Genomic DNA, 72,089 nt, shown 5'->3' with positions numbered 1-72,089 from the left:
ATATTGGTGGCCACCCTCCTATTCCACTTGGACCCCCAACACTGTCTCTTTCATTTTTTTAGTTTCCTTAATTGTAGCACAATTTACTATTTTTGGCAGTTTTTCAGGTCCTGAACTTTTGGAGCTGTTTTGAGGCCCTAAACGACGTTTTTAGGGAAAACAGAAAGACTACAAAAGTCCTTCAATGGCTTAATTATTTGGTTTTAGCCTAATTTTAGAGATCTTTGAAATGATGTATTATGATAGCCAAACGAAGATCATATGCCAAAGTTACGACCCTAGGAAATTGATGTACCAATTTACCCAAACAGGGCCCACAGTTTGGCGCTTCATCTCCTAGGGTTAGGTTTCTAGATGTTTAGGGTTTTTCATTGTTTCTCAATAATAAATAGGTCTTGGAGCCTCATTGTAACACAGTTCAAAGGCATGTAGTTGCCTCATCTCTTCTCAGAGATAAGATACCATTGCTTAGGCTAGTTTATTTTCATTATGTTTGTAAGCATATTTCAGTATTCTAATATTAATGAAATGAAGTGTGATTTCTACTGCACATCTGTATTTATGGATTTGTAATTTGTTGTGTTCTTGTTTAAGTTCAGATTAGTTTTCAACCATCCAACAATGGAGCTTCCAACTTGATTTAATACAAACAAATATAAGAGTTTTCATTAACAGTTTGACATCAATGACAAGTGTTTAGTCAAAGTCAAACCCCAAGGTTGACATCAATGACAACATTGTTCAATAATTTGGGTGATCATACTATTCCCCCATCATGAATCTGCAATACATACTTTATCACTGAATTGTAGATACCTCACTGGCCTCCACATGGCCATAGTAAAGAAAACCTAGTTTTTCCTATTTTTTCAAGTTTACTGAGTGAAAATCCCTCATAGATACTATGAGTGTTCAGGTGAAAATTTTGAAGATATTCATAATGATTGCATTCTCCTTTACAAGAGCTAATGGATGCAATATTTGGAAACTTTTGTGATGAGAGCATAATGAAAATCTAGAAACCAAATAGTGTTGCCTCTCTCTTCTGCTAGTGATCACATGGCAATGGGGATGTTCATGTAATCTAATTATTGTTGTTTCTATTGGTCATTTCATCAGAAAATTCCAATGTGTTAAATACATCAGTAATTCCTTTCAAATGAGGTGGTTATCTTCGTCACCTCATCCTGAATCTACGATGTATTCCTTTTATTGTTGCACCCATATCTCCTTAGCCCTACATTGTAGGTTTCAATTGAGTTTTCATCACACCCACCATGGAACCATACCTGATTCATCAACTCCACACATTTCCCTCCTTCATGAGAACCATCAAATCATGCTGGTTTGCTTGGTTTTTTTCATGCTACCACAACCATAACACTTCAAATTCCCTAGGCCCAAGTGAAATTTTTGGATCATTACTTCTTGGTAGGGTTAAAACTATAATATAGTCAAACATGACACATAACATATTTTTAAGATCCAAGCATCAGAGCCATAAATCTTAAATCCATTGAAAGACCCATAACATCAACCTTAGACAAATAGTCAAACCACTGTCATAAGAGTGTCCAAGTCAACTTTACTTTGATACCCGATGTAAGAATTAAGAATATGAGAAAAATAATAATAACATGTAAAATAAAACACCAAGTCAAGTTTAACCTAGCATAAGATAATATAAAATGGGAAACATTTTTAGTGACTTGGAAAGGTATGTAAAATATATAAAATACATTCCATAAATTTTATCAATATAAATCAAAATTAGCATATTTTTTGACTGAAAAAAATAACATTAAAAATGACCATTACTTTTTCTCAAAATACATTTACTTAATTTTATAATAAACAATCTGGGATGGACTAATCAATCAACCTTTAATGAATTAGTGAGCAAAATCCACAATGGCAAGACTATTGTTGACAAAAATGAACAAATATTTAGGATAGAAAACATGAATGATCTTGTGTTTGCAAGAAGGGAAAATAAGCTTAACATTTCCCACCAGACATGATTTTTTTTTTCTTTCACATATCCTATAAGAACAAGAAACTATAACTAACATTAGGTCTAAACTTAGTGTTGAATAGGGTTGTAAAGAATGGAAAATAATAAAAAAACATAACAAGGATGAGATATGAACTCATTATTGAACGAAGCTTGAAGATTGGAGAAGAAAAAGTAACCATAACTAGGATTAGATCTATTTCACTCATTGTTGAATCAGACTCTAAATAATGGAGAGAGAGTTGCTAGGTTACTTTCTATATAATCTTGGTGATAATGGGGACAGTGGTATTTTATAATGATAATAAGACTTCACTAGCTTCAAGAGCACCATAAAGATGAAAATATTTTGATCCATAAAAATTCAAAGATAATCTGTGAAACCATAAATCCTATTGAGGTCTAAGATATACTTTCTAAAAGGGTGAGACTATGAGATGCCCCACAGACTTTTTCAATTGGAAGAGGTGTCATTATATACCTAGAGCCTAAGTTATGCCGTAATGGGGATAATACTAATGCATTCCCTAATAGTCTTTATGGAGTTCACACCTTATTCGAAAGCACATTTTGGATGGTCCCATTGCACAACAAAGGTAAATTAAAACTACATGCAAAGGGGCACATCCAAAGGAAGGTAAAAACTTACAATATACTTGGTGGATTGGAGCAAAGATTGATATAATGAAACGATAGGGTGGTTAATTATTTACCCATGACTTTTAATGTATCTTCTCAACCTACCTAAACTAGTGATTTTGCTTAAGTTTTTCATGGTTAAGTTCACACATTTTGATATCACAATCATCTAGTGTGAGACTTTGATCTATTTGTAAGGATTTAGGCACTATAATTGGATCTAATACAATTCATTGAGAGTCTCGATTTTGCAAAGGTGGTATTTGGGGTAGAGCTAGAGGAGCCTATCTTTGAGAAATTTTTAAGGTAGAGGTGTGGAATATGTTTTCTACATTAATTAAAATAATGGAGAAAACTCTTCCTACACTTAATCCATGAAAGAAGGATATGAAAAAATGTTTCCCACACTAATTCGTGGGAGAAAATTTGTAAAACTTTAAAATAATAGTTATGATAAATGAAATAAAAAACAAAACATAAACAACAATTTCTCCTAGGAAAATCCTTTCCTGAAGAAAAATGCTTTCAAAGTTACACTCTTAATACAAATAATGACTCAAAAGATCATTCTTTCATGGACTACATCATTCTACATCAAGACTACAACTACCACCCAAAGATCTATCAGCCAACCGAAGGAATTACACAATGGAGTATCTCAAACCATTATGTATGCTTTGTCATGTGTAATAGCAAGGGAAAATACTATGGTTCACCCAATATCACGTGTTTGTAAACCATTGATGATAAACCCATTAATACCAAATCAAGGTTATCTTAACTAATGTATGTCTAAGTTAAGATTAACTCATCATTTATCCCTTTAAAATTTACTTGGGATAAGCACCTAACTCCATCAAAGTTTATCAACGTGGAATATAAGACTATAATATTCCCCTATTACCCAATTATAGTTCTAAACTTTATACCAATGAACCATCAATAAGTCTTAGAGATATATGGTCATTTATGTATGTGAAAAAACAAACAACATAAAAATACTTGCAATTGTATGCCCAAACAAATGATGCTATGAAAAATAAGCATGTTTCATTGTATTTCATTGTCGGCATCACTTCTCGTTTAAGGAAATTACAAAAACCGTGTCCTTCTCGACCACCTACTTGTCTTACCATTGCATGCTCAAACAAATTATGTGAGAATAAACTACCTGTTTCATTACCTACATCCCTCTTTTCCCCGAACATATTAAGTTGAATAAAAAACTTCTTAACCAAGTGTTTCTTCTCGTGCTTCTACACTTACCACACTAATTAAATGAATTGTTTTTACCTAACTCTTTCAACATACATTTTTTTTATCAATACCATGAAATTACAAAAACCATGCCCTTCTCAACCAAGTACTTGTCTTACCATTACATTACTCAACTCGAATTACTGAGCCAACTAAGTCAAATTAACTTAGTTAACTAATACATCACGTTCATGTGTTGAATCCTGCAGGAATTTTAAAATAGGGAAGGCCAAATTGGCAGGGAAGATTGCATCTTTCCCATAAACTAACTGGAAAGGATATTTTCTAGTAGATCTCTTTGGAGTAATTCTGTTTTCCCATATTGCATAAATTAAATGAAAGTCCAATATTTTTTAATGATCTTCTAGAGTCTTTTTTATTACGTTTACTAGAATTTTATTTGAGGATTCTTCAAGGCCATTACCTTGTGGGTAGTATGGAGTTGAATGATGTAACAGAATATGATATTTCTGGCAAAACTCAATCATTTTAACACTAGAAAAAGTTTTCCATTATTAGTGACAATTTGAGTTGGGCAACCAAATCTAGATAAGATGTTCTCTTCAATAAATTTGATTACTACTGAAATAGTAGCATTTCTCACTTGAATTACTTCCACCCATTTAGTGAAGTAGTCTGTTGCAGTGAGGATCCATCTATGTTGATTACTTGAAGTGGGATGAATCTCTCCAACAAAATCTAATCCCCATTGGAGAAAAGGTTCTGGGGCTATGGATGGAACCAGTGGAAGAGCTGCTAATTTTTGCTTACCAGCAAACATTTGACAAGGAACACAACCTATGACCTTTTCTCCTACTTTTAAGAACAATGTTGGCCAATAAAATCCTCCCCTTAATATCTTATATGATGTTGCTCTCCAAGCATAATGTCCTCCACAAAATCCTATATGAAACTGGTCAATGATTCCTTCAATTTCAGTTTCTGATTCTGTTAAACATAATAACAAAATATTTAGTGGGTCTTTCCAGTACAAATTTGCATTTATGATATAGTACTTGACTGCTTTCAGTTTGAGAGTTTTACACTGGCTTTTGGAGAATGACGTTGGACATTCAAAATGGATCAAGAAATTTACAATATCTTGGTACCAATCTGACAATAGAAATTTGTCATCAATGCATAAAGGGTTGATCTGATCTGAAGGTAAAGGTTCTTGTGGATTCATTTCTTCAGGATGAAGGGAAGGTTCTTGTGGATTCTCCCCTTCTGCAAGGACAGAAGTTTCTTATGTATTCTTCTTATCTGAAGTTTGAGAAGGTTCTTGTGGATTCTCCCCTTCTGCAAGGACAGAAGTTTCTTATGTATTCTTCTTATCTGAAGTTTGAGAAGGTTCTTGTGGATTCTTTTCTTTAGGATGAAGGGAAGAATATTGTGGATTCTCCCCTTCTGCAAGGACAAGAGGTTCTTGTGTATTCTTCTTATCTAAAGTTTGAGAAGGTTCTTGTGGATTCTTCCCTTGTATCTCTAAAACAGAATTGATTTCGAGCACTTTACAGTTGGATTCAGCTAGAAGCTTAGCTAATCCTTGGCCTTTTACTAGCTTTGTAGTTTTGATAGTTAGATCAAACTACAATATTTGAGTGATCCATCTACCTCTCTTTCCATCAATGTCTGGTTGAGTTAAAACGATTTTCACAACACTGTTAGGAACATAAGCAGTAATAGGATAATGTAGGACATACATTCTGAATGATTTTAGGGCTTGAATAAGGCCATAGGCTTTCTTCTCAATTATGTCATACTTAAGCTCAACATCTCTTATAACCTTACTGAAAAAGGCTATGGGTTGGTAATGGGAATCTTCATTCTTTTGTAGTAGAACAATAGCAACTGTTGTTTCTGAGGCAAAGGAAAAGATTCTGAATGGTTTAGTGGAATCAGGGTTGGCCAAGGTGGGAGCTTCAGAGATAGCTTTCTTGATCTGATCAAACGCATGCCTGGAAGAGATAGTCCATTTAACTTCATGATCTTTTCGGAGCATGTTAGTTATATCTTTTACAATCTCAGCATAACCTGGGATGAATGTCCTTAAAAATTAATCTTGCCTAGAAAAGCTTGAATCTCCTTCTTGTTTCTAGGTAAGGTCAATGTTTTAATGGAAAACACATGCTTAGGATCAATGACCACTCCTTTTTTTGAAATTATATGGCCCAACATTTTTCCTTCTTTGATAGCAAACAAAGACTTTTTAAGATTCAATGATATTCTGAATTTTCTACACCTGTCAAAAACCTTCATCAAATGTTTTAGATGTTTTTGATCAGATTTAGAAAAAATAGTTATGTCATCAAGATAAATGACCAAAACTTTATTTACCTGACCGACAAAAGCTACGTCCATATCTCTCTGAAATATTGCTCCAGCATTGGATAAGCCAAATGGAATTCTAACATACATGAATGTACCCTAGGGTGTAGTAAAGGTTGTCTTCTCTCTGTCCGCTGAATCAACATTTACTTGATTATAGCCTGAAAAACAATCAAGCATAGAAAGTCTTTGTGGTCTTGAAACCATTTGAAGTAACTGATCCATTTCGGGCAAAGGACAATTATCCTTTAATGATGCTTTGTTAAAATCTCTAAAGTCCACACAGAGTCTGATTTCTCCATTCGTTTTTCTAACAGGAACTAAATTTGCAACCCAATTAGAATATCTAAGAGGGAGAATGATTTGGGCATCTAGCATTTTTTTAATTTCCTTTTCTACAGTTGGTAGAATAGCTGGATTCATCCTCCTAAGTTTCTGTTGATAAGGAATTGGTTCTGGATTTAAAGGAATCTTATGCTGTATTAATGAAGTATCATAGGTTTTTAGATCAACATAGGTCCATGCAAAAACATCCTTATAATTTTGAAGTAACTTAAGATATTGAGCTTTGATTTCAGGATCTAGAGATGCACAAATTTTGATATTTTTAATATCATCATTTGTTCCAATATTGATTTCTTCTATGCCATCCTGTGAAGAAATGGACTGAGGGTTTCAGAGGACATCATTTTGATCAAATAATTTTTCTAAAGGAATGAGGCCTTTGGGAATAAAATTGTTAAACAATTGAATAATGTCATGATCAAAAATTTTTGAATTGAAATTTGAAGTATCATTTCCATTTGTATTTTCATTTATTTATGTTCTATCTTCATCAATTTGTAGAACTGAAAATTCATCTATAACCTGCAGAAAAGATTTCAAATGTTCATCATCTTCAAATATCTGCGAGTGTTTTAGATTGTCTGGGATGGATGGTCTGTATTTGACTTGTATTTTATAAAGTACATTGGTGTGATCAAGAATTTTAAATGAACTAGCAGAAACAGCTAAGGCATCTGCATGAATATTCTTATTTCTTGGAATACAAGTCAAATTAAAAGCATCAAAGAAGTTTTCGACTAAATCCCAAACTTCATTGACCTAAGTCTAGGATGCTTAGCCTAGCAAATATTTCTCACTTGTTTGACAATAAGTTTTGAATCAGTAAAAACACTTAAGTTTTGAACCTTTAAGCTTTTGGCTAATTGCAGTCCGAAAAGGAAAGCTTCATATTCAACCACATTATTTGTATCTTTGAAGTTGAGTTTGCATGATTGGGTGATATTTTCTTTTTCTGGTGAACTTAAAACTACCCCATATCCTGCTCCATCTTTTTTACAAGAACGATCAAAAAATAGTTTCCATACATCAGTTTGATTTGGTACAAGACTTTCAATTGCATCTTCTATTTTAACTTGAGTTTCATGTATTTGGTTTGAAGAGAGTTGAAAGCAACCAAAATCTTGATCAATTGCATAAATGGGATGGTTCCTTAGCTGGTCTGTTTTGCAAATATTGTGCACAAATCTTACCTCTCTATATAACCTTAGTTGTTCTCCCCCATAAACTGGAATAATGGCATAAGAAATATCCATCTGAAGAGTTCCCCCTAATTTGGCATAGCAAGACCTAGAAAGGAGCATTCCAAATTTGGGAGGAATATCTATGACAACTATATCAAGCACTACACCTTTCACTGGAATTTGGGCAAGGGTGACTACTAAATCCTTAATCAATCCTAAGTAGGGCACTCTTTTAGAATCAAAGGTGTACAAGTCATGATAGGATCTAGTTATGTCAAGTTTCAAATGGTCCATGATAGTTTTTGGCATGAGGTTATGTGATGCTCCAGAATCAAGCATACAATTATATAACATGGAATAATTTGTCTTAAGAGTTACATAGAAAGGAGGCACTATTTCATCTATCATATCCGGGCTAGGACCAAAGACAACTGCTAGTTTTTCATCTTGCAGACTAATGATATCACTTTCAGCATCAACCAAGGTGTTTTGTATCCATTTGGAGACTTGAATTTTATACCAAGGGTTTTTGGAAACTTTTGAAAGTGGAATCGGGATTTTAACTCTTTCTAACTCTTTCTCAACATTAAATGTATTCAAAGCATTTTTATCATTTTGAGTAGTATCAATCGACTGATTTAATGGTTGAATAACACTTGTTTGAGTTTCAGCTGCTTTGGTATAGGGTTCATTTATTGGAGTCTCCTTAGAAGGTCTTCCAGGGTCAGGTCTAAGCCTAAGATCATATCTCTTGTTCAACTCTGCAATTAAAAATTCAGAGAAGGCATGGTATTTAGAAACCTATGAGGATTCTTGATCTTCTTGAACCTGATTTTGTTGTGAGAGAGGAATAATAACTGTTTGATTAAAAGAAGTATCCATGTTATTGATATCTTCAGTAATAGTCATAGTATTTTCATCAGGTTGTTTGTCATCTATTAGTAAAGGAGTGGGAACTTGATGATCCTTGCTAGGTCTCTGAAGAATTTGTAATTGTGGATTCCTTTTATATTGACCTTGATTTTGATTCTGGGGTCTAGTAACTATTTGTTGAACTGTCCTAGGTTGAGTCTCAATCTTGGAATTTCTATTAGATATATTTCTAAGAAGAGAAGTTATTTCATCTATTTTAGAATCTTCTATTTTAGTCTTAGAAGAACTAGAGGAACTAGAGGCCTCTTGGATAGATTTGAGTTCTCTTTGGGCCTTTTCCTCTTTAGCTTTCAAGGAAGTCGAAGCAACCTTATTTTCTTCCACCTCTGTATCTTTTTTTGCATATCTTCAAGATTTCTTGAAGTTCTCTCTCTTAGCACTACAACAAAATCATCGTCAAAGGCTTTAGAAAACCTAGACTTAGTTGCTTCTATAGGGGGTTTACAATTAGGGGGCATCTTATGATAAAGTTTATTCAACCTTTTGATAAAATCTGATACAGGTTCACTAAATTTTCTTTTAAACTCTTCAAACTCAGTCAAAAAGTAAAGAGGATCTTTCTTTACACCACATTGATTTTTAAATATGTTTGTAAGCTCTTCCAAATTTCTAATGGAATTTACAGGTAACTGCCTAAACCAGATTCTTACATTTCCTTCAAGCCACTGTACAAACAATCTCATGTAAACATTTTCTTGTTCGATATTCATGTTGTCTGTAAAGTCTAGAAAAGCTTGAAGATGGTCCTCAGCTGAGGGACCAGTTTCTCCATTATACCTGGGAAGGTATTTCAAGTACCCAACTGGGAATGCATCGAGGTTAGCAGGTAAGACTAAAGCTGCATATCTAGCCTATACAATAGGTCGGAATGCCATAGTAGAAGGTGGTGTGTGAGGTGTTTGTGTGGATGAAGAAGAAGAAGATGAAGAAGAGGTATAAGAAGGTGATTAAGGGGGTGTATGACTATGTGGAGGTGAAGAAGGAGGTGATCTCCTGAATAACTTTAAAGGAGTCTTAAGAACTAACTTTTGGACCTGTGAATGAATACCCTCTTTTGTTTCAAAGAGTGGATTTTAATATACAAAGAGGGTATCTTCAGGTTGTTCAGAAGTAGAAGCTAATGAATAAGTGGTAGGGGATATGAAATCTATGGGTTTGTATTCAGGTAAATGAACACCCAAGTCAGACTCAATTTTAGGTGATCCTGGTGGTAGAGGGGGTTCTTTATGTGTTTCAAAATAATGAATGAGGAAAGCTAAATATAAATCAACTACCCTATCTAATGGTTCAGAAACCCTAGTAGGTATTTGTGTCCAATCAGGATCGGATGGAATATTACTAAAAGGATCAAATGATACTAAATATTCAGACTACAAGGCTGAAGAGGTAGAAGAAGATGGTTTATGTCTCCTTTTAGAACTGGTTTTTCTCAAAAAAATTTGAGGATCTGACAAAGGATTAACTAAGTCAAATTCTGAATGAGATCTGGTGTGCTTAAAAGGTGCCAGTTTGGGCTAGTGGAGTCACCAGGTGAAGGATTTTAACCTTTCTAGACCTTTAATCACCTTAAAGGAATAGAATGAATATCATTGCCCTAGGAAAGCTTAATGAAATTTGAACCCTTGGCAACGGCACCAGATTGATGTTGTATCTCTAAGATGAGAATGGTCAGCTATCATGCCAGAGCATCTAAGATAATTGTTTTGGGGGTTTTGTTTTAATTTGCAGGACCAATGTATGAAACAAATGTAACACTGTAATGCCTAACCTTGTAAATAATATTAATATCAAAGCAAAGGGCTACTATAAAATTTGACACAATGATATAGCTTGTATGGTTGGGAACATAAACGGAGAAATAATATGATTATCACAATTTTCAAATTGAAAATTAAATAATCATAAGTATGAAAACCTTTAAACTATGTTCAGAAGGTTTAAGATGCTTAAGCTTACAAAAGATGATGATGATTTATTGATTCAGAGGGAATTAATTAAACAAACAGTCCATTAATTCATTCTCTTTATAGATTATCACTTCAGAAGCTTATAGGAATAGATTGAAACCCAATTATTCCTACCTAGTTATCTCTGTAAGACATAAGAATATAAAGAAAAACATAATGAGTAATACTGGAAAAACTTACAGGAAGCATAAATTGTGTAAAATAGAATTTTGAATCCTTTGCTTTGTATTAATGATCCAGAAAAGTCAAGTACATCAAATTTTTAGAAATGCTTCTTCAAGGATGCAACCCTTAATAACTCATGAAGAGAGTAATTTAGACTATAGTAGAACTAAGAAAATATCCTAAATTGTTTTTACAAAAACAGATTATTATAAAATCAAAATAAAGACTGCTAGTTAATCTAACATTATTTTGATGTTGTGATGTTAGTGACTATCGCTGCAAAAAAAAACTGAAAATTGTTGAAGCTGGCTGACTGTTCCTCCAAAAATTGAATGTTGTCCTATTTTCACGTTGGATTTGATATTTACTTATGACATTTCATTTGATACACTTTCATCTGATAAACTTTGCCTTGTATTTCTTTATCTCTCTCCTCTGTTTAGTATTTTACCATGAATGATCTGTCACCTGCTTTTACTTTTACCAGTCACATTAAATCACATCATCTCGTATCTTTTACTCTTATCCTACATTTATGTCTTTAATAAAAGTGAATTTCACTAAAGATCTGTTTGACTTCAAGTGAAAATGTGATATGCTGTTGTTGATTTATCTATGTTTTAACAGTTACTGCCTCTGTGTAAATAATTTCTTCTGCTCTGTGTATAATTGTCTTTTCCTTCTAAATAAAGTCTTTTGAGTAGATTTATTTGCGAATCTTGGAGTAAACAGGTTTTGGAACTAGTATCAAAACTGTTTATCCAAGCTTTTGGCCTTCTAATCACCTGCAAAATAAAACAATTTATTAATAAAAACACAGGTTGGCAAGGAGGTGATAATGGTTTCAAGGAACAGGAAAGTCTGTGGACAGAGTTTCAAACATGTTTAGGAGGTAAACATCAGTGAAATTGGGTTGCAGATGCTTAGGGTGGTGCAGGAAAGCTTAGGCAGGTTTCACTGTGCAAACAAGTGAAAAGAGTGAAAACAAGGGTCTTCGGCATTTTAACGGGTAACGACTAGAATTGGTGCGAAATTTCATAATGAATAGTCGATGGTTTCGGCCCACACGGGGAGGCGATATTAAGGTTCATCGCACCGCTTTTGGCAGTCAGACAATTTTTCCATGAGAGTACGTGAGTTCACGTAAAGCTGCCACGTAACCGAAAGGGGCCTGAGAAAAACCACGAATCTCGCGTTCTCTCTAGCTTTCAACTGTCGGACATCTGGAACACACGATATGGATGTGGGTCATTGGATTTTGAAGCAAACGATTGGAGGGTTGTCACGTGGTCAAGATGCATGGAGGGAAATTGAGCGGAGATTAGTAGGGCCCGAGGGATAATTACAAATGATTTGTAATTATTTAATGATATAAAGCGAGGTTAAAAGTATAATGTGTGGGTTCAATATAGTGGGAACAGGGTTAAAATGTGGCGAGGCTTGTTAACCACACCAAGGGGGTGGGTTAAAAGGTTTTATATATCGGGACAATGTGAATATAGCGGAGGTTTGTTAAGTAATGCGGGGGGGGGCACGAAACTTATAATATAGGTGTTTTATGGATTTTTTAGGCATATGGCGGAGTTAATTAAGTAATACGGGGGATGATTTTCAAAGGGAAATGTCTAGGGAAAAGGGTAAAAATTAAGGAAAAAAGGTTAAATGAGGGGAAAGGGTATTTTTTCAAGGGTAAAGGGTTTCACACTAGGGAAAAAGGGTTTTTGGGTAGGGGAATGTGTTTGGAGGGTAATTTGCTAGGAAAATGTGTGAAACCAAGGGGCAAGGGTGAAAATGAAGGGAAAAGGGTATTTTAACAAGAAATGATGGGATAATGGGGAAATTAGTAAGTATGTAGTGGGGGATGAAATGAAATGAGGGGAAGTTAATTAAATCTTCTTGTGATCCTCCATTCACTTTCATAACTGCTCCTGCACATTGAAACATTGGATTAAGCATGATGAATGTGCTTATGCTTCACCAACCTTGTACTTCTGCAACCTTTCTTCTACCTACCCTTTACTTACCCTAACATTTTTTCTTCACTTAGTTGGGTGCATTTAAGCTAGCAACCCAATATTTCTTTTCATGAATAATCTACCTCTATACCTTATTCTCTCCATTGGCTCAGATTAAACTGTTGAGCCAATTTTATTTTCTACCAGTGACAATAAATTTAAAGCAAATCGAATTATGATTAAATTTTATAATTGAATTAAATAAACTAGTGTGGCATCTAAACAAACTGCACACAACTATTATTTTCAAAAGTTAATTAGAGTAAAAGTAGTGGCATTTAGAATTGCAGAACTTCCAGAGTTTATTGCTTTTTGCTTTTCTCTCTAACCTAACATTTTATTTTTGCTTTCATTTTTTAGGTTATCTATTCTAACATTTTCTTTGATGTGGACATATTTATCAAAATATTTCCTAACATTTTTATTCAATATTTGTTTTTTTCCATATCCTAGCTTAACATTTTTTGAAAAATATTTTCATTTTTTGGACTAATTTATTTTAACTTACCAAAACCAAAAAATGCTACAACACACGGGAAACTTTCAAAACAAAAGAGACATAAAGCCAAAGTTCCATTGGATAATGGAAACCATGTTGAAAAGAAGATGCAATTATTTTGCACTCATTGCCATAAGCAGGGTCATCTTGTAGACAAGTGTTGGACTTTGCATCCAACAAGTCATCCACGACATTTGAAGAAGGTGGAGAGAGATTTTGGAAAGAATGTAAAAGAGGATTCCATAATTTTTTGTGGGTCAGGATGATACACATGATGAAGTGTAGCTGAAAGAAGTGCCATTGAAATGGTTTGGAAAGAGATGGTTAGATTTCTTAACCAATTAAGGCCTTGCATTTCTTTTGATAATTGATGAAAATAAGGCAAGATTTGAATTTCCTTATTGATGCATTTCTTTTCTTCTGAAAGTATGTTGCATATTGCATGAAGCAAGATGTTGGAAAAGTAGAGTTATGTTGACTCACTTAGATGTAGCAAAGATGGAAATTTTCAACTACAAATTTGCATGCATGTTGCATTCTTGAACTTGCATGTTTACACCAAGAAGGTGTTCGAAAGTGGAGTATGTTGACTCACTTTATTGCAGCAAATTTGGTCATTTCAGCTCTTTAAGTACTCGTACATACCAATGGGATTCTTGTACTTGTGAGAGAGTTGATAATTTTTATACATGCATGAGAGTTTATGTGTGTGAACAATGGAATTTGTAATAGTTTCATTGTTTTGAACATGCATGAATGATTTACTTGTGTGGTTGATTGATTGTTACAAGTATGTTGTCAACTTGATTATATTGATCATTTTCACATGCATGAGTGTCGACTTGTGCAGTCGATTTATTGTTACATGTATGTTATATCGACTTGGAAAAGTTCCTTTTTCTCGAAAGATGAAAGGGAGATGTGACGAATTGTTTCATGAGAATGTGGAATTCTTATTGTCAATTGGCAAGTTGTTGTACATGTTTTTTCTTGACTTGAAAGTCAATTCTTTGAAGAAGCAAGTTTTGTCGACTTGTGTTTAGTAAACTATCGACTAAACACTAAGATGGTTTAAACACCAAGATGGTTTATACACCAATATGTAAGAGTACATGGCGATGTTCACATGATGTGAAATTTGTTGCTTTGAAGAAGAAAAAGGAAGAAGTCATCAAGTGCATGAGTGTTTTTCAAGGGTAATGGTGTTTCTTGTGACAAGATGTCACAAGATTTTGGAAGGTTCAAGCTTGAGTAAGAAGCTCATGATTAGCCTTCATTCTCAAATCATGACATGAGAAGCATGTTGATACTAGAGCATAAGAAGTGAAAGTGGACAAAAATGCCAAAAAAAATTGCAGCCTTTGTAAAATATCAAATGGTCTACAATGTGATTTGATATGTTGACGCCAAGAAGAAAAAGAGATGGTGAATGCATTCTTCCATATGTGGAATTTGGAAGCGTGGAGGTAAAAGAATGGTCATTTATTTTCTTGTTATTACTAATATTGGAACTCATTGTTGTAGTTCACTCAGATGGGCTTAACATGGAAAAGTGGTTTCCAAGGAGAAGCTTGCATCGAATTCATGTGTTGCAAATGAGGAACATGATTCTCGGTGGGAAGGCAACTAGTCAGCTTTCCAAGCACCGAGGATTTGATTTGGTACAATAGGGTAATCAACAAGCATCCAACAAGTTTTGGATCGGGTCAATAGCAAAAGGAGAACATTGGTTGAAGTGCCAAGCCATTTGCAAGGCAAGGCATGTCAGTGAACCCAAGTGGTTGTCATGGACATATTTCTAAGAAGAATCAATTGATAGAAATTGGGAAGGAGAAGAGTATTCATCTCTCATTAGATAACTAGATTTTGTGGGTCCAACATCCTATCTATGGGAAGGAGTGATCGGAATCTGGATTAAGGGAAAAAATTAGCTCAAAAATAAAAGTTCTCAGAATCACTCGAAAACTGAATGACCACATCGGTCTCAACGATACGATCCCAACGCAACTCATTTGACTAAAAAATAGAGCTTGTATGAGGAAGATATCTTGTTCTGTCCACTTTTCCAAACAGAGGATTTTTTGAAAAATAAATGTAGAGTCACTGCACAATCAGCAGTTTGTACTGCTGACATGGTAGATGACTGGGCATGTCAATGTTCAACCAGATTTCACCAAGTGTCATATTATGGTTGGTTTATGGTTTTGTGTGTTGGCTTCATTCTATTGGTTGGGGATGGACTAATGAGGAGGGGGAGAGTGGCAAGCCCGAAGGTTGCCATATGTCCCTCGCCAAAGGTTGGTCATCGGCACGTTGCAGTGGAAAAATTATGGGGTAGGTCGGTGGAGTCGAACCCACAACCTCACCTAAGCAAACCACATGACATACCATTACACCACTATTATGAGACTTAACATATAAAGGATGTCGCTTATAGTTATGGTGTTACCACTTTGCAGTTGGGGGGAGGAGGAAGCTAGCCTGAAGGGCAACCCTCTCCCATGTGACCAATTTTAGTGGAGTTTTACCAAGACAATTTTTTTTGGTCATAACTTTTGCAAAATTTGACCAAATTGGGATCAAGAATAGGTGTTCCTAGATTATTTTGATGCTCTGAACACAATGGAATAGGTTGTAAGGGTAGAAAGACACTTTTGTATGTGATTTTTCTACGTTTAATTTTAACAAAGCATAGGGCCACCAGGAGAGGAGGTCAAGCATAGATCATTCAGAGTCCAATTGTAGAGCTTGGAATGTCATTTTTTGGGTTTTCGAATCTTCTGAATCAAATGGAGTAGGTTTAAAATCAATTGGAGCACTACAGGTGGATGTAATCAGAGAATTGACCATTAATCCAAAGAGGGCCTAGCCATTGAAGCAGGTCCAAGGACATGTAGCCCAGGAGGGGTGAAATCCTTTATCAGCCTTGTTGTTATGAGTTTTCTAAGTTTTATTTCTCTACATTTTACTTGTTGTACATGTGTTTTAATCAACTAATTAACCTCACGAAATTCTCATAAAATACACTTAACACTTGACACATTAATCCTTCACATTTTGGTTAAAATGAGACGATCCTAAAAAAACATTTTTAATATTGATGAGGGAGCTTGCATAGCATTAAAAAGTTTTCCCAACATTTCATATCACTATAAGAGCCTTGGTGTGCAGAATTTTCCTCAAGAGAAGATTATCGATAGTCAGTATCTTCACCTTCCCAGCTACTGTTGACTCTGCACCTGGGCAATGCCTTCTGATTGGTAATTGGTGCTCTCACCTCTAGGATGAGATCCGAAGAGTTGAACCCTTTCCCCTCTTCTAGACAATCCAATAATGAAGTAAATGTACACTACTTCCAGCTCGAGTTCTTGGTCTCCTATGAGGAAGATCTCCCGATCGACATCCCATAAACTGATCAAGTAGTGTAGCAACTCGTTTTGGGCTTTGAGTCTTGGGGTTAATAAGAATTTCAAAAGCCCACGGTTCCTCAAAGAATTCATGCATTCATTATTTTGGGTAGCCTGTTGATCTTCTACCTCATGCCCTCTTTCCTTCCATTCGATGACCATATTGTTGAAATCTCCTGCAAAATAACCATTACGAGTGATTTCATGCTTTTCCATGGATAAAAACTCAAATATTTCACTCAAAAGAGAAGTTTTATCTTCAATTTTTCCGCCCTATGACCAACGTGACTATTTTGATTAATCTCGTGCTAATAGTGTGAGAGTCTTTCGGGCTCAGGGGCGACCAGCGTGAGTCCAATGGCAAAACTCGCGCTGATTTCCCCCAAAATACAAATTTGAAATCCTCTCTTCTAGCAAGAAAAAATCCAAAGAAACAACATGATAGAAAAATAAAATGCAAGAGAAAAGGCAGATCTCATACCTGTAGCTGATGGTTCGTGAAATGATGCCCTGGATCTCCCACACTGCTCATATGAAAAATAGAAGAAAATGGGGTAAAATGCACTCCCTAATTTACTCCAAGTGCAATGGTAAAAATGATTTTAATTTTGGTCTATTTATAAGTTTTAAACTCATTTTTGACAATACTTTATTATTTTTCTCGATATCAGTGATGTGTGATTGTCATTGTGCAGTTACAAGTCCCTTTTGGTGGATAGAGTGATCATTTTTGACTCATTCAACAAGTTTTTGTTTTATCTATTTTTTAGACTCGTAAAAAATAAACGAAAAAGGAACCCCCCTGGACTCATCTTTAAGCTCTTTTCTGACTCTTGAAATATGAAAATATCGTCGAGTACTTATATTTTCGAAATCATTAAATTAAATAAATTGACCTCGTCTCAATATACATTTACCCCTTTTGCGGGTTAGGATTGACTATTTACGAAAAAGGTACACCTTGGTCGATATGGTCAAGAGGTTCTCTCGAATATTATTTTCTACCTTTTCGGGTTCGAGAGACAAATTACGAAAAGGGTCATGAAGGAGTTTTCTTTTATGTCTATTTTTCAAACTCGGTAAATATGAAAAATATACCGAGTTATCCTTCTGTCAGACTCGTTTAAAATTTAACGACGAAAGACTCGTCACCACGATGAGACCGAGTTTCTCCTTCCTAGGGCTCATAAAACTTACTAGGATGGATTCATTCGAAGAATGAACTTATATTACAAGCATATGTTATCCCCTTCAAGCTTGTGATTTAAAAATAATTGGGTTACTCGCTAGAAATAGTGGGGAAAAATGAAAGTGAAACATCCCTTGTATAGGAAGCATGTCACTCTTGAACATGACACTTATTTGTTTCTCATGTTGGGGTTGGGATATCCTCACTTAGTCACTTGTCCTTCCTAGTTTGGGTAATCCATTTTCCCTCTCATTTGACTATTCCATTTCATCATCATGACCGTTGGCCTTATATTGAGTCAAATGTTGCCACACGCTAGAGTCGTGTCACTGATGTTCAAGAGAAGTCCTATCTACTATTTATTCCTATACATAGTCTGACCCTTTGATAAAGTCTTGGATCTTACTCATTTCATTCCACTTTATTCCTCATTTTGTGTCGACGATGGGGGAATCATCATGGCCCTCCTTCGACTGGTCACTTCCTGTCGACTTCAGCTTATTAACCAGGAAGATGAATTAGAGACTCCCTTTCAGTACCTTAGCTCTTGCATGCCTTAATGGAAATTTATTTGCATCCAATGATAGGTTTTTATCATTAGCCTTTAATCAGATGATTCCACGAGTGTTCTAATTCAGCTTCATTTTTCACATTCATGGATTGTATTGTCATACCTTGAGAGTCATTTTCATTACTGGTGGTTTCCCTCGTGCCTATTAATGGTCCACATCATTGGCTAGTAATCAGGTGGTTTTATAGCATGTTCAACTTCGACACATTCATTCGCATGTTAGAATTCGTACTTTGATCAGGTTGGGATGGAGTGCAATGTAGGTTTTAACCCCGTACAGAAATTACCTGCATATGAATTCTAAAACACAGAAAATAAACAATGTGGGAGCATAACACATAAAACACATATACATAAACATTTTCCCCAGGATCCCAAAACTGGGACTACCATCTTGATTTTTCATTATGTTCCTTTCAATGTTACAATACATATTTATACATGTTGAAGCATCCAATACCATGGACCGAAAACCATCGCGTCCAAAACCATGTGCGAAAATCATGCACAAAACCATAGGTAGGTCTGCCCAACCTAATATAGGGTCCAAAAAGAAAAAAAATTCTGGGGCGCTGCTCCAGACCCCATAGAGTGGGGTTACCTGCACCCCTCAAACCCCCTTGTGACCCCCCCGCTATGTAATCGGCGGAACGAAGGGGGGCTATGTCCCCCCTTTAACCCCCTAGTTAACGACGTGGGCTAGTCATGGAAAGAATATAACACAACCCAACCTTCTCCCACTTGTTGTTTTCTTTCCACAAGGGGCCACAAGAGAGCTTAGTCATTTATCCAGCCCTACAATGCCCATTGTTTCTCTACACCAAGAGAACTTCTCAAAGCTCACAGATTTTGTCAATGCATCTGCAGTATTCTTCAAAGTGTCCACCCTTACCAGCAACATCTTTTTGTCTTCTATCATATCCCTCACAAAGTGATATTGAACATCAATGTGCTTTCCCTATGAATGATATGCAGGGTTATTTTCCAAGAAAATTGCACTTTAGCTGTCACAGGTTATCCTTATAGCTCCCTGTACTAACCCCATACTTGAACATAATCTTTGCAACCAATTTGCTTCCTTGCTTGCATGAGTGGCTGCCATGTATTCTGCCTCTGTAGTTGATAGTGCCACTACAGATTGTTTCTTACTCATCTAGCTGACTACACCTCCAAATAGGTTAAACACATACCCATTTGTAGATCTTCTCTGATCCAAATCTCCAACCCAATCTGCATGAACAAAGCCACGAATATCCAACACTCTGTCCAATCCTAGTCTTCCTTAGTAGCACAAACCATAATCACTAGTGCCACGCAAATACCTGAAAACTTGCTTCACTGATGTCCAGTGCTCCTTCCCTGGTTTTGACATAAACCTACTCAATACTCCCACTGCATGTGCAATGTTTGGTCTAGTACAAACCATTGCATACATCAGGCTACTGACTACACTTGCATATGGAACACGGGACATGTCCTCTTCCTCTTCTTGTGTCTTGGGACATTATTCAGCAGATAACTTCACACCTACAGGAATAGGAACCTTCATCGTTTTACTATCTTGCATATTAAGCCTCTGCAGTATTGTCTTGACATACTTCCTCTGGATTAGCCAGAGCTTCCTCTTTGCCCGATCTCTTTTAATTTCCATGCTGAAAATATAGTTTGCAGCACCAAGATCATTCATGTCGAATTTTGAGAACAATTTCGTCTTCAAATCCTAGATAATTTCTGTGTCATTTCCAACCAGCACAAATCATCCACATACAAGACCATATAAATAACACGGTCACCAATTAATTTAAAATACACACAGTGATCTACTTTTCTTCTGGTGAAGCTAAGTCCACGTATAAACGTATCAAATTTATGATAACACATCCTTGGTGACTGTTTTAACCCATACAGAGACTTCTTTAACTTGCATACTAGTTCTTTCTTACCCTTGACCGCAAAGCCTTCAGGTTGCTTCACATAGATTTCCTCTTCCAAATCCCCATGAAGAAATGTTATCTTCACATACATCTATTCTACCTCAAAATCAAAAGCAATAGCAATAGATAAAAGTAATCTAATAGAAGTTACCTTGGCAACAAGAGAAAAAATATCACCAAAATCAATTCCTGACACCTAGAATAATCTTTTGCTACCAACTGAGCTTTTTATTTCTCCACCTTTCCTTCTACATTTTTCTTCTTCTTGAACACCTATTTTCTACCAATGGGTTTCCTTCCAGTCGACAACACCACCAAATCCCAAGCCTCATTTTTGTGCAAATATGCCATTTCATCAACCATGGCCTCTTTCTAGAGTTTTCCATCCTCTGAATCTACTAATTCCTTCATAGTTCTGGGATCATTGTCAATAATAGATAAAGAAAAATAGTTCTGGGATCATTGTCAATAATAGATAAAGAAAAATAGTTTTGGGATCATTGTCAATAATAGATAAAGAAAAATTTGAACAAAAAGTAGATGGACTATACCTTTCTGGTTGTTTTCTTTCTCGAACTGGTCTTCTCACACCCGGAGTTTGTGGCTCTTCATCTTCTAATTCCTCCTCTGTTGTAGAGTCTGATTCTTCCTCCTTAAGCTCAAACTCTATCTTCTTAGGTTCCTTTGGTTGGACTTCATGTTTAATAACATCTTTTACCTCTTTGAACACCACATTGCGGTTGTACACAACCTTCCTTGTTACTAGGTTCCAAAGCTTACAACCCTTTAAACCATCCTTATACCCAATAAAGATGCACTTTTCAGATTTACTATCCAACTTGGTTTGTTTCTGCTTTGGAACATGTACATATGCATCACATCTAAATACCCTCAAATTTAAAAGAGAGGGTTTCTTACCACTCCATACCTCTTGTGGAGTCTTATCCTCCAACGTTGGTGAAGGTGATCTATTGACTAGGTAACATGTTGTCTCCACCGCTTTTGCCCAGAATTCATGTCCTAACCTGGCACCACTGAGCATGCTTCTTGCCCTTTCCATCAACATCTTGTTCATTCTTTCTGCAACTCCATTTTGCTGAGGTGTGTATGGAGTAGTCTTCTACCATGCTATACCATACTTCTTACAGAATTATTCAAATTCCTTACTGCAAAACTCGCCACCATTATCTATCCTCAACACCTTTATCTTCTTCTCTGTCTGGTTTTCCACCTGAGCCTTAAATTCTTTAAACCTGTCAAAGACTTCATATTTCTTCTTAAGGAAATATATCCATGTATTCCTTGAGAAGTCATCTATAAATGATACATAGTACACAGACTTACCTAGTGATGGAACCTTCACAAGTCCAAACACATCATTGTGCACAAGTTCTAATATCTATTTCACCCTCTTACCACCAGAGGTGAAACTCACTCGATTCTCTTCCCATATACACAATTTTCAGAGAAATCAAAATCCAAAGAGATATTAATCATACCTTCTACCATACATTTACCATGAAGAATTCGAAGGCCCTTCTCTCCAATATGGCCAAGCCTTTGATGCCACGACATGGTCTTCCCTCTAGAGACCACTAGATTTTCTGCTCCACTTTTAGGAACCACAGAACTGTTGCACCCATCAACAACAGTGCTACCTTGCAGCTTGTAAAGAGTTCCAATCCGAACTCCCCGCATCAATACCAATGATCCCCAAACCATATTGCAGGTATCCTTCTCGGAAACTGTTTTTACACCTGCATCATCCAGCATGCTTATGAAAATCAGATTTATGGCCAATGCAGAAATATGCAGAACACCCGGAAGTGTTATAACCCTTCCACCTTGCAACTTCAACTTTACTTTTCTGTTACCAACGATTCTAGCCTTCCTGTCATTCCCCAAGAAGAGATTGCCACCATCATATTTCTCATACTCGTAGAACCACTCTCTATGGGGAGTGAAGTGAAAGATGCACCTGAGTCAATCAACCATGCCTCATGATCTACATGTGTACTTGAAGAAGCCAAGTACACATCCCCACCTTCATCTGAGGTGGTTTTCACCTCTACAGAAGGAGCATCATTAGATCCCTTTCCTTTTTCATGAGATTTAGATTTACAGTCCCTTTTGTAGTTCCCTTCCTTTTCGCATTTCCAGCAAACCACCTTTATAGGTTTCCCTAGGGAGTTAGATCTCCCTCTAGATTTAGATCTCCCACTCGATGACTTATTTTTGTTTCTGTTCTGGGATTGTCCTTGTACAGACAAGGCATCACCATTCTAGCTCTCCATATTTTTCCATCTCATCTCCTCCATCAGCAAGGATGAGACTATTTCATCAAACTGCAAGGCAGTTGCATTGCTACCTATTGCAATAACCAGAATATCCCACGAATCTGGTAGAGAACACAACAAACTAATGCACTTATCTTCATCTGAAATTTTAATATCAACAGATAATAACTGACTTACCACAGTATTAAATGTGTTTAGATGCTTTATCACAGAGTCTCCATCTTTCATCCCCAGTTTATAGAGCTTTTTCCGTAGGAACAGTTTATTTACCAGAGACTTAGATTGGTACAAAATCCCTAACTTATCCCACAAAGCCTTCGCCGTAGCTTCCCCTGATACATTCAACAATACTGAATCTGAGACACACAATCGTATTGTGCTCTTTGCCTTCCAATCCAACTTCTTCCATTCTTCATCGGACACTCTCATTGGTTTAGTACCTGAATATACCGCGATCCACTAATATTTATCCACCAATAGATCCTCCATCTTGAGTTTCCACAACTCAAAACTCTGACCATTAAATTTCTTGATCTCTATCTTTCCACTGCCCGCCATCTTCTTTCACCACTAGAATCGATCTCGCAAATCTCCCACTGAACACGGTCTACCATAGGCCCGAGCGAAACCCCTCAGCAACAAAGGCATCCCCTGGAAGCCAAAATAGCTCTGATACCAAATGTAGGTTTTAACCCCATATAGAAATTACCTGCATATGAATTCTAAAACACAGAAATAAATAATGCAAGAGCATCACACATAAAACACACGTACATAGAGATTTTCCCCTGGATCCCAAAACTGAGACTACCAACTTGATTTTTCATTATGTTCCTTTCCATGTTACAATACATATTTATAGATGCTAAAGCATCCAATACCATGGACTGAAAACCATTGCATCCAAAACCATGGACCGAAAACCATCACGTCCAAAACCATGTGCGAAAATCATGCACAAAACCATAGGTAGGTCTGCACAACTTAATATAGGGTACAGAAAACAAAATTTTCCAGGGTGCTACCCCAGACCCCATAGAGGGGGGTTACTTGCACACCTCAAACCCCCTGTGACCCCCCCCCCCCGCCCGCTACGCAATCAGCGTAATGAAGGGGGGGGCCTGCCCCCTCTCTAACCCCTCAGTTAACTACGTGGGCTAATCGTGGAAAGAATATAACACAACCCAAAATGTAAGACCCTGCGTTTTTTCTGATATGACTCAAGCTCCGTGGAGTTATGTATTGTTCATGATTGTACACATGTTTCTACTATACGGATGTTTTTGACCATACCATGGGACTTTATATTTATGATGATTCTTCTATATCGGGTGGTTGTTTCCATACCTTGGATCTTAGATTTACAGATGATCCTTCTCATTCAGATGGTTGCGCCCATGTCATGGATCATTTTCATAGTCCTTTCTATCTGGATGGAAGTGTCCATACCGTGGATTCATGTTTTGATATCATATATGTATATGTATGTGTCCTTTATTTGAAGTCTCCTGACAGTGTTTGTTCTCATCCTTGCAAAAGCTCGTAAAGCATCTTAGTCATCACTCCTTGTTCTTCCTTCATGCTTTATGGGGCATCTGTTACATAGTATTTTGTCATGCCTCCTACAATTCCCTGTTTCATAACTTAAAGTGACCGAAACTTGGCAATCATGCAATATACCCATCCTGATATGAAGCTCAGATCCTCCCTAAAACATTGGTGGAAAAATGCCTTGCGCCTCCCCTGAAGGAGAGGGCTCTAAAACACTATTTTGAGGATCATCGTGACCCTAACACTGGAAACCATGTTGGTTGCTAGTTTCACTTTACTAGCCTCGCAGTGCCAGCACAATTTTGGGTTGGATACCCACAATGATCCATAAAAGGAAAATTTTCCCAAAGAGGACAAGAAGCTTCGTGATCTAGAGGCTTCCAAAATGACGAGCTAGAGGTTGTTCAATGTGGATGTGGTTGAATTGTCCCAATTCTACCCTTTGATCTTATCCCTATGAGTTGCCTCCTTGAGATGAGGGACTTCCCCTATGTTTGGATGGATCCTAACTCCCTCTCCCTACCTATATATTCATCCTCTCCAATTCCCAAAATTTTGGTCTTTGGCTATTTGCACCCTTATGCTGAGATTCTACCTAAATGCTACTCATTTGGCTTGGAGAAGGAGCGCTTGGAGAGCTTGAGCTTGGACTTGGAAATTCACTCAAGGAGAGCTTATTCACATCAATGCTTGGTCGTATGCTTCCTCCTTTATTCTATTAATATATACAACCATTGTTTCACTTCCCATAAATGTTTGTGTTAATGCATCATTTATCTTAATTCTCCTTGATCTGTTAAGTGGATTACTTTCAATTATGATTTTTGTGCTTGTATGCTTTGTTATGTCTTTCCTCTCTTGTGTAGGAATTCAAACACTATGAGCAGTAGGACTAAGCCTGAGGCACAAGTGATTCAAGGTCTTAAACAAAGGAAGACGTTATAGCATCAGAACAAGGTAGGTCATCTTCCTCTTTTCATATTTCTATTGTAATTTAGGAAAGTGTCTAATAGATTGTCACATAGGTTGCTAGTCCCACTCATTGGGCTAGAGGGATCATCTCTATCCACAGAGAGGATTTACCTAGACAAAACTTCCTCTATTGTTGTTGAGCTTTGGAGAGGTACCATAGTGCCTACAATTATGCTTCTCCTTTTCCAATGCATAGGTGCTGAAGGTTAGGCTTGGAGCCTATTGCTTTTTCATTTTTCATTTTTCTTCTTCTAAGTAGATTTTTTTATGGACACAGAGGGTGACATGGTCATGAAGGGTGTTGGCTAAGATGTGGTGAATTCAATGGCCTCCTTTTCTTAATCCAAACTAGGTCTTCGTCATAATTTTTCAATCAGACTTCCTTTCTTGTAGATTTTCAGGACTTCCCATAGTACTACAATGATCTGAAAATGGCGCACTAAAGGCTTCTTTTCAAGCTTACAAGAACCTCTCCCACTTCTAAATCTTAAATATTCCCAAGATCTAGTGATTAACCAATTGCCGAATTCATAATGCTTGAAATAGGTGTATGCTTGTGTTTGGTTTTAAACTATTTATGTGTTTTAAGTTTATTTTCTTGAACTGATATAAAAAATATAGTAGCAAATAAAGTAGCAAATTTAATGCAGCAACAAGAAATCAAACATAACAGCAATATATATGGAGTTCACCCAAAACTCTTGGGCTACGTCTCCTTGATCTCTAGTCAACTCAACTAGCCTCTCTAGGATTATGGCAAAGTCCTTTTACAAGCTCCATGCTCAACTCCACTAGTTTACACTAAACACAATGGGCTTATAACACCATCTTATCCCTGGCTCTGAAGCCCTCAGTCTTTCTGGCTCTATCTCTCACTCTGGCTCTCGGTTCTGGGGTTCTGGCTCTGGCACTGGCTTTGGCTCTTGGCTCTAGCTCTCACTCTAGCTTTGGCTCTTGCTCTGACTCTTAGCTCTCACCTTTGGCTTCTCTAAGCTCTCTCTCGTTCTCTATGTGCCTCTGTAATTTTTTCGACCTCCAAGCGAGTATTGGCAACCTTCCAGTGACCTCTTTCAGTCCTCCATCTCCCTCGGCAACCTTCAGCTCCCTTCAGAATTTATGCTCTTTGTTTTTTTATCATGCATCGGTTACAACCCTCCATCATTGGAGAACCCGACTGTTTCCTCACAAGAATCTGTTTACAAATGGAAAATAATAGGCAGGCAAGAAAACCCAGTCGTTTTTCCTTCCCTCTGGCCATGTCAGCCAAATAATGGAAATACACAGGAAACGCACACAAAACACATCATGGGCCTTTAGCTTGAACTTCAAATATTATGGAATCGGCCCTATAAACCTATCAGGTTCATCCAAATATCACTTATCGCTATCGCTTAGGCAGGAGGTCTAAAAACCTCAATACACGAGAATACACAAAAATCCCAAATTCCCAGATTTCAAAATCTATGAAATCGGGTCTATAATCCCTTTCAACTCCGCCATCCGTCACAATATCACAATCACATTGTCACATGGCTAAATGGCCAAAAACCCATTTACACAGGAAATACATTGAAAATTTGAATTTCCGGATTTCAAATATTATGGAATCGCGCTTATAAATTCCATCGGGTCCGCCCTTTATTGCAAGTCGCATATCGGCATATCACAGTGCATTGGCCCTTTGTATCGAGGGTTCGCCAATTGCTAATCAACAATATCGTTGATCGCTATTGTCCTCGTCGCTATATTGCAATCGGCATATCGCATTGGTGACGACCAGGGGGTTTCTTTCCTTTGGTCATGCTGATTGTTGATTCACCGATCAGATCCTGACCGTGGATCTGCGACCACTAATCCAACGATTGATAGTCTATTTCAGGTGCGTAACTTGCACGAGGATTAACGGCCCGAAAAAGTGGTTTCCTCTCTCCTCCGCCATGCCACGCATCGGCCAATGTATGGATTCGGGTAGAGCCCGACCAATACTGCTTACCACCTGAGGCCCGCCTGAAATACCGCTTACTACCCCTTTCTTTTGGAACTCAAAATGTTTTTCCATTTGATTTATAAATCTGTCGGGTCCACTAAAGGCCTTTGCGCCTATTTTAAGTCCTTTCCCTTTGTTTATTGTGATGCGATCAAGAATGCGATGCGATGGGTTCTAAGGGTTTTTATGTTAAAAAACACATTTTCGCTTAAGTCCCATTCATATAAGAATTTGCCTCCTTTTCAAAGGACAAATGCAAACTTCTTTTTGTGGTAACTTCTTCATCCGAAGTCCATTTTAGCCCATTCAAGTTGTAGTAGATTCAGAATGAAAATATCTATGCAATGGGGCTATTTCCAAGAGCATCCTTGGACTTTAATTTTCCTCTATGAGGAACACTTTAGACTTAGAAGTCTATCCAGGATCCATTTTGGATCATGCCTTCCCACTAAAAGAACTTTTGGTCTCCAAAAGACTGACATACTGATCTGAATAGTAAATGAGAGTAACAACACCCTCTTCTTTCAGCCTCCATACACTTGCCTTGCATAGTGCCTCTGAACCAAAGCCTTTGACCACTCTCCTTCCTGGATGTGTTGGACCTCTTAGGAAGAAATGTCTTCCTTCTTGACTTCATGTAGAAAGCCTGCTGATATGGTCATAGAAAGTAGTTTGAACTTCTCTGCCTTGATCATTGATCCAAGGTGGCTCAAACAAATGTGAAGTTACATCTGCTTCACAATATTTTCATTTGTACCTATTTGACAAGCTGTCAACAACAACTGTTAACAACAACAAAAATACAGACAACAACTGGATGGCCTAAACTCTTGCTTCAACAAAAGAAACAGATCTCACATTTTGTGAACACCTCCATTTCATACATCTGCATACAAATGATGGACTAGATAACAAACCCACAAAACATGCCTTTAAAACAAATGACCCTTCAAGTCAAGCATAAAAGATCTCAAGGATTCTTTTCAAAAGATGAAACACTTCATCATCATCTCCATCTTGGAGACCACATCAACTTTTCTCAAGTCAATATTACATGCATGTTTAAAACAAAGTAATCAACCCTTCAAGTTAATTACACATACATGCTCAAATACAAGGACAACATCAACATCCCTATGTTCATGCACATCAAGCTTATGCATGCATTTCATCCTTCAACTTTTTCTTAAGCACATTGTACTTTTGAATCTGAAATGAAATATAATGTTGCAGTAATAAAGTGAGCCTCCTACTCAACTTTTCCATTTACATTCCTAGAAAAACCCTACAACTTGCATTCCATTAACAAAGAAATGCAAATAGATGCATCAATAGACATGCAATCTTTAATTGGTTAAGAACTCTAACCATTTCTTACCAATCCCTTTCAAAGGTACTACCTTTGTCTGCACATCAGCATCAACATGTAAATCATACTGAAACACATCATCCATGGAAACTTCCTTTCCATTTCTACCATTTTCTCTTTCCAGCTTCTTCAGCTTTTGTGGAAGAATTATTGGATTCAGAGTCCAACATTTGGCAGCAAGATGTCCTTGCTTATGGTAGTAAGTGCAACACATGTTCATCCTCTTCACAGCATGATTTTCCTTGTCCAATGGACCTTTGGCTTCTTTCTTTTGTTCCTTCAAAAGTTTCCTGTATGTGGCCATTCTCTTCCAACATCTGGAAACATTATGGTTATCCAAACCACAAAATAAACATGCAATTATTTTCCCATATCTATGTGGAAATTTACCACGCTGAACATAATCAAAAGGAAAATGTTTAGAACCAGATTTATACCTTTTTCTTTCACCTTTATTGCCTTCATGAGGAGGTGAATCAAATGAAGAAGTGGCTCCCTTTAGAACACCATCAATCTCTTCAAGGCTGTTAGAGAACACCTGCATCCTACAAATGATGTTTCAAGCTATTGCATTCCCCCTGAATACAATCTTCACACTCTCGAGGTAGAAGACCTGCAATGCAACTACTTCTTGGAGCTATTTCAATGGCCTTTATGACAGCTTTGGAAATTTTTCCATAAGATTGTCCATAACCAAGACCCAAACACTTCCCGGATGCGGGTGACATCACTGTCCATGCCGCGAGTTAGAACAGTTATGAGGCATGTGGCTTGTCACATGGGCCTCTGTCAGCCCGGACAAGCCACGCCAAGCCAAGGAGCAGGCTCCTTAAATTCGCCGGAAGGCGATGCAATCAGCAAATTCGCAATGTTTTGTGTGGAGAGGAATGTAGTTAGGCTGTCTAGTCTGGAGCAGGGGAACGACGGGGGAATGTACAGGAGGTTGCAGGCGCCATACAATGCGCTGCAACATCCGAGGAGCATGGGAGCTATTAAGGTTGCCTCCCTGACCTCTCTGCCGCATACCAGGCTGTTTGAGTGGGTTATTGCTTGGAACAAGGTTACTGGAGGAATTATAGGTGAGGGAAGCCATAGCCAAATGCCAAGGGAGAGGCTCAGGATGAGCAGTCGCAAAGGAATGGCTAGAGGGCATTCTACCTCTCAGAGGCCTGAGATTTCTCCAACGTCCTCAGTTGAATTTACCTCTGAGCAAAACAGGCCTCCAGGCCGCAATGCTAGAGGCAATTGGGGCATTCCGGAGTGTGGTCACTCGGAACATCCGGCCATTCGATATAGAATTCCCTGTGCTTTTGCTAATAACACTCTGATAGTGTCGGTTACTGTGGAGCATTGTAGCAGTGCTCGTGGGCGCTTGGATACGGTGACTGTCCCGCGGGTCGACATGGAGACTCCCACTGTAGACTTCACGCGTCCGGTTCAGACGGATGAAGCTCGCCCCAGCGAACCTGTTCAGAGAAGCCCGTGCCAGGGTAAGGAACCTGCTCAAAGGAGCTCGTGCCAGGGTAAGGAAGCAGCGGAAAAGCTCAAGGGTCCAGCATCTGATGAAACTCACACCACGGATGACGATTAACTCAGCAGTCGCCAAGTCTGGGCAGCAAGGAATGAATTTCTCTGACCTTTTCATTGTCATGATTTTGTATATCTATTATGGAGTTTATGTCTGTAATTTCGGTTCATAGTCTCAGCCCACGCGTCGTTCAACATGTTCACCATGTCGTTTTCCATACACAGCGTGTCGTATTGTGTTCACCTTGTCCAGTAATGCATCCATCGTGTCAGTTTCGGTACTCACCGTGTCATGTAATGAATCCACCGGGTCGATTACTGTATGCTACGTGTCGCTCTTCTATGCAAGGTAGCAATGACTGATATCTTCTCTGAAGGTTCAGGGCTTTGGCCCAGATGTAATTTTTGTAATATTTTTGACTTTTTGTAATATAAATAGATCAGTGTTATCGGGAAAAAAAAAACCAAGACCCAAACACTTAGGCATTTCCTCAACCATTATTGGCTCAACAATACCCTGTGCATGTTTACCCAATCCTTTTCCTTCATAGTCCATCTTGGACATTAGCTTGGAACCTATGCCTCTGTTATGTTTTTCAAAAGAAACAATATAAGCATTCTTAGAATAATTTGAAGACAAACTAGAATTATTTACCTCTTCTTCAAGCTGATACTTGACCAAGGCTTCTTGTGCAACAAAGAGATTTGCCTCCAACTCATGCATCCTTTCCAAGTTCATATTTTCAATATGAAGTTGCCTCTTCATTTCCTACAATTTGTCAGAAAGCATTTACTTCTCTTCCTCCATGGAATTCAACTGCTCTCTAAGTATGCTTCTCTTCCTTCCATCCTCATACATTTCTCTCACCATATCCATCATGGTGGCCAAGTCGTGCTTCATGTCTTCATCAAAGACTTTTGTGAAGAAATAAGAATTTGAGGACTCACTTGTAGAAGTTTTCATTATGCAAATGAACAAAAGAACTTCAAAAAAGATTAATAAAGAGCTTATTCAGCAACCTTTTGCAACAAACCTCTTGTGCTTCAAGGATTTCTTTGAGGTCCTTTGGGATGAGAAGAATGCCTTCAGCCCTTCTTCCTTTTTGTCCTCTCCTGGAATAATCTATCAATAGCTTTCCCTTCACCTCTACAAAATCAAACAATAGCTAGTCTGCAAATAAGCATACAATGAACCTCTGACTGTTTAAACACCTTTCAGGCAAGCAATCTTTTTGTTGTCAATCAGGAATTCCGTTCTGATAACACTTACTCTGGTATAACCAGCTTTGATATCACCTTCCTAAAGGTGTGGTTAATCAATCTCAAGCTCTGATACCACTTGATCTGAAAATGGGGCACTAAAAGCTTCTTGTCAAGCTTACAAGAACCTCTCCCACGTCCAAAGCTTAAATATTTCCAAGATCTAATGATTAACCAATTGCGGAATTAATAATGCTTGAAATAGGTGTATGCTTGTGTTTGGTTTTAAACTGTTTATGTGTTTTAAGTTTCATTGCTTGAACTGATATAAAACATATAGCAACAAATATAATGCAACAACAAGAAATCACACACAACAACAATATAATATGGAGTTCACCCAAAACTCTTGGGCTACGTATCCTTGAGCTCTAGTCAACTCTACTAGGCTCTCTGGGATTATGGAAAATTTCTTTTATAAGCTCCACGCTCAACTCCACTGGTTTACACTGAACACAATGGGCTTAGAACACCATCTTATCCCTAGATCTGAAGCTCTCAGGCTTTCTGGCTTTGGCTTTGGCTCTGGCTCTCGGCTCTTGCTCTAGCTTTGGCTCTGGCTCTGGCTCTAGCTCTTGGCTCTGGCTCATGGCTCTGGCTCTGGCTCTAGCTCTTAGCTCTCGACTCTAGCTTCTCTGAGATCTCTCTTGGCCTGCGTACCTCTGTAATTCGCTCAACCTCCAAGCGACTATCGACAACCTTCCAGTGACCTCTTTCAGTCCTCCAGCTCCCTCAGCAACCTTCATCTCCCTTCAGCTTTTGTGCTCTCTATGTTTTTATCATGCATCGGTTACAGTCCTCCATCATTAGAGAACCTAACTATTTCCTCACAAGAATCCATTTACAAATGGAAAAGAAACGGTGAGCAGGAAAGCTCGGTCATTTTGTCGTTCCTCTGGCCGTGTCAGCCAAATAACAGAAATACACAAGAAACACATGCAAAACACTTCATGGGCCTTTAGCCTGCACTTCAAATATTATGGAATCGGCCATGTAAACCTATCGAGTCCATCCAAATATTGATTATTGCTATCGCTTAGGTGGGAGGTCTAAAAACCTCAATACACGGGAATAAACAGAAATCTCGAATTTTCAGATTTCAAAATCTATGAAATCAGGTCTATATTCCCTTTCAGGTTCGCCATCCATCGCAATCGCATCGCCAAATGGCCAAAAACCCATTTACACAAGAAATACATTGAAAATCTGAATTTCTAGATTTCAAATATTATGGAATCACGCTTATAAATTCCACCAAGTCTGCCCTTTATCACAAGTCACATATCGGCATATCGTAGTGCATTGGCCCCTTGTATCAGGGGTTCACCGATTTCTGATTGGTGATATTGCCTATCGCTATCAGCCCCATCGCTATATCGCAATCAGCATATCGCATTGGTAATAGCTCGGGGGCTCTTTTCTTTGGTCATGGCGATCCACCGATCAGATCCTGACCATTGATCTACGACCACTAATCCAACAGCTCAATCCGTTTCAGGCGCGTAACTTGCACGGGGATTAATCGCCCAAAAAAGTGGTTTCCTCTCTCCTCTGCCATGCCTCGCGTCGGCCAATGTATGGATTTGGACAGAGCCCGTCCAATACCGCTTACCGCCTGAGGCCTGCCTGAAATACCTCTTACTGCCCCTTCCTTTCGGAACTCAAAAGGTTTGCCCATTTGATTTATAAATCTGTTGGGTCCACCGAAGGCCTTTGAACATGTTTTAAGTCCTTTTTCTTTGTTTATGGCGATGCGATGAATAATACGATGCGATGGGTTCTAAGGGTTTTTATGTTAAGAAACACATTTTCCCTTAAGTCCCATTTTTATAAGAATTTGCCTCCTTTTCAAAAGACAAAGGGAAACTTCTTTTTGTGCTAACTTCTTCATCCGAAGTCCATTTTAGCCCATTCAAGTTGTAGTAGATTCAGAATGAAAAGATCTACGCAATGGGGCTATTTCCAAGAGCATCCTTGGACTTTCATTTTCCTCTGTGAGGAACACTTTAGACTTAGAAGTCTATCCAAGATCCATTTTGGATCATATAAGAAACTCCTATAGTAACTACAGAAAATCCTGTATAAGTCACATAATTGCCTAAAATTTAGATTTTTCTATTTTTGGAGATGAGTATGGATGAATGAACATGGCATAAATGTAGGATATTAAATGGATGAAGAAAAACATGGGGTTTTTCATGGATTTCTACCCTTTGATCTTTGTGTCCATTATCTTCTTGAAAACCTACAAAAACCAAAATTGTTATGAGTGGGCAAGTTTGAGGTCCCTGCCATTATTTTTGTGCTCTCTCTCTCTCTCTCTCTCTTTTTAAGACAACCAGGTTCCCTCAAAGGAGGTTTTCATCTTGGTTTCCTTCCCTAGGTGCCTCAAAGGAGGATTTCACGCAGGGGGTCTTTTATTTTTGTCTTTTTCCTTCTTCTTTTTTAACTCTTGGGCTACCTCAAGGAGGTTTTCAAGCTAAGAGTGGGCCTCAAGTGCCTGATGGAGGTTTTCACCTAGGTCTCTTATTGTCCTTTTTTTTCAAAGATTCAACAGTCCTCAAGAACTTGGTGAGGTGGAAGCTAACACTCCTTCAATAACCATTACTCCCTTACTGATACTACTGATGAACTCCTTCTTTGACAAAGGCTTTTTGTAGAATTTCAACCTATACCCATTGACAAGCAAAGGGATACCTTATTAATCAATGGTTCTTATCTAAAAGACCCTATTGTCATGACACTTTTCTATCACATATGGGCCCAACCATCTGGTCATCAACTTGCCTTTGAAATGTTTGAACCCGGAGTCATACAACAGAGCCCAATTGCCTTATTGAAACAATTTGTCTTTGATATTTTTGTCATGTCATACCTTTCTTTGTAATTGAGTCACCTCTGTGTGTAGGAGGGCTTGTATCCTAAATTCATCTAACCCATTTACCTATAGAAACCTCTCTTGTTGTGCCCTTGTAACATCTATATCCAATTGTGATGCCATCCTTAAAGTGTTGTACTCAAACAAAATTGAGAGCAGAGCCTTCTTGCCATAGACCAAATCATAAGAGGTGAAGCCAGTGATTGTCTTCCAAGATGTATTGTAGGCCCAAGTGGCCTTCACTAGTCTGTCAGCCCAATCCTTCCTATTGTTGCTCACCACATTTGTCAGAATGCTTTCCAATGCTCTCTTGGTGACTTCTAATTGTCCATTGGACTGAGGGTGGTAAGTGTTAGCTACCTATACCAATAGGTTTCATTTTTCATGATTGGCAGGGGAAGTGCCAATATGATCTACTTTGGTGATGCAAAGATCTCATATTCTTGTGGAAAACACATATCTACAGTTGGTTGATGCTGTCCTACTTCTGAATGGGTGATCCAACAGTCTAAGTTGGGTCATGCCATATTTCAATTTTTTGTTGTAGACTAGAGAAAGAAGTCTGTCCAAACTGTTCAATCTTGGAAGATAAGTAGTTAGGTAGAGAATGAAGGTTCCCAATTATTTAATCTGGGGCCTTGGAAGTAATAAGGCTAGCCTTAGGTAGAAAATCAAAAGGAAATGCCAAAGGAAAAGAAAGGGCACATGAGGGTTTGCAATTCTAAGTGCACCCTCCTTGAAGTAACAAAAAATGCTAGGCAATAGAATGGGTAGGTAGATGGGGTTGCAGAAGCATGATTTATTTCATATCACTGGCCTAAGCAAAGGAAACACATGGTGGCCAGTGCAGATCTTCCTATTCAGCAGTTTTGTAGCAACAAAATGAAGCATGTCTAACTTCCCAATCATCCCCCATCAAATTCCTAGCTAACATCCCAATACCACCTTTGTTCATGAGAGAAATCAAACTCATTGATTGATCCTTGTTGAATAAAGAGCCACATTTCCTGTGTAAAAATCTTTTCATTTTGATCTACTCTCTAACTAGGTTTCTTTTCTAAAAACTTAGTCTTTGCCTCCTCTCTTCCATACTCCCCTCCAATACTAACCACTAACTCTATCTATACTTAACTCCTTATGATCCCCTTTCCCTATTGCTATAGCACTATTGTGTATAAAAACCCCAAAATATGTATATTCCCTTTCCCTTAGGCAATATAGCCTTATAGTTTCAAAGGGTGGAGCACCAAGAGATTTAGGCGCAAGTTGCAAAAAAGCGCCAAAGACGAAATCTTGGGATTAAACCAAGATCTGCTTGGTTTAATAGCCTTAATCCATTTTTGCAAATAAATGCCAAAAACCCATTTTCGCCAACAAAACACTGAAAAACCCAAAAACCCGCCGAAGACCAAAGTCCCGCCCTAGCGCGCATTTTCAGAAATATAGTTGTTTATTTCTCACCCCCCCGCCGTATTGTCCTACCATTTTTGCAACCCGTCGCCCGTCAGATCTGGGCCCTCCCATCCGACGGCTTATATCAATATTGGGCCCCCCCCGATGCCCAGACGATAGCACCTAAAAAATGTCAGAGGGTGACGTCAGGGCTCCGCCATGCGTCGCTCCCAAATTGTATCGGGAGGCCGCCTGCCAAAACCGCTCCCGTACTATAAGCGGTCCAATGGAACCGCTTACCGCGTTTGTTTACCTCCTGCCCACATCATGCCCACGTCATGCCAAGTCGACCCCGCATCAGCGCCCGACCGCCATCGCTCCAAGTTGTCCGCCACGTCCCCCATCCACGCGGACCACTCACAAGCCGCCACGTCACCTTTCCGTACCCGACCCCACCCGATGACGTCATGCTGACGTCATCCAAAAAACGCGCCAAAGCCCAATATGTCCATATTTGGCCAAAAATCACAGTTTTTCGCATTTTTTGACAAAAGAACTACTGTGCTCCCTGCATGTAATTTACGACCATTTCGCCGCCAACCTGCTGAAACTCACTCCAGAGTCATGGCCACCTGCAAGTCAACACGAACCAAGCCTCCGCCATTGCGCTGATACCAAGTATTTACTACATTCTTCCTGCGCCTGGTCTATTCCGTTCTACACTGTCAAAACACCGTAAAACTGCCAATTTCACCGGGGGGTTAAGCTACATTGCCCTGCAACTAAGTCAATTGCCCTCATATTAGCCAATTGTGCCTAGTTGTACCTCAGTTACCCTGTCTTCGCTGCAAATCCTCCAAGTTTATATCAACCTACTGCGCAAGCATTGCATTTGCCCGCAATTCGCTGAAATTCTGCTAAAAACACACAAAAACCATGGAAACTCCAGTTGCATTGAATGTTACACCTCTAAATGCCCCACAAAGAGAGCTAGAGTGGCTGCCCTTAGCTGACAGAGACTACCAAATGGCAGAGGGAATCCCAGACTATAGCAAGTACCACATTCATGTACTCAATGACCTTAAAGCCAAACATCTCAGTGGGAATGATATCCTAGGGATTTGGGACTCCAACTTGCCTATTTTCAATCTCCCTCAAGTCAATATCCTCCAACACTTGATACATAGATGCAGTGCCAACTATGACCCATGTCAGAGAGCTGTCCTCAACTCCTCAGGCTCAGTTTTGTTCCATGTCACCCCTGAGGCCATAAATGAAATGCTACACTTTCATACAACAAGGCCATTGACTCCTCTCTCCATGATAGATTTGATGAAGAAAGGAGGCAAGCTGTCCAGTGCCCAAATTGTAAAGATCAATCAATTATTCATTCAATCAGGCTCTCAAACTGTCAGGACTCCCCCTATTGGAAATGTATATCTAAATGAGCTGGGAAAAATGCTTGTGGATATGATCAGTTATGTCTTGGGATACAGAACATCTGAGGATGTTGATGAAACCATTCTGGCCATGATGTCCACAGTATTAAACTGGAAAGCCTCCTGTTGTTCACTATGATTATGCTACCTACATTGCCAATAAGATTCATGAGCAACTGATGAATCTAGAGAGGGAGAGGATATTTAGATACACTTCTTACATCTATCACTTGTTTCTATTCTATCAGCCTGATAGCTTCCCTATTACTCTCAAGAAGCTTGATGCCCAAGGGAACCAAAGGTCTGTAGTGTTTTGGTCTTCAGTTTTCCATCACATATCTTTTTCACCATATAACTACTGTGAATTCATAGACCTGTTTATCCATCCAGCCATGTCCTTGTTGTTGAGTGCCCCTCCTCCAAGATTAACAGATGAGATGCAAAGGATCCTCCAGCTCTCAAAGGCCTACAGCATTGGGGATTGGTACTTTTACCAACACCATACAGTGATCAAAATATATGGTTGTGAGTTAGCCCCATATAGGCTACCAAGATATGTCCCTATGAGACTCTTTGCCTTAGAGTATTTTAGACAGTTTGGAAATGCAGACATGGTCCATTTCCACAGCAAAAATAAGAAGGTGCAACTAAAAGTCAGAAATCAGCTAGGACCATTCATTTATAATAAAAGAGAAGAGGCATGGAAAGAAGCAGATAAGATCCTACAACGTCTCGGATTGCAAACCAGATTCCTCTGGATACCCTATGATCCCAATCATTTCATTAGCCTTAGGAGGGTCAAGTATAAGTTGGCTAGCTATGATCATGTCAGGCTGCCTAATATTGAAAAATATGCAAATCTGTTAAGATGGAAAGAGGGCACATTAGAAGAGGCAAGTACTAAAGAGGAAATTCTACAAAAAGAAGCAAAGAACCTTGAGAAGGAAGCTGACTTGGAAAATTGTGGGCAGGTTTCCTCGTCTTATCAAGTTCAACTTGGAGCAGCTGCCTCATCCTCTACAACCCCCCAGCAGGCAGCTCAAACTACTCCTCAGGCAGCCAGCACAGGTAAAGGAAAAGAGATGGAACAGGAGCAGCCACCCCCAACAGCAGAACAGCAGAAAGAGCAGCCCAAACAGCAAGAGGAAATGGCTGAGGCCCCAATATCTACAGAGCAGCAGGCTCAAGAAAGTGTGCCTCCAAGGCAGGAAATAGTAGTGGAGGCCTCGGTGCTCCAAACTCCATTAAATGAAGAGAGAACCAGGAAGAGGGATAGAGAGCAGGAAACTCCCCTCACTACATCAACAAGTCAACAAGGGGAGAAAAGGCAAAGATTAAATCCTCTTTCTGAAGAAGAGATGCCTATTGGACCATCCATGGGTATGGGCCCCCTAGCATGGAAGCATCTGCCAGTTCCTTCCAACAGGAACAAGAAAGAACACTTGGAGGAGAGGTCAGCTCCTCAAGCCAGCAAAGGAGGGTAGAGTCCAGTATAAAGCAGCAATTCATTGACATTAAGAAGAGGTATGAGCCAATTAGACTCCAGCTATACAATCATCTACTCAAAATGGCTCCCACAAACCAGCAGAGGCTTATGTCAGCATATGACATAACAGAGGGGAAGATGACTATGAGTCATTTTATGCCTACTATGTTGCAGCCACAGTCAGCTGCAGATTACATAAGAACCAACCTTGAGGTATTTGCAAAAGACATCCACCCAATGGACTAGATAGAGCTTCATAAGAAAATGGGTGAGATGGTCTATTCCACTCTTGCAGACAAAACCTTTCTTGCACACAAATTGCAAAATAGTCTCCATAATACCACTGCCCAATTAGAATTGGAGAAAGCATCCTCTCAAGCCAAAGACAACAGGATTAGGTCTTTGGAAGATATCATTATAGAGCTTGGGCATGACCCAAGGGATCCCAAAGCTGTACAGGCATTACTAAAGGAAAAAGAGGCAGATATAGCAGCTTTGAGGAATATGGTAAAAATTCCAACAACCCTTCACCCTCAAACAGAAGATGTTGCTCAGCAGAGGAAGGACCAAGATGTAGCAGCCATGCTGCTAACATTACACAAACAGTTGGTAGAAACAGAAGGGAGATTGGTAGAAACAGAGGGTGCATTACAGGCAGCCCTGAAGCAGAAAGAAGGAGGCCAGACATCTCAGCCCCCTCAGCCAGTGATCAACCTTGAGGAAACTCCTCAAATTATCAGTCCTCCCACAGAAAAAGCAGTCGGGACAGGCCCATCAACATCAGCACCAGCAACAACATCAGAACAGGCACCAAGCCTTGATATGCAGAAGATGATGAAGGAGATTCAAGTTCTAGAGGCCCAAATGGCAGAACTAAATGAAGCCAAGGAAAAATTGGCCACAGTTAATGAAAAATATGATAAATCTAAGCAAACTGTAGCTGAAAAAACAAGAGAGGTAAAGGCTCTTGAGAAGAAGATAAAAGAACTGGAGAAAGAGCTCTCTCTTGACAAAGTGGTGGCTGAAATCAAGAAAGTCCTGTGGGCCAATATTGGTCAATCCATAACAGATCAATGGCAATATATAGAAACCATTCATGAGCACATGGATCTCATAGGCAGGGCCCACAAGGAAAGTCAAAGAGCAAGGGCATCTCTAGGCACTATGCCTGAGATAGCCAATAGGATGATCAATGTCCTGAACAACCGCACAGGCCCTCAGCTGGCAGCAATAGGAATCCCCAACAGAACTGACACCATCTTACTGGTGAAAAGGGTGCTCACTTTAAGAAATCTTGTGCAAACATTGGATAGGAGATGCCAGGAAATGCAGACAGAGGTGAACAAGTTCACAGAGAAATTCACAGCATTGCATAACAGAGGCCTTCCCAGCCTACTAAACAGTGCAGGTAGGTTGCTATCCCATGAAAATTATGCCAAAAGGGTAAATACATTTGCTACAAATCAGATCACTGCAGGATCAAGTACCCCAGAGGAAACAGGGCCTGCATCTGGGCAGAGTCTCTATGACAGAATAGAGAATTTGTTTTTTATCATGAATGAGATTAGACATCTGTTTGAAGTGCCTCCAAATTACTACAAATATACTGAGGCAGATGAAACATTAGGCACAATTTTGAGACATCAGTTGCCTACTCAGGAATGGTGGACAAGCATGATACAGACATTGCTATGAGCAAACAGATTTTTCACTAAATTTTGTACATCAAATTATAAGTCATCATGTTCAAAAAATTGATACATTCATTATGACTGCAAAAGAGTGGACTGAGCCAACTCAGCAAACCAATTCGGCCACTAAAGCAACACCGACAGATGCAGATGACAGGGTTGAGAAAGCTACAACATGAAAGAGCATTAAAGGCGTATTATTCATAATCAATGCAAAGCATCCTGCAGATCCAGTTGCCCTCAAAGTCAAAAACTTCTGACAAATAGCAAACAGTTGTTATGTATTCATTAAAGTAGCTTTTAATTTTGTAAAAATATCTTTGAAAGTTGGTAAGAGCAGTTATTGTGCAATAACTCAGAACTAAGATATTTTTGTGATATTTTTGTATATATGCACCCCCGCGCTATTTATTGGGGGTTGTTGTTACTCATTTTGTTCAAGAGAACTCGGCTGTATTTCTTCTAAAAGATATAATACAAAGGAGCTGTTGGTTTCCAGAAGACATGTATGGCTTGGATGTGCTGTGATGAAATTACTGACTGCTGCAAGATTCTCGTGTTATGGCGTGATACAATAAGTGTTTTCTAACTGTATTCATGTTTTATTTCTTCTATAATCTGTCTGTGAATGTATGGTGTTTAATCTGGGTAGAAAGGTAAAAGACTAGTTCAGGATTTGTCTATTAAAGACACCCTAAACTCAATCCTTACTACTAAATATGTTTTCTTCAAGGTTAGCTGCAACTGTGGAATTCTTAAATGCTCCCAATTGCTCTAATCACATGATAAGTCTTTATTCAATAATTCTTGTTGCTGCTGAGTAGGATTTGTTCTTCATCTCGTATTGCACTGTGAAAGAATTCTTAATTTCCTTTCCTGGTGTAATTTATACTGTTTTCTTGCTAAAATTCAAAGTTTGTATCATGAATACCCATCTAGCCTTGCAGTGAACCTTTCTTTATCACAGACATCAAAACCTACTTATTTCTGGACTCCACATGCCCAATGGATTGAACTCTCCTTCATATTTGCATGCCCTTCTTTGAACAACAGTCTGCAACCAAAACTCAAACAAACTCCCAACTCATAACTAGCCTAAGATCTTCAAAAAAAAAGCTAAAACTGAAAGAGAGAGCCCTCTCTGATTGCAGGTAGGCTAGAACCTGTAATCCAAAGCTTGGTTAGTGGTTACCCCGGCCGTATTCCCTCAGGAGTCAAAGGGAACAACCTGGGTGTTAACATAAATGGCGACTCCACTGGGGACCTGAATGAAATTCATAAACCCCCTGTCTGATTCTTAATACTGTAGATAAAGCCTGAGTGACAGCCAGACAGCCTTAGAAACTGCCTCTGCTTTGCATTTGCAGGAGTACATAAAAGCTGCCTCAGTCAATCTTTATTCAGTCTTAAGTTCCATACAGTTGTGCTATACCTGATCAGTCCTTGTCAAATATCACTATCTCTTAGAAAATTCTCCTAAAGAAAATCACAGAAACTGGCTCCTAAGAAGAAAACTCGCTATACAAGATCAAACCCAGATCCTGATCCATCACCTGAGTTCCAAAATCCAAACTTGATTTCAAGAATCCTTAAGAGACACAAATCAGAAGGGACTCTATCAGATTCAAGTTCTGAAGCAGCATCTCAAACTAATATTCCAACCCCTGCTAAGGTTTCTTTACATCCTCATACCACCGTTCCACAATCTCCTAGTTCTTCATCCACTTCACAAGGTATCCTTTCAACCACTCCATCAACTACAAATACCCTTCTCATTCCCTTTCCTCCCCTTGTCCCATTCGTTCCTGTTATCCCTATTGTCCCACCAAACATGGCTAATAGATATGATCCACTATAGTTACCTGCCAATCTAGGGCCTATGCCTCAAGATTACCAAAGCAATATTTCATATTTTGATTGTACTGGCTCTTATCCAGCCCTTCAACATACTAATAAAATGCAGGACTACTTTGAAAATTATGAGATAGATGATGATGGGGTTAGAATGAAAATTTTTGTGCAAAGCCTAACAGGGGATGTAAGATCATGGTTTAGGTCACTCCCAGCAAACTCTATAGCTGACCCTGAAGCCCTGTATCAAACTTTTATCAACAGATGGGAGAAGAAAAAGGATCCACTTCATATTTTATCTAAATAAAATACTATCAAAAGAGGTCCCCAAGAAACTGTCTTAGACTATTGTGCTCTGTTCAACAATGTCTACAATGTTATTCCCCAAAATCTCAGACCCCCACCTGACCTAGCTCTATACACCTTTCCTGATGGGTTTGATTCAGATATGGCATACCAATTAAGAGAAAGAGCTCCCCGAACTTTAGCTGAAATGCAAGACATAGCAGTGAGTGTAGAAGCCAACCTGATAGCTAGGAGAAATAGGACCAGAACTAAAAGAAAGACTACCTTCAAAGAAGAGCCTTCAGGCTGGGATCAGAAATTAGATGCAATAATCACTGGTATGCATAGGTTAGGTGACAGAGTAGAATCAGTTGAGAGGAAATCATCATGGGAAGCACCACAGAATAATCCTATCAGGAATCCCAATTTTAGAAGAAATCAAAATCCTAATGTTGGCAAGGCCAGCCCTGAACCAGAAATTAGACCTCCATTCCAAGAAAACTATGCTGAAACATCCACTTCTAACGAGCAGATAGATGATACCCACATCAATTTGATGGGCCTCAACAATGATCAGCAAGTTTTTTTGAGTCAAGAAGATCATGAAGATGAAGACATCAAGCAGTTCCAAACCAAGTCAGGTGAATCATTTGATTTCAAACAAGGCTATGACACAGTTGTTTTTGAAGTTCATAAGCAATACAAATTAAGAAGCAGAACTATAAATGTGACACAGCCTGAGAAAACAAAGGATAGCCTGCAGCCTAAGAAAGCTATTGTCACAGAGCCTATTAACAAAACTGATTCAATTACAAATGAAGTAACAGTTGAAGAGGTAACCGAACCATTTCCCTCAAATCAAGAAACAAGGGTTACACCTCCTTTACAGCACAATCCAAGCAACACTTTCCAAAATATGAGTAAAAAGGACAAACCTCAAGACCAAATTGAGAGTCAAGAAGAAACCTCTAAGAACTCAATTGAGAGAGAAAAGGTTGTTAACCAGAACACCAAGATCCAATCTGAAAAACCTTTTGACTTAGAAGCTGAAATTGGTAAATTGAAGATAGCCATTCCTCTTTCAGAGCTAGCCAAGCATAACATTTACAAACAACAAATCAAGAAGTCCCTTCAACTCACTCATAATAAAGATGATGTCAATGTGTTGGATGACACCCCAGAACTACTTTTCGGTCCAGAGGTTGATGGAAAGACAGCAGTTACTGGAATCCTACCTTTTTATGTCAGCTTGCATGTTCATGATAAGATATTACACAATGCAATGTTTGATTCAGGCGCCTCTCATAACCTGATGCCTAAGTCAGTAATGGAAAGATTGAATCTAGACATCACAAGACCATATAAGGACCTATTTTCATTTGACTCCAGCCAAGTTAAGTGTTTAGGCCTGATAAAAGATCTATGTGTGTCCCTTGTCCAGTACCCAAATAAAACAATCTTAATGGATGTGGTAGTTGCTGATATCCCACCCAAATATGGAATGCTGTTATCAAGATCATGGGGAGCTAAACTACAAGGTTCCCTACAATTGGACATGTCATATGCTACTATCTCTGTCTTTGGGCAGCCAAAGAGGCTATACAAAGAATCACTCATGAAATACATGGTGAGCAGTGAAGAAAAACCTCAAAATTTCCCTATTTATGCAGTCCATTCTGATATGGATTCCTTCATTCTGTTCAATGATGATATAAGTCCAATGAGTGATAACAAATCTGTCATACTTGAACAAGACCTGCATATGAGTGAGCAATCAAGTTCCCAAGAAATCAAGATTGAGAAATCAATTGATGAGGCAATTCTAGAAGACAAACCAGATGAAAGACAAGAACTCCAACTTATAATCCCAAGTCATAGAGAAGATGTTGAAAATCCCCTAAATCAAGAGATCCTATGGTTTCTTGAGTTTGATGGATCAGTCAACAAATTAGGGGCAGGAGCTGGAGTGTGGATTCATAACAAACAAAGCAATCATGCAGAAGGTCGAGCCTATAGGCTTAATTTCAGATGTACTAATAATATGGCAGAGTATGAGGCTCTTCTGCTAGGCCTCAAACTGATAAAATCCTTACAGGCCACAAAAGTTTCAATCATGGGAGACTCAGACCTTATTATTCAACAAGTGAAAGGCAATTTTGTCACCAATGACAAAAGACTAAGATCATATAGGTCTGCCACTATTGAAATACTCAAAGCTTTCACTGAATTCCAAATGACCAAAATACCTAGGACCCACAACCTTCATGCAGATAGTTTAGCTACATTTGCCAGTACATGCAAATTGCCTTTTGAACCCAACCATCGTTTTATAGCTGAGATAAAACACAGACCTTCTGTCCCAAACAATGTCAAAGATTGGCAAGTGTTTGAGGATGACACACAGATAAACAGTTTCTTGACCTTGCAGCATGAATTTTCAGGTTTGAACATTGATGTTGATTCTGTGAAGGACACACAGCCACTGAGTGAACAGGACCAAACAGCTATATCACCCAAAACAAAAAATCAAATACTCTGTCCAACAACTTTTGACAAGGAAAATATACAAGAACTTAAACAATTGCATTTTGATGAAATAACTGGTGCAGAGGCTGAGGTCATACAGCTAAAAGACAATTTTCTACCAACAGGCCTAACTCCATTGGAGGACATTTTTGACTCAAATGATGTTCCTAGAAAACCAAAAATGCAACCCCTTAATGCTGCCATTGAAGAATGCAACATTGGAACTACTGAAAAACCCAAGATAATAAAATTGTCTGCATCTTTACCCCCTGACCAGAAACCTAAATACATTGACCTCTTTAAAGAGTTCCAAGATGTGTTTGCATGGAGTTATTAGGATTTGAAATCTTATGACACCTCTGTTATTCAACACACTATCCCTCTCAAGCCTAATCAAAAGCCATTCAAGCAAAAATTGAGAAGAATCAATCCTATGCTTCTCCCTTCAATCGAGAAAGAGGTATAAAAAATGTTTAAAGCTGGTATCATAGCACCAATCAGGTTTTCAGACTGGATTTCAAACTTGGTCCCCACAAGAAAGAAAACTGGGGAGATTAGGCTTTGTGTTGATCTAAGGAATTTGAATCAAGTATCCCTTAAAGACAATTATCCCTTACCAAAAATGGATCACATTCTCCAAAGAGTGGTGGGGGCTTCAAGAATCTCATTACTTGATGGGTTTTCAGGTTTCAATCAGATCCTAGTCCACCCTGATGATCAAGATAAAACAGCTTTCACAACCCCATGGGGAACTTTCAAGTATGTCAAAATGCCTTTTGGGTTGAAAAATGCAGGAGCTACATTTCAGAGAGCAATGGATATTGCTTTTGCTAAAGAGATTCGTGACTTCCTTGTTATTTACCTAGATGACCTCACACCTTTCTCAAAATCTGACCAAGAACATCTAAAACACTTGAGACAAATATTCATAACATGTAGGAAATATGGAATTTCCTTAAATCCCAAGAAGTCTCTATTTGGTTTGGAGGAAGGCAAGCTATTGGGTCATATTATTTCAAAGGATGGCATCAGAATTGACCCAGACAGAATACAAGCCATCTTGCAAATGCCCCATCCAAGAAATATAAAAGAATTACAAGCCTTCTTGGGAAAGATCAACTTTCTAAGGAGATTTATCCCAAACTTAGCAGAATTGATCAGATTACTAAACAACATGCTAAAAAAGGATTCAAAAGTAAAGTGGACAGTAGAAGCAAATCAAGCTTTTGAAGGTATTAAATTGGCCCTTACCCAAACCCCAGTCTTAACAAATCCTCAATTTGACAGAGAATTTATCATTTTCTCTTTTGCCTCCCAACATACCATTGCTGCTGTATTATTGCAGAAAGATGATCAAGGGAATGAAAAACCCATTGCTTTCTTTAGTAGAGCCCTTAGAGATGCACCTCTGAAATATCAGATCATGGAAAAGCAAGCTTATGCTTTGGTCAAAGCCATCAAAGACTTTAGGATTTACATCCTATACTCCCATGTCATTGCTTATGTACCAAATCCCATTGTGAAAGACATACTGACTCAAGAAAACTTAGAGGGAAGAAGAGGAAAATGGATTGCTAACATTTTAGAATTTGACATTGAAATAAGACCTACAAAACTGATAAAGGGGCAAGGTTTGGCTAAATTGATGTCTGAAGCAAACTTCCAAGCCTTGGACATTAACCAACTGGACAATGAACTGGAGCTGGCGACTCCAAAGATCAATGTAGCCTTTGAACAATCCCTGTGGTATTCTGATATCTGTTATATATTGCAAAACCTGTGTGCTCCCCCAGGGTTGTCCAGAACCAAATCTAGATTTTTAAAAATGAAAGCTTCAAGATTTTGTGTTATAGATGGTAATTTACTATGGAAAAATCATGAAGGTATACTGCTGAATTGTTTGAATATGGATGAGACTAACAATGTTATAAAATAATTCCATGCAGGTGATTGTGGTGGACATTTGTACTGGAAGTCCACTGTGGATAAGATATTAAGGGCAGGTTACTATTGGCCCACTCTCTTCTCTGATGTTAAAAAATTTACCACTTCATGTCACAAGTGTCAAGTGTTTGAGGGAAAAAGAAAGTTACTACCACTTCCCTTAAAACCTATTGCAACAGAAAGGCCTTTTCAGCAATGGGGCTTGGACTTCATTGGGGAAATTCATCCTTCATCCTCAGGCCAACATAGATGGATTCTAACAGCCACAGATTACTTTACTAAATGGATTGAGGTTGTTCCATGCAGACAAGCAAATGATTCTACTATCATTCAGTTCCTTGAAACTAATATTCTTTCCAGATTTGGTTGTCCTGACAAGATAATAACAGACAATGCTGCTGCTTTCAGATCCAAGAAGATGGTGAACTTTTGCCACAAATTCCACATTACTTTGGGCCATTCTACTGCATATTACCCTCAAGGCAACGGTTTAGCTGAATCATCCAACAAAAGTCTTATCAACATCATTAAGAAGATACTAGAAGAGAATAAGAAAAATTGGCATAAGAAGCTTGTAAATGCCTTGTGGGCAAACAGGCTAACAACCAAGAGATCTATTGGGATCAGCCCATATGAGTTGGTTTATGGAATGGAAGCCAAATTCCCTTCATCATTAGGGGTCCCTGTCATGAAGCTACTTCAAGAAAGTCAAGCTGAACCAAATGACATGCAAAGAAGAATCAATCAGATTATCTGTTTACAGCAAACCAGAGATCAAGTGTATAGCAGAGTTCAGGTCCTACAAGAGAAACTGAAGAAAGCCTTTGATAGAAGAACCAAGGCTGAAGATTTCTTTATTGGTGATAAAGTGCTTAAATGGGATTCAAGAAGAGAAGACAAGGGAAAGCATGGCAAATTTGACTCCCTTTGGAGGGGGCCTTTTGTTATTCAAGCAGTACAAGGAAATAACACCTATTTCTTGAAGAATTTGGATGGCACTGAAGCTGAAGAGGGCCCTGTAAATGGCCGGATGTTAAAGCACTATTTTGATTACTTTCCATGTATATAGCATGGCTTTCCCCCTGTACATAATCAGTTGTATATAGTTTTTTCTTCCAGCATATAGATAGTTCAGTTTAAGAAGTTTTGTAAATAAGCAGGAAAAGGCTTTTATTTCAGAAGTTCCACAATGGTGACAGATTCCAGTTTTGAAGTCCAAAGAGAAAGTTTGCAAGTTTTGAGAAGAAGTCAAAAGCCAAGGCAGTCTGACCTGCTGTTCTTGGTCTTTCAAGTAGAAAAACCATCCCCAAGTGGAGCCACTGTTAGCTACCTATACCAATAGGTTTCATTTTTCATGATTGGTAGGGGAAGTGCCAATATGATCTACTTTGGTGATGCAAAGATCTCATATTCTTGTGGAAAACACATACCTACAGTTGGTTGATGTTGTCCTACTTCTGAATGGGTGATCCAACAGTCTAAGCTGGGTCATGCCATATTTCAATTTTTTGTTGTAGACTAGAGAAAGAAATCTGTCCAAACTGTTCAATCTTGGCAGATAAGTAGTTAGGTAGAGAATGAAGGTTCCCAACTGTTTAATCTGGGGCCTTGGAAGTAATAAGGCTAGCCTTAGATAGAAAATCAAAAGGAAATGCCAAAGGAAAAGAAAAGGCACATGAGGGTTTGCAAGTCTAAGTGCACCCTCCTTGAAGTAACAAAAAATGCTAGGCAATAGAATGGGTAGGTAGATGGGGTTGCAGAAGCATGATTTCTTTCATATCACTGGCCTAAGCAAAGGAAACACATGGTGGCCAGTGCAGATCTTCCTATTCAGCAGTTTTGTAGCAACAAAATGAAGCATGTCTAACTTCCCAATCATCCCCCATCAAATTCCTTGCTAACATCCCAATACCACCTTTGTTCATGAGAGAAATCAAACTCATTGATTGATCCTTGTTGAATAAAGAGCCACATTTCCTGTGTAAAAATCTTTTCATTTTGATCTACTCTCTAACTAAGTTTGTTTTCTAAAAACTTAGTCTTTGCCTCCTCTCTTCCATACTCCCCTCCAATACTAACCACTAACTCTATCTATACTTAACTCCCTATGATCCCCTTTCCCTATTACTATAGCACTATTGTGTATAAAAACCCCAAAATATGTATATTCCCTTTCCCTTAGGCAATATAGCCTTATAGTTTCAAAGGGTGGAGCACCAAGAGATTTAGGCGCAAGTTGCAAAAAAGCGCCAAAGACGAAATCTTGGGATTAAACCAAGATCTGCTTGGTTTAATAGCCTTAATCCATTTTTGCGAATAAATGCCAAAAACCCATTTTCGCCAACAAAACACTGAAAAACCCAAAAACCCGTCGAAGACCAAAGTCCCGCCCTGGCGCGCATTTTCAGAAATATAATTGTTTATTGCTCACCCCCCCGCCGTATTGTCCTACCATTTTTGCAACCCGTCGCCCGTCGGATCTGGGCCCTCCCATCCGACGACTTATATCAATATCGGGCCGCCCCCGATGCCCGGACGATAGCACCCGAAAAATGTCAGAGGGTGACGTCAGGGCTCGGCCACGCGTCGCTCCCAAATTGTATCGGGAGGCCGCCTGCCAAAACCGCTCCCGTACTATAAGCGGTCCGATGGAACCGCTTACCGCTTTTGTTTACCGCCTGCCCACATCATGCCCACGCCATGCCAAGTCAACCCCGCATCAGCGCCTGACCTGCCATCGCTCCAAGTTGTCCGCCACGTCCCCCATCCACGCGGACCACTCACAGGCCACCACGTCACCTTTCTGTACCCGACCCCACCCGATGACGTCATGCTGACGTCATCCAAAAAACGCGCCAAAGCCCAAAATGTCCATATTTGGCCAAAAATCACGGTTTTTCGCATTTTTTGACAAAAGAACTACTATGCTCCCTGCATGTAATTTACGACCATTTCGCCGCCAACGTGCTGAAACTCACTCCAGAGCTGTAGCCGCCTGCAAGTCAACACGAACCAAGCCTCTGCCATTGCACTGATACCAGGTATTTACTACATTCTTCCTGCGCCTGGTCTATTCCGTTCTACACTGTCAAAACACCGTAAAACTGCCAATTTCACCGGGGGGTTAAGCTACATTGCCCTGCAACTAAGTCAATTGCCCTCATATTAGCCAATTGTGCCCAGTTGTACCTCAGTTACCCTATCTTCGCTGCAAATCCTCCAAGTTTATATCAACCTACTGCGCAAGCATTGCATTTGCCCGCAATTCGCTAAAATTTTGCTAAAAACACAAAAAAACCATGGAAACTCCAGTTGCATTGAATGTTAAACCTCTAAATGCCCCACAAAGAGAGCTAGAGTGGCTGCCCTTGGCTGACAAAGACTACCAAATGGCAGAGGGAATCCCAGACTATAGCAAGTACCACATTCATGTACTCAATGACCTTAAAGCCAAACATCTTAATGGGAATGATATCCTAGGGATTTGGGACTCCAACTTGCCTATTTTCAATCTCCCTCAAGTCAATATCCTCCCAGACTTGATACATAGATGCAGTGCCAACTATGACCCATGTTAGAGAGTTGTCCTCAACTCCTCAGGCTCAGTTTTGTTCCATGTCACCCCTGAGGCCATAAATGAAATGCTACACTTTCATACAACAAGGCCATTGACTCCTCTCTCCATGATGGATTTGATAAAGAAAGGAGGCAAGCTGTCCAGTGCCCAAATTGTAAAGATCAATCAATTATTCATTCAATCAGGCTCTCAAACTGTGAGGACTCCCCCTATTGGAAATGTATATCTAAATGAGCTGGGCAAAATGCTTGTGGATATGATCAGTTATGTCCTGGGATACAGAACATCTGAGGATGTTGATGAAACCATTCTGGCCATGATGTCCATCTTCTCCCCTGGAAAGCCTCCTGTTGTTCACTATGATTATGCTGCCTACATTGCCAATAAGATTCATGAGCAATTGATGAATCTAGAGAGGGAGAGGATATTTAGATACACTTCTTACATCTATCACTTGTTTCTATTCTATCAGCCTGATAGCTTCCCTATTACTCTCAAGAAGCTTGATGCCCAAGGGAACCAAAGGTTTGTAGTGTTTTGGTCTTCAATTTTCCATCACATATCTTTTTCACCATATAACTACTGTGAATTCATAGACCTGTTTATCCATCCAGCCATGTCCTTGCTGTTGAGTGCCCCTCCTCCAAGATTAACAGATGAGATGCAAAGGATCCTCCAGCTCTCAAAGGCCTACAGCATTGGGGATTGGTACTTTTACCAACACCATACAGTGATCAGAATATATGGCTGTGAGTTAGCCCCATATAGGCTACCAAGATATGTCCCTATGAGACTCTTTGCCTTAGAGTATTTCAGACAGTTTGGAAATGCAGACATGGTCCATTTCCATAGCAAAAATAAGAAGGTGCAACTAAAAGTCAGAAATCAGCTAGGCCCATTCATTTATAATAAAAGAGAAGAGGCATGGCAAGAAGAAGATAAGATCCTACAACGCCTCGGATTGCAAACCAATTTCCTCTGGATACGCTATGATCCCAATCATTTCATTAGCCTTATAAGGGTCAAGTATAAGTTGGCTAGCTATGATCATGTCAGGCTGCCTCATATTGAAAAATATGCAAATCTGTTAAGATGGAAAGAGGGCACATTAGAAGAGGCAAGTACTAAAGAGGAAATTCTACAAAAAGAAGCAAAGAATCTTGAGAAGGAAGCTGACTTGGAAAATTGTGGGCAGGTTTCCTCGTCTTATCAAGTTCAACTTGGAGTAGCTGCCTCATCCTCTACAGCCCCCCAGTAGGCAGCTCAAACTACTCCTCAGGCAGCCAGCACAGGTAAAGGAAAAGAGATGGAACAGGAGCAGCCACCCCCAACAGCAGAACAGCAGAAAGAGCAGCCCAAACAGCAAGAAGAAATGGCTGAGGCCCCAATATCTATAGAGCATCAAGCTCAAGAAAGTGTGCCTCCAAGGCAGGAAACAGTAGTGGAGGCCTCGGTGCTCCAAACTCCATTAAATGAAGAGAGAACCAGGAAGAGGGATAGAGAGCAGGAAACTCCCCTCACTACATCAACAAGTCAACAAGGGGAGAAAAGGCAAAGATTAAATCCTCTTTCTGAAGAAGAGATGCCTATTGGGCCATCCATGGGTATGGGCCCCCCTAGCATGGAAGCATCTGCCAGTTCCTTCCAACAGGAACAAGAAAGAACACTTGGAGGAGAGGTCAGCTCCTCAAGCCAGCAAAGGAGGGCAGAGTCCAGTATAAAGCAGCAATTCATTGACATTAAGAAGAGGAATGAGCCAGTTAGACTCCAGCTATACAATCATCTACTCAAAATGGCTCCCACAAACCAGCAGAGGCTTATGTCAGCATATGACATAACAGAGGGGAAGATGACTATGAGTCATTTCATGCCTACTATGCTGCAGCCACAGTCAGCTGCAGATTACATAAGAACCAACCTTGAGGTATTTGCAAAAGACATCCACCCAATGGACCAGATAGAGCTTCATAAGCAAACGGGTGAGATGGTCTATTCCACTCTTGCAGACAAAACCTTTCTTGCACACAAATTGCAAAATAGTCTCCATAATACCACTGCCCAATTAGAATTGGAGAAAGCATCCTCTCAAGCCAAAGACAACAAGATTAGGTCTTTGGAAGATATCATTATAGAGCTTGGGCATGACCCAAGTGATCCCAAAGCTGTACAGGCATTACTAAAGGAAAAAGAGGCAGATATAGCAGCTTTGAGGAAGATGGTAAAAATTCCAGCAACCCTTCACCCTCAAACAGAAGATGTTGCTCAGCAGAGGAAGGACCAAGATGTAGCAGCCATGCTGCTAACACTACACAAACAGTTGGTAGAAACAGAAGGGAGATTGGTAGAAACAGAGGGTGCATTACAGGCAGCCCTGAAGCAGAAAGAAGGAGGCCAGACATCTCAGCCCCCTCAGCCAGTGATCAACCTTGAGGAACCTCCTCAAATTATTAGTCCTCCCACAGAACAAGCAGTTGGGACAGGCCCATCAACATCAGCACCAGCAACAACATCAGAACAGGCACCAAGCCTTGATATGCAGAAGATGATGAAGGAGATTCAAGTTCTAGAGGCCCAAATGGCAGAACTAAATGAAACCAAGGAAAAATTGGCCACAGTTAATGAAAAATATGATAAATCTAAGAAAACTGTAGCTGAAAAAACAAGAGAGGTAAAGGCTCTTGAGAAGAAGATAAAAGAACTGGAGAAAGAGCTCTCTCTTGACAAAGTGGTGGCTGAAATCAAGAAAGTCCTGTGGGCCAATATTGGTCAATCCATAATAGATCAATGGCAATATATAGAAACCATTCATGAGCACATGGATCTCATAGGCAGGGCCCACAAGGAAAGTCAAAGAGCAAGGGCATCTCTAGGCACTATGCCTGAGATAGCCAATAGGATGATCAATGTCCTGAACAACCGCACAGGCCCTCAGCTGGTAGCAATAGGAATCCCCAACAGAACTGACACCATCTTACTGGTGAAAAGGGTGCTCACTTTAAGAAATCTTGTGCAAACATTGGATAGGAGATGCCAGGAAATGCAGACAGAGGTGAACAAGTTCACAGAGAAATTCACAGCATTACATAACAGAGGCCTTCCCAGCCTACTAAATAGTGCAGGTAGGTTGGTATCCCATGAAAATTATGCCAAAAGGGTAAATACATTTGCTACAAATCAGATCACTGCAGGATAAAGTACCTCAGAGGAAACAGGGCCTGCATCTGGGCATAGTCTCTATGACAGAATAGAGAATTTGTTTTTTATCATGAATGAGATTAGACATCTGTTTGAAGTGCCTCCAAATTACTACAAATATACTGAGGCAGATGAAACATTAGGCACAATTTTGAGACATCAGTTGCCTACTCAGGAATGGTGGACAAGCATGATACAGACATTGCTGTGAGCAAACAGATTTTTCACCAAATTTTGTACATCAAATTATAAGTCATCATGTTCAGAAAATTGATACATTCATTATGACTGCAAAAGAGTGGACTGAGCCAACTCAGCAAACCAATTCGGCCACTAAAGCAACACCGACAGATGCAGATGACAGGGCTGAGAAAGCTACAGCACGACAGAGCATTAAAGGCGTATTATTCAGAATCAATGCAAAGCATCCTGCAGAGCCAGTTGCCCTCAAAGTCAAGAACTTCTGACAAACAGCAAACAACTGTTATGTATTCATTAAAGTAGCTTTTAATTTTGTAAAAATATCTTTGAAAGTTGGTAAGAGCAGTTATTGTGCAATAACTCAGAACTAAGATATTTTTGTGATATTTTTTGTATATATGCACCCCCGCGCTGTTTATTGGGGGTTGTTGTTACTTATTTTGTTCAAGAGAACTCGGCTGTATTTCTTCTGAAAGATATAATACAAAGGAGTTGTTGGTTTCCAGAAGACATGTATGGCTCGGATGTGCTGTGATGAAATTACTGACTGCTGCAAGATTCTTGTGTTATGGCGTGATACAATAAGTGTTTTCTAACTGTATTCATGTTTTATTTCTTCTATAATCTGTCTGTGAATGTATGGTGTTTAATCTGGGTAGAAAGGTAAAAGACTAGTTCAGGATTTGTCTATTAAAGACACCCTAAACTCAATCCTTACTACTAAATATGTTTTCTTCAAGGTTAGCTGCAACTGTGGAATTCTTAAATGCTCCCAATTGCTCTAATCACATGATAAGTCTTTATTCAGTAATTCTTGTTGCTGCTGAGTAGGATTTGTTCTTCATCTCGTATTGCACTGTGAAAGAATTCTTAATTTCCTTTCCTGGTGTAATTTATATTGTTTTCTTGCTAAAATTCAAAGCTTGTATCATGAATACCCATCTAGCCTTACAGTGAACCTTTCTTTATCACAGGCATCAAAACCTACTTATTTCAAGACTCCACATGCCCAATGGATTGAACTCTCCTTCATATTTGCATGCCTTTCTTTGAACAACAGTCTGCAACCAAAACTCAAACAAACTCCCAACTCATAACTAGCCTAAGATCTTCAAAAACAAAGCTAAAACTGAAAGAGAGAGCCCTCTCTGATTGCAGGTAGGCTAGAACCTGTAATCCAAAGCTTGGTTAGTGGTTACCCCGGCCGTATTCCCTCAGGAGTCAAAGGGAACAACCTGGGTGTTAACAGTAAGGAGTGGACATATTGTGCTTGATCTTATGCTAGCTTATTAAATTATCAATCATGTGTGAGGTGAATTGAGTGTCCTGATCAGTGACTAGCTCTCTAGGGTATCCGAACTTGTAAAAAACATTCTCCCTCAAGAACTCAGCCACTTTCTCTTCTGTGGCTACCTTGACATCTTTGGTTTCAACCCACTTTGTTAAGTAGTCAGTGCACACAATGATGTATTTTTTCTGTCCAGATGGAGGATCAATGGGCCTGTAGAGCCTCTAACTTGCACCTAATTATCTATCATTACCTACAGCTTTTCCTCACTTATCTCTCTCTTTCGCCCTATTTTCCCCATAAACCTATCCAGATCATTACATTTGATGTCTTTAAGCATGATTGGTTAACTTTGCTAATGTTTGACTGTTTGTCTAGATTTTTGACATATGCACAGCAATTCTGCAGCCATTCAGCAATTCCGCAGCTATCTAGTCATTCCGCAGCCTTTTCATTGATCTTTATGTTCCACGTGTCATTTTGAAAAACGAATCACATGGGCACGTGGGAATGAAGGTGTTAAAGGTTCCTATGCTATTAGTTCGGTCAGCAATGCCACGCACACCTCCGGTCAACGTGGATCAAACTTCGGTCAACAAAGCCAGCTCAAACGGTGCTGCATGAGCTGATAGGTCACGTCACTCTAGATGGCGATTCCTCCACGCTATGCAGGTTATGGGAGACAGGATTTAACTTTGGATTCACCCTCCATGACGACAGAAGCCTCCAGATAACGCACGGACCTATTGACGTGTTGCTGTACCTTTAATTAGCATGACTGTCAGTTAATTTCTAGTTTCATGTTTTACGCAGTAGGCAGTTGTTCATACGCCTATAAAATCCAGCGTCTGCATACGCTTAAGGATTAGTTTTTAGTTGCTTTGTTTATGCAATTGCTACAATTTTAGTGTGTACAGAAACTCTGTTTTGAAGCTGCTGTTTCAGCACTTTTTACTGTAATTTCTGCATATGAGTTAATAGAAGACTGTGCTGTTTTGACTCCTTCAAGTAGCTGATCTTTCCTTGGGTTTTGTGGATGGAGGGCCCCCATTCATAACATCCTTTGTACAGTAAATTTACCTTTATGTTCTTGCCATTTCCTTCTTTTGAATTCAGCAATTTTCCTTTTCTTTAATACATGTACAGTTTTGATTTACTTTCACTGTCATTTCATTTCCAGCATTTACTTTAACTGATCAGGATTGTTTTCTGCAGGTGTTAGCCCGGGATTGTGTGTCTTTGTTGTATTTGCTTTATCTCTAATGGTATTTTCAGTTTTCATATTCATAGTTGCTGCCTTTACTCTGTTTTTCTAGCTTGATTTCTAGTTTAGTTTCTCAAGTTGTATGCTAACATATTGATGGTCTCCTTATCATAAGTTGTTCATCTTTAAGAGATCAGAATACTAATAAATTACAGCTTGCTTTGAGTAGTTTTTGACTTATATCACTAACTCTTTCTTCACTTGTTACACATTACAATGTATGTTGGAAGCAAAATGTTGGAGAGAGGCAAAGTGGTGTTATAATTTGTCATCTTAGAGCTTGATTACTTTTGAGACTTATATCTAACTACTTCTTAATCGTGTTTCACATAGTACTATATGTTGGAAGCAGAGTGTTAGGAAGAGATGAACATTATAATTGGTCTTTAAAGTGGTTTTTCTTACCTTTTTATTGCAGCAGCATGAGTAGTGACTAGTGCCATTAGAACGTGGTTTTTATGCTTTGCTTTCAGTTTCATTTCAAGTTATTTCTTTCAAGCTCTTTCTTTGCAAGTTTAGAAGGTAGTTAGAAACCACCAGTAACACACACTCACTCATTTAGAAATCACCTTACACACACTATCACTCATCTGTTTATAAAACCTCCATTCCATCTTAGGAAGATAAATTGACCACAAACAACACCCCCAAACGACAAAAAGATCTAAGAGGTTGCTTAAGTACATATAGTACACCTTCACTTCATCAGCTTACAAGCCCCGGGTTGACAATTAATGACATCAATTTAGGAACACTAAATTGACTAAACATTTTGGCGCCGTTACCGGGGAAGTGAAAATTAAGTAGCCAAATTCTTAGAAGAAAAAAACATAAAACATAAAATTTCAAGAAAAGAAGTTGATAACCTATCAAAGTATGCTCTCCTCTTGCACTGCAAAGTGATCTGGAGGATCAGAAAAGAGAAAGTTATTGATTTAGTAGTTTCTTGAGTATGCTCTCTTCTTGCACCTAGAGTGACCTGGAAGATCAGAAAAAGAACTATTAACTTGACTTGAAGAAATAAAAAATGACATGCATAGAGCTAGAGATTCTAGGGGAAGGTTTTTAGCTAGAGCTTGAAGTTCAATTTTTACAAGTCCATCTGCTTCAAGGAATAGACAAGAGACACCTCCCTCATCTCCAACCGACACTCCTAGCCCTAGAATTCCTGGAATTCAAGAGCCAAGAATTGACTCTCCCACACCTTCTATTGAATTTGAACCAGGAAGAGACCCTTCTCTTTCTCCTACAGAAAGACCAATTGTAATTGAGGAAGTAGAATCATCTGAAGAAGAAGGAGAAATCTCTTCTCATTCACCCTTTGTAGAAGAACCAGAAGATTTTGAAATCCCTAGGGGAACCATCATGGCAGAGTTACAAGATGGCTTTTACTTTTACAAGAATTCAACATTACTGTGTTAGATAGACCTGGGAAACAAAACACAGTAGCTGATTTCTTGTCTAGAATCCAAAACACTAATGAAGATTCTCCAGTAGAAGATAAGTTTCCAGATGAATACTTGTTTGCAGTAACTACCAAGACTCCTTGGTATGAAGATATTGCTAATTATCTAGTTACAGGGAAGCTACCTCTACACTTATTTCCTAATGAGAAAAGGAAAATCATTCAGGAGAGTTCACATTATTCTTGGATTTCTAATGAATTGTTCAAAACAGGGCCAGATTGTATAATCAGAAGATGTGTTCGGGAAGATGAAATGCCTGACATCCTTAAGGCATGTCATGATGAACCATGCGGCGGACACTTTGCTGACAAGAGGACAGCCTATAAAATCCTTTCTCTAGGATATTATTGGCCTTCTCTCTTTAAAGATGCAAAGCAGTATGTTAGAAGGTGTGACAGCTGCCAAAGAGTTGGGAGACCAACTCCTTCAAATGAAATGCCACTACAGCCACAGGTATGCATCGAACCCTTTGAGAAATGGGCTCTAGATTTCGTTGGACCTATTAATCCACCATCAAAGCAAAAAAAGTATATATTGGTTTGTACTGATTATGTTACTAAGTGGGTAGAAGCCAAGGCATTGCCTTCTGCCACTGAAAATTCAGTTGTTCAATTTCTTTTTGAGGATATTTTTACTCGTTTTGGTGTCCCAAGAGAAATTGTGACAGATCAGGGAAGCCAATTTACATCTAAATTGATGGAGAAGCTGATGGAGGAATATAAGATCAAGCACAGAACATCTACTCCATACCATCCACAATCAAATGGCCAAGTGGAATCTAGCAATAAAGTTCTTGAAGGCATTATCACCAAGATTGTTCATCTTCATAGAAGAGATTGGGCGGAAAGGCTTCCTGAAGCCTTATGGGCCTATAGAACTACATGGAGGAACACAACAGGACATTCTCCCTATAAACTTGTTTATGGGAAGGAAGTCCTGCTCCCCATTGAGTTCCAAATCAAGACCTTCAAGATGGCAGTCCAATTGGGGATGAGCCTCTCGGAAGCCCAAAAACACAGAATGGACCAGTTAAATGAACTAGATGAGATAAGACAAGATGCCATTTTAAGAACCGATCTAGTTCAGCACCAAAGAACAAAATGGCATGATAGATACATCAAGGAGAAGAAGTTTCAGAAAGGAGATTGGGCTCTATTGTTTGATTCAAAGTTTAAAGACTTCAAAGGAAAATTTCAAACTCATTGGCTTGGGCCATATGAGATTGATGAAGTCTTTAGCAATGGAGCAGTTCGAGTGAAAACTATTGATGAATTTCATACTCCTCTTATTGTGAATGGCCATCGCTTGAAGATCTACCAGAAGCCACTCTCAAAAGAGGAATTTGTCAAGTTGTTTAAAGAAGATTCTGCAATCAGGTTGGTGGAGAAGGATTCTTCTCCTCCATCAGCCTAATCTTTGGTTTTTGAAAAAAAAAAGAGAGAAAAAAAAAAAAATACAAATGTATAGGCCTGAAAACCAGTCTCTGATTGGCAGTCCTATGCAGAAAATCTAAGGTGAAAATCAGGGTCACCTGACACCTCACATTTTCCAAAAAAAAAAAAAATCTCTCTCTCCTCCTTGTTCCATCTCATTTCGCCCACTTCATTCACCATCTCATTCATCCAATCACTCTCACTCCACCTCATTTCTTTCCATCCATCCATTACATTCCATCTCACCAATAAAGTCATTGTCAGATTTATTTCACACAGCTAAAGTTGTTTTGTGCAGACAGAGGGTATCACTGCAGTTTCCGCAGCTGAGGAGCAATTCCGCAGCCAACATCCCAATTCCGCAGCCGATACACTTTCTGCACCTGCATAAAAAAAAACACAGTCTGTTTTAAGAAGGAATCTGCAGTCCAAAAGTCATCAGCAATAATTGAAAAAAGGTCATGTAGCAGCAATAAACAATGAAAGGTTAGTGTCATATGAGCAAAAGGAATCAAAGCGCGGATGCATAAGGTATGATCTAATTTCTAAACCTACGGTTATAACATTTTGCATGGTTTTCGGATTGTGTTTTTAGCCATTTAATGTAATGATTACCAGTCCTTTCCATTACTCGACCGGAAATCCACGTATCTCTTAGCCTTAACAGTCCCTATTCATCACGATTTTAAAACTCAAACACGACTGCTCTTCCATTAAAACTTCTGTACCTGAGTGACATAGATAATTGTACTACGGCTCTCTACGTTATGATTCCGCAGCCAAATGTACACTCATGACCGATATCTAAGGGACTTAACCGTTTCTTCCCATTATTCATAACCCTCCTACGCATGTATAATCTCATTCACGCTGTTGATTCACTTCCGCATTTCCCTTGTTTTCCACTGCTCTGCCTTATTCACTACTCTGCCACCGTAACCATACTCTGTTTCATTTTTTTCTCCGCTAAACTTTGACCACTGTTGTGAGTGCATTACGGCTGTTGTGTTGAAGCCGTAAATCTATTGTGTTGAAGCCGTAAATCTATTGTGTTGAAGCCACTGTTGAAGCCGTATAACCCTTTCTCCAAAGTATTAAAACAGAGCTGTAAGACAAGCCAGAGAGCTGATGGGTAAACTTTTGAGGGCAGAGCCAGAGGGCTCCAAATTTCTGGAAGGATATCCCCAAATCAAAGACGCTTTGCAGAAGGCAAATTGACTCCAATGCATCCAAAAATTCAAGGGTTACCATAGAGAGGTCACAAAGGCTTTTGCACGTTCTTTCAAAGACAACAAAGTGGAGATAGGAGATCTGAAATTTACAGTCACCGAAAGCAGTTTAGCACAAGCCACTTCACTACCACAAACTGGGGAGAGATGGTTCAAAAACCGATCAGTAAAAGACCAGCAATGGAAGCAAATTCTGAAGAATCCAGGTATGGATACTAGCATTTTTACAAAGGGAATCCCTGTTAGTCTTGTCAAAGAAGAATGGACAGCTTTGCTTCTACTAGTACAAAAATTCTTTACATGTGAGGGAAGGTTTGGAATTCTATATGTTTACCATGCCAAAATTATGATGCATTTCTTAGGAGAGCATGACATTAACCTTCCATATTTTTTACTCTCAAGCCTTAGAAAAATGTGCTCAATAGTCCAAAGAAACCCAAGAAACATTGAGCCACATTTGTATCATCATGGGCTTGTCAAGATACTAGTTGAAGAACAGTTGAAAGCAAAAAGAGATACATGGGAAATATTTCTTGTAAGGAATCATTTCCAAGAGATAGGGGAAGCCTCTGGTGGTTCAACTCAAGTGCCTAAAAAGAGTAGAAGGAAAAGAAGAGAGGAAATTACCCCAGAAATTGTTGTCCAATTAGAAACTGCTGTCCCTGAAACTGCTGACCAAGAAGAAACTGTCCAAGACCTGATTGAAGAAGAAATTGTTGCACATCATTCTGAAGAAGAAAATGACCCTGAGCCTGCTGTAGATATTGACCAAACAGCCCAAGAAATCATTACAGAAACCCTGCAAGAAATTGTCCAAGAGGCTGCTCAAAAGAAAAAGGAGAGTAGGAAGAGACAAAAGAAGGATAAGGGAAAAGCTATAGCCCAAGAAACCTACCTTACTCCTAAAAATTCCAGTGAAGAGGACACTCAGCCATTGGCACATAGATTGGCCCAACTTCATGAGGCTGCCCTTTCCAAGAAGATGCAAAAACAAAAGCAAAAGCAACAAAAGGAAAAACAGAGCATCACCACCGTGAGGAGGAGCAGTAGGCTACAAGACAAAGTTGGGGCCACAAAGGACAAAGAGTCACTCATTATTGACTTGAGCACACCTGAAAGGGTTGCTACAAGACTTGACTTTGAGGCAAGCCCACCACATGTTGAGATTACTCCTCCACGAGAGGAAAGCCCTTTTCAACAGGAGCATGAAATCGAATTTGAGCATGAGCCTAGTCCAAAGAGGTCACCAGAGATTGACCCGGACCAGCAAAAAGTTTATAACTACCTGGAGACGTTAGAACAAGCTGCTGCTGGTCCAAGCACTGTTCTACCTCTTGAGCAGCAAGTTCACTCACTCAAACAGGAAATTTTTGAGCTTGAAGTTTTAAATCGCCACATCATACAAGAGAATGAAGCATTGAAGGAGCGAGCTAAAGTGGACAAGATGGTCCACGATAATACCATGCTTCATCTGGGCCTTTGGCAAAGGAAAAACAGAAAGCTAAAGAAGAAATGCATGAAGCTAAGCAGAGCTTTGGTCAATTTAAAATTCAGATGCTTGGTGAGGAAACCAAGAGTCAATGTGGCTACACAGAGGAAGAGGAGAAGACTAGATGTCCTGGCAAAGGCATCTCAGCAGGTGGATTAAACAATGTTTTCGTTGCATGAGGACATGCAACACCCTTGTAGTGGGGGTATGTAGAGCCTCTAACTTGCACCTAATTATCTATCACTACCTACAGCTTTTCCTCACTTATCTCTCTCTTTTGCCCTATTTTCCCCATAAACCTATCCAGATCATTATATTTGATGTCTTTAAGCATGATTGGTTAACTTTGCTAATGTTTGACTGTTTGTCTAGATTTTTGACATATGCACAGCAATTCCGCAGCCATTCAGCAATTCTGCAGCTATCTAGTCATTCCGCAGCCTTTTCATTGATCTCTATGTTCCACGTGTCATTTTGAAAAATGAATCACATGGGCACGTGGGAATGAAGGTGTTAAAGGTTCCTATGCTATTAGTTCGGTCAGCAACGCCACGCACACCTCCGGTCAACGTGGATCAAACTTCGGTCAACAAAGCCATCTCAAACGGTGCTGCGTGAGCTGATAGGTCACGTCACTCCAGATGGCGATTCCTCCACGCTATGCAGGTTATGGGAGACAGGATCTAACTTTGGATTCACCCTCCATGACGACAGAAGCCTCCAGATAACGCACGGACCTATTGACGTGTTGCTGTACCTTTAATTAGCATGACTGTCAGTTAATTTCTAGTTTCATGTTTTACGCAGTAGGCAGTTGTTCATACGCCTATAAAATCCAGCGTCTGCGTACACTTAAGGATTAGTTTTTAGTTGCTTTGTTTATGCAATTTCTACAATTTTAGTGTGTACAGAAACTCTGTTTTGAAGCTGCTGTTTCAGCACTTTTTACTGTAATTTCTTCATATGAGTTAATAGAAGACTGTGCTGTTTTGACTCCTTCAAGTAGCTGATCTTTCCTTGGGTTTTGTGGATGGAGGACCCCCATTCATAACGGCCTTTGTACAGTAAATTTACCTTTATGTTCTTGCCATTTCCTTCTTTTGAATTCAGCAATTTTCCTTTTCTTTAATACATGTACAGTTTTGATTTACTTTCACTGTCATTTCATTTCCAGCATTTACTTTAACTGATCAGGATTGTTTTCTGCAGGTGTTAGCCTGGGATTGTGTGTCTTTGTTGTATTTGCTTTATCTCTAATGGTATTTTCAGTTGTCATATTCATAGTTGCTGCCTTTACTCTGTTTTTCTAGCTTGATTTCTAGTTTAGTTTCTCAAGTTGTATGCTAACATATTGATGGTCTCCTTATCATAAGTTGTTCATCTTTAAGAGATCAGAATACTAATAAATTACAGCTTGCTTTGAGTAGTTTTTGACTTATATCACTAACTCTTTCTTCACTTGTTACACATTACAATGTATGTTGGAAGCAGAATGTTGGAGAGAGGCAAAGTGGTGTTATAATTTGTCATCTTAGAGCTTGATTACTTTTGAGACTTATATCTAACTACTTCTTAATCGTGTTACACATAGTACTATATGTTGGAAGCAGAGTGTTAGGAAGAGATGAACATTATAATTGGTCTTTAAAGTGGTTTTTCTTACCTTTTTATTGCAGCAGCATGAGTAGTGACTAGTGCCATTAGAACGTGGTTTTTATGCTTTTCTTTCAGTTTCATTTCAATTTATTTCTTTCAAGCTCTTTCTTTGCAAGTTTAGAAGGTAGTTAGAAACCACCAGTAACACACATTCACTCATTTAGAAATCACCTTACACACACTATCACTCATCTGTTTATAAAACCTCCATTCCATCTTAGGAAGATAAATTGACCACAAACAACACCCCCAAATGACAAAAAGATCTAAGAGGTTGCTTAAGTACATATAGTACACCTTCACTTCATCAGCTTACGAGCCCTGGGTTGACAATTAATGACATCAATTTAGGAACACTAAATTGACTAAACAGGGCCCATTGAAATCCATGCCCCACTTGTCAAATGGCTCAAAATTCACTTGAGGTTGCAAAGGAATTTCATCCCTGGGAGTAGGTTTCCCCATTCTTTGGCATTGATCACACTGGCTGGTATATCTACTTACATCTTGGTGGAGAGTGGGTCAGTAATAGCCAACTTGTAGTACCTTGAAGGTTTCCCTTTTGGTTGCAAAGAGACCTCAATAAGGCCCATCATGAAATGCCAGAAGCATGTCAAAAAATATCTCCTTCCTGAAACATCTTCTCAGAATTTGATCTAGGCCCAACTTGAAGGGATTGACCCCAATACAAGTGAATGGGGTGCTTTTCCTTATAATTCTTCTCTTTTCCTTGGAGGACAGATTTGTAGGGAACTATGTAGCTACTAAGTAGTTGGCTATGTCAACAAACCATGGAGAGAGAACTGAAATGGTGAATAAATTCTCATCTAGAAGTCGATCATCGACCATTCCTTCCTCACCTGTAGGCAAAGCCAATCTAGACAAAAGAACTGCAACTACATTTTCTCTACCAGGCTTATCAATAATAGTTAGATCAAGCTGTTGTAACAAAAGTAACCATCTAATAATTCAGGCATTCACATCAGGTTTGTTCATCAAATATTTAATGGCAGCATGGTCGGTATGTACAAAGGTCTGGTAACCAATAATGTAATGTCTAAATTTATTCAAGGAATGGACAACAACTAGGAGCTCCTTTTGAGTCACTGTGTAGTTCAACTTAACTTTGGACAGATTTTTGCTGATGAACTAAATGTCATAAGGTAGATTGTCATCTATCTGGCCCAGAGATGCTCCTATACCTTTTTCAGAGGCATCATCATGTATGTGAAAAGGAAGAGCCCAATTTGGGTCTTTGAGTATAGGTGCAATATTGAACTTGTTCTTTAGGGTTTTTAGGGCCTCTTGGCAGCTTTCTGACCATAAAAATTCAGAGTCCTTGGCCAATAGTCCAAACAAAGGTGAGGCTACCTTGTTGAAGTCTTTTATGAATCTCCTATAGTATCCAGCTAAGCCTAAGAAACTTCTGACATCCCTCTACTTCTAAGGAGTAAGGACCCTCTTTATGATAACTATCTTATTTGGGTCTACTTGCAGTCCTTCCTAGGATATTGAGTGACCTAGAACAATCCCTGCAGTCATCAAGAACTCACACTTATATGGACTAGGGAATAAGTTAATTTCAATGCATTTGTTTAATACCTTTCCATGTTAGAGAGAGCATCCAAGAAATCACACCCATAGGGGGTGAAATAATCCATATAAATTTCCACATAATCATGGACTAGCTCTGCAAAGATGCTCAAGACTATCCTCTAGAAAGTGGCAAGGGCATTTTATAAACCAAAAGGAAGGACCCTTTAATCAAAGTTACCCCACGGACACGTTAAGGTGGTTTTATCCTGGTCCTCTGGGTTGATCTAGATTTGATTGTAACCAGTGAATCCATCCAAGAAATAGAATAACTTCTTTCCTGCCAAACCATCTAATACTTGGTCAATGAAAGGTAGAGGGAAATGGTCCTTTTTTGTGGCCTTATTTAGCTGTTGGGTTGTGTTATATTCTTTCCACGACTAGCCCACGTAGTTAACCGGGGGGTTAGAGGGGGGCGGAGCCCCCCTTCGTTGCACCGATTGTGTAGCGGGGGGGGTCACAGGGGGTTTGAGGCATACCCGTAACCCCACTTTATGGGGTCTGGGGCAACGCCCTGGAAAATTTTGGTTTTGGACCCTATGTTAGGATGGGCAGACCCACCTATGGTTTTGTGCATGATTTTTGCACATGTTTTTGGACGCGATGGTTTTCGGTCCATGGTATTGGACGCGATGATTTTCGGTCCATGGTATTGGATGCTTCGGCATATATAAATATGTATTATAACATTGAAAGGAATATAATGAAAAATCAAGCTGGTAGTCCTGGTTTTGGGATCCAAGGGAAAATCTCTATGTATATGTGTTTTATGTGTCATGCTCTCGCATTGTTTATTTTCTGTGTTTTAGAATTCGTATGCAGGTAATTTCTGTATGGGGTTAAAACCTACATTTGGTAATGGAGCAGTTTTGGCTTCAAGGGGACGCATTTGTTGCTGAGGGGTTTCGCTTGGGCCTGTGCTAGACCCTGTTCAGTGGGAGATTTGCAAGATCGATTCTGGTGGTGAAAGAAGATGGACAACAATGGAAAGATAGAGATCGAGAAATTTAATGGTCAAAGTTTTGAGTTGTGGAAACTCAAGATGGAGGATCTGTTGGTGGATAAATATCAGTGGATTGTGGTAGATCCGGGTACTAAACCAATGGGAGTGTCCAATGAAGAATGGAAGAAGTTGGATCGAAAGGCAAAGAGCATAATACGATTGTGTGTCTCAGATTCAGTATTGCTAAATGTATCAAGGGAAGCTACAGCGAAGGCTTTATGGGACAAGTTAGGGACTTTGTACCAATCTAAGTCTCTAGTGAATAAATTGTTCCTGCGGAAAAAGCTTTATAACCTGAGGATGAAAGATGGAGAATTGGTGACAGAGCATCTGATCGCATTTAATACTGTGGTAAGTCAGTTAGCATCTATTGATATTAAAATTTTAGATGAAGATAAGTGCATCAGTTTGTCGTTTTCTCTACCAGATTCGTGGGATAGTCTGGTTATTGCAATAGGTAGCAATGCAACTACCTTGCAGTTTGATGAAATAGTCTCAGCCTTGCTGATGGAGGAGATGAGATGAAAAAATATGGAGAACCAAAATGGTGATTCCTTGTCTGTACGAGGACGGTCTGAGAACATAAACAAAAATAAGTCATCGAGTGGGAGATCTAAATCTCCAGGAAAACCTGTAAAGGTGGTGTGCTGGAAATGTGGAAAGGAAGGCCACTTCAAAAGGGACTGTAAATCTAAAGCTCCTTACAAAGGAAAGGGATTTGATGAGGCTCCTTCTGCAGAGGCGAAAACCACCTCAAATGAAGGTGGCGATGTGTACTTGGCTTCTTCAAGTACACATGTAGATCATGAGGCATGGTTGATTGACTCAGATGCATCCTTTAACTTCACTCCCCATATAGAGTGGTTCTGTGAGTATGAGAAATATGATGGTGGTGATGTCTTCTTGGGGGATGACAGGAAGGCTAGAATCATTGGTCATGGAAAAGTAAAGTTGAATCTGCAAGGTGGAAGGGTTAGAACACTTCCGAGTGTTCTGCATATTCCTGCATTAACCAGAAATCTAATTTATGTTAGCAAGCTGGATGATGCAGGTGTAAAAACAATGTTCGAGAAGGATACCTGCAAGATAGTTCGGGGAGCACTGGTATTGATGCGGGGAGTTCAGATTGGAACTATGTACAAGATACAAGGTAGAACTATTCTTGATGGGTGCAACAGTTCTGTGGTTCATGAAAGTGGAGTAGAAAATCTAGTGGTCTCTGGAGAAAATACCATGATGTGGCATCAAAAGCTTGGACATATTGGAGAGAAGGGCCTTTGAATACTTCATGGTAAAGGTATGGTAGAAGGTATGGGCAATAGCTCTCTGGACTTTTATTTCTGTGAAAATTGTGTGTATGGGAAGTAGAATCAGGAGAGTTTCGCCTTTGGTAGTAAGAGGGCAAAACAAATATTAAAACTTGTGCACAGTGATGTGTTTGGACCTATGAAGGTTCCATCACTAGGTAAGTATGTGTAATATGTATCATTTATAGATGACTTCTCAAGGAATACATGGATATATTTCCTTAAGAAGAAATATGAAGTCTTTGACAAGTTTAAAGAATTTAAGGCTCTCGTGGAAAATCAGATAGAGAAGAAGATAAACGTGTTGAAGACAGATAATGGTGGAGAGTTTTGCAGTAAGGAATTTGAAGAATTATGTAAGAAGTGTGGTATAGCACGACAGAAAGAATGAATAAGACGTTGATGGAAAGGGCAAGAAGCATGCTCAGTGGTGCCGTGTTAGGACAGGAATTCTGGGCAGAGGCAGTGGATACTGCATGTTACCTAGTCAATAGGTCACCTTCATCAGTGTTAGAGGATAAGACTCCATAAGAGGCATGGACTGGTAAGAAACCCTCTCTTTCACATCTGAGGGTATTTGGATGTGATGCATATGTACATGTTCCAAAGGAGAAATGAACCAAGTTGGATAGTAAATATGAAAAGTGCATCTTTATTGGGTATAAGGATGGTTTAAAGGGTTATAAGCTTTGGAACCTAGTCACATGGAAGGTTGTGTATAACCGAGATGTGGTGTTCAGAGAAGTAAAAGATGTTATTAAACATGACGTCCAACCAAAGGAACCTCAGAACATATAGTTTGAGCTTAAGGAGGAAGAATCATACTCTACAACAGAGGATGAATTAGAAGATGAAGAGCCACAAACTCTGGGTGTGAGAAGATCAGTTCGAGAAAGAAGTCAGCCAGAAAGGTATAGTCCATCTGCTTTCTATTCAAAATTTGCTTTATCTATTACTAACGATGATCCTAGAACTATGAAGGGAGCAGTAGATTCATAGGATGGAAAACTCTAGAAAGAGGCCATGGTTGATGAAATAGCATCTGTTGAATTGAGGCTTCTGTGATCCATATCAAGTTTAAGAGAAATTCTTCGGTGTAAATCACAAGATAAAACATTTGTCGACGCGTTTCGAACCAACTAGTGTGGTTCATCGTCAGGACAAGTTGAAGAGACAAATCCAGCTTAGCATGTTAAATAGTTTGAGCAGGGCCTCCAACGACTATCACGACTAACGACTACTTTTGACTAACCTTTTGAAATGGAATCTTTGCACAAAAATGAGGCTTGGGATCTGGTGGAGTTGACGGCTGGAAGAAAATCCATTGGAAGCAAATGGGTGTTCAAGAAGAAGACAAATGCAGAAGGAAAGGTGGAGAAATACAAGGCTCGATTGGTAGCAAAAGGTTATTCCCAGGTGCCAACAATTGATTTTGGCGATATTTTTTCTCCTGTTTCCAAGTAACTTCTATTAGATTACTTTTATCTGTTGTTGTTTCTTTTGATTTTGAGGTAGAATAGATTGATGTGAAGACAACATTTCTTCACAGGGATCTGGAAAAGGAAATATACATGAAGCAACCTGAAGGCTTTGTGGTGAAGGGTAAGAAAGAACTGGTATGCAAGTTAAAGAAGTCTCTGTATGGGTTAAAATAGTCACCGAGGATGTGGTATCAGAAATTTGATACATTTATACGGAGACTTGCTTCACCAGAAGCAAAGCAGATCACTGTGTGTATTTTAAATTAATTGGTGACCATGTTATTTATCTAGTCTTGTATGTGGATGATATGTTGTTGGTTGGAAATGACAAAGAAATTATCCAAGATTTGAAGACCCAATTGTCCTCCAAATTTGACATGAAAGATCTTGGTGCTGCAAACTATATTTTTGGCATGGAAATTAAAAGAGATCGGGCAAAGAGGAAGCTCTAGTTAACCCAGAGGAAGTATGTCGAGACAATATTGCAGAGGTTTAACATGTAGGATAGTAAACCGGTGAAGGTTCCTATTCTTGTAGGTGTGAAGTTATCTGCTGAACAATGTCCCAAGACAGAAGAAGAGGAAGAGGACATGTCACGTGTTCCATATGCAAGCGCAGTCGATAGCCTGATGTATGCAATGGTTTGTACTAGACTAGACATTGCACATGCAGTGGGAGTATTGAGCAGGTTTATGTCAAAACCAGGGAAGGAGCACTGGACAGCAGTGAAGTGGGTTTTCAGGTATTTGAGTGGCACTAGTGATTATGGTTTGTGCTATCAAGGAAGACCAGGATTAGACAGAGTGTTGGATATTCATGGCTTTGTTGATGCAGACTGGGCCGAAGATCTGGATCAGAGAAGATCTACAAGTGGGTATGTGTTTAACATATTTGGAGGTGCAGTCAGTTGGATGAGTAAGAAACAATTTGTAGTGGCACTATCAACTATAGAGGCAAAATACATGGCAGCCACTCATGCAAGCAAGGAACAGTTTGGTTGCAGAGATTGTGTTCAAGTATGGGGTTAGTACAGGAAGCTATAAGGATAGATTGTGACAGCCAAAGAGCAATTTTCTTGGTAAAGAACCCTACATATCATTCAAAGACAAAGCACATTGATGTTCAATATCACTTTGTGGGGGATATGATAGAAGACAAAAAGGTGTTGCTAGTAAAGGTGGACACTTTGAAGAATATTGAAGATGCATTGAAAAAATATTTGAGCTCTAAGAAGTTCTCTTGGTGTAGAGAGACAATGGGCTTTTCAGGGTTGGAAAAATGACTAAGCTCTCTTGTGGCCCCCTATGGAAAGAAAACAGCAAGTGGGAGAATGTTGAGTTGTGCTATATTCTTTCCACGACTAGCCCACGTAGTTAACCGGGGGGTTAGAGGGGGGGCGGAGCCCCCCTTCGTTGCACCGTTTGTGTAGCGGGGGGGGGACACAGGGGTTTTGAGGTGTACATGTAACCCCACTTGATGGTCCAGGGCAGCGCCCCGAAAAATTTTGGTTTTGGACCCTATGTTAGGATGGGCGGACCCACCTATGGTTTTGTGCATGATTTTCGCACATGTTTTTGGATGCGTTGGTTTTCAGTCCATGGTATTGGATGATTCGGCATGTATAAATATGTATTATAACATTGAAATAATATAATGAAAAATCAAGCTGGTAGTCCCGGTTTTGGGATCCAGGGGAAAATCTTTGTGTATATGTGTATTATGTGTTATGCTCTCGCATTGTTTATTTTATGTGTTTTAGAACTCGTATGCAAATAATTTCTGTACAGGGTTAAAACCTATATTAGCTCTTGGTAATCCACACAGATCTTCCACTTTCCATTTTTCTTTAGAACCAGAGGAGACACCCACTCACTATCTGAGATGGGGTAAACAAACCATGCATCCAACAACTTTTGTAGTTCTTCTTTGACTATATCCTTGAGGGTTGGGTTCATTCTCCTCTAAGGTTGGAAGAATTGCTTGCAACATTCCTTGATGTAAATGTCGTGAGTACACATCGAAGGGTGTACCCCTTCATTTCTTTGTAACTCCAGGAAAGCATCCAAATGCTTTCTTAGCATGTCACATAACTCCTCTCCCTGATGTACAGAGAGAGGGGTTGATTTTCAATGTTCTTTCTGGGTTGAATTCTATCATCTTGACATGAGTAGGGATTGAGTCACCTAAGAATAGATCAGCCCAAGGGTTATCTTTGGCTTCCTTCACTAAATTCTCAAGAGACATGGTCTTGGGGGGCTGATTCTAGAGGATTTTCTCAATGAGGTCATCTTCATCAGGTTTTCCCCCTCCTATAGTAACATCTAGGGTATAGATTGGAGAAGAGTAGACTTCATCTACTTCTTCCTCTTCTAACCATAAAGGTAATTCATGCTCCATAGATGGTTGATCAGGAGGGTACAAGACCCATTGTTTGGACAAATGCCCATCTTTAATGGTAATATTCCCAACCCTACAACTTATGTAAGCATCAGAAGTGGCTAACCAATGCCTCCCAAGGATGATAGGATAACCATTGAACTTGGTCTTAGGTTGAAGAACTAAGAAATCAATAGGGTATTCCCAGGAATCAATGGAGACCATCAAATCCTCAACAACCCCCTCAGAGCTACTATGGATCTATCCACAAGCTGCAATATTGTTGTGGTATTTCTTAATGATCCCTAGAGATTCAATTTAAGCATAGTCTCCTTAATCATCACATTGATGGAAGCCCCAAGATCAATCAATGTATGGGGGAAAATGATGCCATCGATGTGTACATCTACTATAAGAATTCCAGGATCTAGATACCTTGGGCAAATCACCCACCCCAACATTAAGTTAGATAGTTGTCCAATGACATTAATGGTAGGGGTGTCTTTCTTTTGCCTTCCCGAATGTTTGAAACACTTCTCCTTGATTAAATTGTTGTAGATGGGGACATCCTTGATAGCTTGGAGAAGTGGGATTTTAACACACAGGTTTTCTAGTTCACCCAGAAGTTCAGT

The sequence above is a fragment of the Pinus tabuliformis genome, chromosome 2_2 (assembly GCF_031772625.1).
Source record: "Pinus tabuliformis cultivar Carrire ecotype Pingquan chromosome 2_2, CPIR1, whole genome shotgun sequence".
In the NCBI taxonomy this organism is placed as follows: Eukaryota; Viridiplantae; Streptophyta; class Pinopsida; order Pinales; family Pinaceae; genus Pinus; species Pinus tabuliformis.
This window is presented reverse-complemented; position numbering follows the sequence as displayed.